General features: G+C 41.0%; 2 protein-coding genes and 1 long non-coding RNA gene across 5 annotated transcripts; 2 read left to right on the forward strand and 1 right to left on the reverse strand.

Moving 5' to 3' along the window:
• The first annotated feature begins 21,642 nt into the window (after positions 1 to 21,642).
• On the forward strand, positions 21,643 to 30,059 carry c7h20orf96 (chromosome 7 C20orf96 homolog). Of its 2 annotated transcripts, none has more exons than XM_021610205.2 (10): positions 21,643 to 22,602; positions 22,853 to 23,033; positions 23,208 to 23,344; positions 23,769 to 23,927; positions 26,199 to 26,298; positions 26,661 to 26,818; positions 26,912 to 27,013; positions 27,359 to 27,445; positions 27,653 to 27,781; positions 29,770 to 30,059. In XM_021610205.2, exons 1-10 carry the CDS (start codon positions 22,546 to 22,548, stop codon positions 29,809 to 29,811), a joined length of 1,152 nt encoding a protein of 383 aa, XP_021465880.1. In that variant the 5' UTR covers positions 21,643 to 22,545; the 3' UTR covers positions 29,812 to 30,059. The 2 variants fall into 2 exon arrangements, with proteins under 2 accessions (XP_021465880.1, XP_021465879.1); XM_021610204.2 differs by having other exon boundaries at positions 21,649 to 22,602; positions 27,653 to 27,771.
• LOC118965313 lies at positions 26,048 to 32,583 on the reverse strand. The gene is made up of 4 exons (XR_005052638.1): positions 32,447 to 32,583; positions 26,960 to 27,067; positions 26,653 to 26,733; positions 26,048 to 26,277 (listed from the first exon to the last, which is right to left on the reverse strand). It is a non-coding gene; the product is annotated as an uncharacterized LOC118965313 (long non-coding RNA).
• Positions 32,470 to 45,185, forward strand: LOC110528274 (GTP-binding protein REM 1). 2 transcript variants are annotated; one of them, XM_021610206.2, is made up of 5 exons: positions 32,470 to 32,645; positions 33,450 to 33,808; positions 41,425 to 41,507; positions 43,006 to 43,213; positions 43,954 to 45,185. In XM_021610206.2, exons 2-5 carry the CDS (start codon positions 33,475 to 33,477, stop codon positions 44,229 to 44,231), a joined length of 903 nt encoding a protein of 300 aa, XP_021465881.1. In that variant the 5' UTR covers positions 32,470 to 32,645; positions 33,450 to 33,474; the 3' UTR covers positions 44,232 to 45,185. The 2 variants fall into 2 exon arrangements, with proteins under 2 accessions (XP_021465881.1, XP_021465882.1); XM_021610207.2 differs by lacking the exon at positions 32,470 to 32,645 and adding an exon at positions 33,011 to 33,317 and having other exon boundaries at positions 43,954 to 45,180.
• Positions 45,186 to 64,415: the final 19,230 nt, after the last annotated feature.

Genomic DNA, 64,415 nt, shown 5'->3' on the forward strand with positions numbered 1-64,415 from the left:
GTCTATTTTTACAAGTGTTCTATTAAAATTCATTGTGGAGAGCTTATTTATATCTTTTGTGGTATGAATACCGAGTATGTCTACTTCACCATCAGCCCATTTTATACGTAAACTGCAGGGTAATGTAAAAGTAGTATTTTTTTAAGATCCAATACTTAATATTGTACACATCATAATTAGGTTTTAATTTGTTTACTGCATCCGTTTGCATTGACCCAGTAAACAGTAAATGTCTCCAGAGGCTACACGGTTTCTGGGGCCTCACTTTAATTTTAAAAGTTTTGAGCGTCATTTAAGCCCAGCAAACGTTCAACGTTGCGCAGACGTAGTTTTTTGGGATTGGTTGTAAGCTGTCTCAGCTTCAATTAGACTACTATTATAATTACTATTATTTTTGATTGTCTTACTACGATTTTCTTACTTCAAATTAGATTTTTGGCTGAGAGCCTTTATACATTTTATTTATTTTCTCTCAATGCCTGTTATAAGACGGGGAATACAATTATATACATCTACAAGTGGTGCTTTTGTCATTCCGTTTGCACAAGGGGATTCGCCTTTTTTTTATTTGAAAAAAATACATGCAAATCTTTCTTTTTGCTGCTTGATCCACTAACAAAACGCGACTTTAAAGAGCGGGACTGTGGGTTTAGGTTTAAGACCACACTCTCACAGACATACTGTGCGAAGAGAACATGTTCTATTTAGGCTTGTACCTCGTTTGGGGAGGTATTGTCTGGGATGGGGGGAGGGGGTGGGGGGGCAGGTTGAATTGTTCAGTTTTAATGTTGTCATTCTGTCTTTTTAGTTTTTTTTTCTGTTTTTTTTTCTGTACTTTTTCCAAACATTTACCACCGCACATTATTACTCTGAGACAAGTTATTCTGGGGGTTTTGGGCGCTCATTGCTTTTCCATTCTATGCTCTAATGACAGGGTTGAATAACGGGAATGCCCAGAGGGGCCGAAATAATACGATCAAGTACATTTCTTGGAATACCAAAGGGGTTAACAACCCGGTGAAGCGTAAGAGGGTGTTGACACACTTAAAGGGTTTGAATGCAAATATTGCATTTCTACAAGAGACTCACGTGAGGACTGGTGAGCATTTTAGGATGCGTAAGGACTGGGTTGGTCAAGTGTTCCACTCAAACTTTCATAGTAAATCAAGAGGTGCTGCTATTCTGGTTGATAAAGCTACTCCCTTTGTAGCTTCTGAGGTTATTGCTGATCCTAAGGGACGATACGTCATAGTAACCGGTGAACTGTTTTCTACCCCTCTTGTTTTGGCTAGTGTTTATGCTCCCAATTGGGATGACACAAGTTTAATTTCTTCCTTTCTGTCTGCTATTCCCAATTTAGATTCTCATTTGTTGATTTTAGGGGGGGATTTCAACTGTAAAATGTCCCCAGTTCTTGACAAGTCCTCACAAACAAATACAGGCCCATCTAAATGTGCCCTACTTATTCAATCCTTTCTTCAGAAATATGCTATGTTTGAGGCCTGGCGTTTCCTGCATCCTACAGATAGACAGTATTCCTTTTATTCTCATGTTCATCAAACATACTCCCGGATTGATTACTTATTTTTGGACAAAAAACTTCTGCCTAACCTTCGGCAGTGTACTTACGAGAGTATTGTTATCTCTGACCATTCACCATTAGTGCTTGAACTAGAGTTTCCCCAGCGACCTCCTAGGTGTTATCAATGGCGTCTCAACCCCATTTTACTCTCAGATAAGGAGTTTGTCAATTTCATTTCTTCTGAAATTACCTTATTCCTAGAAACTAACTCAACACCAGGTATGTCCTGCTCTACCATATGGGAGTCTCTCAAGCATACCTACGTGGCCAAATTATTTCTTATACAGCCAACCAAAACAGAGTTTGCTCCCAGCGACTTCGGGACCTGAGCGAGTCCATAGCCACATTGGATGAGAAGTATGCTACGGATCCTTCCTCTGATCTGCATAAAGAGCGCCAACTACTCCAATCTGAATTTGATGAGCTTTCTACCAGGCAAGCTGAACAGTTACTCTTGCGAGCTCGATACAAAGTCTATGAACAAGGCGACAAGGCCAGTAAACTCCTTGCACATCAGATCCGTAAATCTGAGGCCTCACGTTTAATCCCACAAATAAGGACCCCGTCTGATTCCACCACAGTTATACATAAAGAGATCAATGATTAATTTAAACAATTTTACTCTGCGCTATTCACCTCTGAATCCCCTCAAGACCCTTCGCTGATTGACTCCTTCTTTAATGGCTTGAATATGCCTTCAATTGATACAGACTCCCATGACTGTCTAGAAGAAGAATTTACGCTTGAGGAGATTGCAACAGCAGTGTCCGCAATGAAAAGTGGTAAATCACCGGGTCCGGACGGTTTTCCAACCAAATTTTACAGGACGTTTTCTGGTCTGCTTTGCCCATTCTTGTCCCGACTATTTGCAGAGTGCCTCAATACTTCAAAGCTGCCGCCTAGTCTTTATCAGGCTTCAATTTCATTACTACTAAAGAAAAACAAAGACCCCCTGGAATGTGGATCCTATCGCCCAATCTCGCTTTTAAACTGTGATTACAAAATCCTAGCTAAGCTTTTAGCCATCCGTATGGAAGGCTTGCTGCACCAAGTAATACACTCCGACCAGACTGGCTTTGTGAGAGATAGGCATTTATTTTTCAACATTAGGCGCCTTATGAATATACTGTACTCCCCAGCGTCGGGGGACCCGGAGGTGGTGGTCTCACTTGATGCCGAAAAAGCGTTTGACCGCGTTGAGTGGGATTACCTAACAGCTGCCCTTTATAGATTTGGCTTTGGCCCCAAATTCATTGCGTGGATAAAGATTCTTTATTTTTCCCCCATGGCTTCGGTACGGACCAATAACTTGTCCTCTGACTATTTTCCCTTGCACCGCGGATCCAGACAGGGTTGCCCACTCTCCCCCTTGTTGTTTGCTTTGGCAATCAAGCCTCTCGCCATTGCACTACGCTCTAATGATGCCATTCAAGGCATAATCAGGGCGGGCTTAGAGCAGAAAGTCTCGCTATATGCTGACGACCTCCTTTTGTTTATCTCCAACCCCGATACCTCATTGCCACGTGCCCTATCTGTTCTTAAAAAGTTTGGATCAATCTCAGGGTACAAGCTGAATCTAGGCAAGAGTGAGCTCTTTCCGGTAAACAAGGCTGCTTTAAAGTGCTCTTTCACAAGTTCTCAGTTTAGGATTGTCCGGGATCAATTCACTTACTTGGGAGTAAAAGTGACAAGGAAATATTCAAATTTGTTTCAGGAAAACTTTGTTGCTCTAGCAGACAGATTGAAACAATCTTTTACTTTTTGGAATTCGCTACCCCTTTCTCTTATCGGAAGGATTCATGTCATTAAAATGAATGTGTTGCCCAAATTTTTATATTTATTTCAATGTTTACCCATTTTTATTCCAAAATCTTTTTTTATTTCACTGGATCAAACATTCATGCATTTTATTTGGAATGGCAAGGTACCACGGATTGGTAGAAAACATTTACAGAAGCCTAGGTCATTGGGGGGTTTAGCTTTACCAAATTTTCAGACATACTACTGGGCTGCAAATTTCAGAGCCGTTCTGTACTGGCTGCAGACTGATCCTACTGGCCCTAGACCACTCTGGGCCCAGATGGAGTCTGAATCGTGTAAACCTGCAGCACTTTCCTCTGTGCTGTGCTCGTCTCTCCCAGTGTCCCTAGGCAAAAGGTGTGCCAACCCAATTGTAAAGCAGTCTCTTAAAATTTGGAATCAGTTCCGTTTAGCCTTTAGCCTCCGAGGCTTTTCTCTATCAGGCCCAATCAAAAATAACATTTTATTTCCTCCATCTTTGAATGATGGGGCTTTTGGCATTTGGCACTCACTAGGCCTTTCCTCGCTAGCCCAATTATTCTTTGATGATACATTTGCCTCTTTTTCTCAGCTGCAGGAAAAGTTCAATCTCCCCCAATCCCACTTTTTCCGCTATCTCCAGACTAGAAACTTTGTCAGGGCTAACACACCTGGATTTCCCAATAGGCCTGCGAATACTGCTATAGAGAGCATCTTGGAGCTGAACGAGCTTCCTAGAGGCGCAATTTCAGATGTATATGCAATCATTCATGACCTACAGAACCCTTCTCTGGTGCCTTTAAAGACTCAATGGGAAAAGGATTTGGGGGAGGAACTTGGGGAAGACGCCTGGGAATCTGTGCTGCGCAGGGTACACTCGTCCTCTTTTAGCACTAGACACAGCCTCATTCAATTCAAGGTGGTTCACCGTATCCACTGGTCAGGGGCCAAACTTGGAAGAATATTCTCTGATTTTGATCCTACCTGTGTCAGATGTAAGGTGGAACCAGCCACACTGTTGCATATGTTTTGGGGCTGTCATAAACTGTCAGGTTTCTGGGAATTAATATTTAAATGTTTCTCTGATATATATGACACTGTTATAGATCCGTCTCCCCTTACAGCCCTTTTTGGAGTACTGCCCATGGGTACCCCCCTATCAAGAATCCAGTCGGAAACTCTTTTAGCTAGACGGCTAATACTACAGAACTGGAAGATGGCAGCTCCCCCATCTTATAAATATTGGGTGAGGGATGTGTTGTGCTCTCTGAAACTAGAAAAAAATAAATTCAATTCACGTGGGAACCCCAAACTGTTTGATGAGGCTTGGGCTCCATTCCGGTCTTACTTTAAACAGTCCATCCTCTGATGGCATTCCAATTAATACTAAAATAAGTCTGTGACTTAAGGGTCGGAGGAGCTTCTCTCTGTGTTTTTGCTGGGGGGGCATTAAGGTCCATGTGCTTATTGATTGTGGTCCGCAGATGCCTTGTTCATCTTGCCCGGGCAGAGACTGAAGTGTGAGCTTGTTTTTCCCAGTTATTTTTACATTTTGTTCACGCCTACATGAATAATCATTTTATTTTTTTTATTTTAAAGCATTGTAAACTTTTTTTTTGTCCAGTGGATGGTTGGTCTGTGGCCATGACTCTCTGTGAGTGGTTGCATTTCTCCACCCTTATCCCTTGACTGTTTACAGGAACAATGGTGAGGTGTTTGCTCTGTCCCTGTACTATAGATTGCCCTTTAACCTCTGTAGCCTTCTGCCTGGTGTGTTTAACTTGTCTAAAGTATGGTATCTTTAAAGCTATTTTTTTTATTTTGTATTTTTATTTGTATTTTTTTTTTCTAGTGGAGTATATTATTTATATTGCTTTGTCTTGTCTGTGTATGTTCAAAACTTAATAAACAGAGTTTAAAAAAATAAATAATAATTAGGTTTTAGTCCAGAGAGTCCAGAAAAGTTATCTAGATCTTCAATAAGACATTGCAGGGATCTAGCTTGTGGACTTAACATAAAACCTGAGTCATCGGCATACATGGACAGCTTTGTTTTTAAGCCTTGGATTTCTAATCCTCTAATGTTATTGGATCTGATTTTAATAGCTAGCATTTCAATGGCCATAACGAATAGATATGGTGACAGCCGACACCCTGGTTTAACTCCTCTTGACAATTTAAAACTCTGAGAAGTAGCTGTTATTTACTATTTTACCGCTGAGGTTGCTATACATTACTTTTACCCATTTTAGAAGAGAATCACCGAAATTGAAAAAAATCCAGGCATTTAAAAATAAAATCCAGTCTTACTTTATCAAATGCCTTTTCAAAATCCACTATAAATACCAAGCCTGGCTTTTTAGATATTCCATGATGTTATATTATCTCTAGTAGTTGTCGTATATTATATCCAATGTAAAAAACCTGTCTGATCAGGATGAACAGTATCTGGTAAAACCCTTTTAATTCTGAGTGCTATGCATTTCGCATTTTTTGTGCTATTTGGAAAGAATTCCTTACCGTAATCTTCCTTCAGTGGGAGAGGATGAGGCAGAAAAGAGAGCATCTGCTTTTTTTAAATATTTGTTTTATTTCACCTTTATTTAACCAGGTAGGCCAGTTGAGAACAAGTTCTCATTTACAACTGTGACCTGGCAAAGATAAAACAAAGAAGTGCAACAAAAACAACAACACAGAGTTACACATGGGATAAACAAACATACAGTCAATAACACAATAGAAACATTGATATACAGTGTGTTCAAATGTAGTAAGATTAGGGGGGTAAAGGCAATAAATAGGCCATAGTGGCAAAATAATTACAATTTAGCATTAACACTGGAGTGATACATGTGCAAATTATGATGTGCAAGTAGAGATATAGGGGTACAAAAAACAATATGGGGATGAGGTAGGTGGGTGGGCTATTTACAGATGGGCTGTGTACAGGTGCAGTGATCGGTAAGCTGCTCTGACAGCTGATAATTAAAGTTTGTGAGGGAGATATAAGTATCCAACTAAAGTGATTTTTGCAATTCGAGAGAACTATAAGGAAAGGCGCCAAAGGAGGTGTTGGCTTTGGGGATGACCAGTGAAATACTGTATACCTACCGGAGAGCGTGCTACGGGTGGGTGTTGCTATGGTGACCAGTGAGCTGAGATAAGGCGGGGCTTTACCTAGGAAAGACTTATAGATGACCTGGAGCCAGTGGGTTTGGTGACGAATATGCTGAGAGGGCCAGCCAATGAGAGCATACAGGTCGCAGTGGTGGGTAGTATATGGGGCTTTGGTGACAAAACGGATGGCACTGTGATAGACTACATCCAATTTGCTGAGTAGAGTGTTGGAAGCTATTTTGTAAAAGACATCGCCGAAGTCAAGGATTGGTAGGATAGTCAGTTTTATGAGGGTATGCTCGGCAGCAGGCTTTGTTACGAAATAGGAAGCCGATTCTGGATTTAATTTTGGATTGGAGATGCTTAGTGTGAGTCTGGAAAGAGAGTTTATAGTCTAACCAGACACCTAGGTATTTGTAGTTGTCCACATATTCTAAGTCAGAACCGTCCAGAGTAGTGATGCTAGTCGGGCGGCGGGTGCAGGCAGTGATCAGTTGAAGAGCATGCATTTAGTTTTACTAGCATTTAAGAGCAGCTGGAAGCCACGGAAGGAGAGTTGTATGTCGTTGAAGCTCGTTCGGAGGTTTGTTTTACACAGTGTCCAAAGAAGGGCCAGATGTATACAGAATGGTGTCGTCTGTGTAGAGATGGATCAGAAAATCACCAGCAACAAGAGCGACATCATTGATATATACAGAAAAACGAGTCGGCCTGTGAATTGAACCCTATGGCACCCCCATAGAGACTGCCAGAGGTCCGGACAAAAGGCCCTCCGATTTGACACACCGAACTCTTGTTCAGGTCTAGTCCAAGTTGCTGTGGGGGGTGCAGAGCTCCTGGCCAGGATAGGGGTAGCCAGGTGTTAAGCATGGCCGGCAATAGAAAAATGCTTATTTAAATTCTCGATTATCGTAGATTTATCAGTGGTGACAGTGTTTCCTAGCCTCAGTGCAGCGGACAGCTATTCTCCATGGACTTTACAGTGTCCCAAAACTGTTTGGAATTAGTACTACAGGATGCAAATGTCTGTTTGAGAAAGCTAGCCTTTGCTTTCCTAACTGACTGTGTATATTGGTTCCTGACTTCCCTGAAAAGTTACATATCGATGCTATTCGATGCTAATGCAATACGCCACAGGATGTTTTTGTGCTGGTCAAGGGCAGTCAGGTCTGGAGTGAACCAAAGGCTATATCTGTTCTTAGTTCTACATTTTTTGAACGGTACATGCTTATTTAGGATGGTGAGGGAAACACTTTTAAAGAACAACCAGGCATCCTCTACTGACGGAATGAGGTCAATATCCTTCCAGGATACCGAGGCCAGGTCGATTAGAAAGGCCTGCTCGATTAAGTTTTTTTTCGGGAGCGTTTGACAGTGATGAGTGGTGGTCGTTTGACCGCGGACCCATTACGGACACAGGCAATGAGGCAGTGATCGCTGAGATCCTGGTTGAAGAAGGCAGAGGTGTATTTAGAGGGCAACGAATTTAGGGTTGTACCTGGTAGGTTTCTTGATAATTAGTGTGAGATTGAAGGCATCTATCTTAGATTGTAGGATGGCCGGGGTGTTAAGCATATCTCAGTTTAGGTCACCTAACAGCAAATGCTCTGAAGATAGATGGGGGGCAATCAATTCACATATGGTGTCCAGGACACCACTGGTGGCTGAGGGGGGTCTACAACAAGCGGCAACAGTGAGAGACTTATTTCTGTAAAGGTGGATTTTTAAAAGTAGAAGCTCGAACTGTTTGGGCACAGACCTGGATAGTATGACAGAACTCTGCAGGCTATCTCTGCAGTAGATTGTAACTCCGCCCCCTTTGGCAGTGCTATCTTGATGGAAAATGTTGTAGTTGGATAATTTTTGGTGGCCTTCCTAAGCCAGGATTCAGACATGGCTAAAACATCAGGGTTGGCAGAGTGTGCTAAAGCAGTGAATAAAACAAACTTAGGGAGGAGGCTTCTGATGTTAACCTCTTGAAACTCTGGGGGCAGTATTTCATTTTTGGATGAAAAATGTTTAAAACGGGATATTTTGTCACGACAAGATGCTCGACTATGCATTTAATTGACAGCTTTGGATAGAAAACACTCTGACGTTTCCAAAACTGAGCCCTAGGACCATGCCTCAGGACTACCTGACATGATGACTCCTTGCTGTCCCCAGTCCACCTGGCCGTGCTGCTGCTCCAGTTTCAACTGTTCTGCCTTATTATTATTAGACCATGCTGGTCATTTATGAACATTTGAACATCTTGGCCATGTTCTGTTATAATCTCCACCCGGCACAGCCAGAAGAGGACTGGCCACCCCACATAGCCTGGTTCCTCTCTAGGTTTCTTCCTAGGTTTTGGCCTTTCTAGGGAGTTTTTCCTAGCCACCGTGCTTCTACACCTGCATTGCTTGCTGTTTGGGGTTTTAGGCTGGGTTTCTGTACAGCACTTTGAGATATCAGCTGATGTACGAAGGGCTATATAAATACATTTGATTTGATCTAAAAGGGCAAAATGGTTGGTAATTTTATGGATCTTGTGAGGTACTCAAATTCAATTGTTGCAGTCCCGTGCTTTGGATTTAGGGAGCAGTCCAGCATGGAGAGGAGTAATGGGCTTCACATGCTGACCTGCCTGATCCTCCTCATTGTGTCTGTCAGAACTCATCTGGACGCTGCCGGCCTGCCTGGCCAACCAGGCGTCAGCGTCAATTGGAGACCTCATGGTGCACTAAAGTGGGTTCTCTGCTGATGGGCAAACGTCCGGCTCCAATATACACTGGGATCAAAAGTTTTTAATTTTCTCAAAGCTAGACTGTAGTGACCATTAAATGTGTGGTGGTGGAGTAGCTATTAATGGTTATGAAAATCTCTCAGTCGTAAGAACAATGATTTTAAGAAATCCAATCAGAATAATACCACCAAAATCAAGACCATTTTCAAGGAACCAAATGTCAAATATGGTGAAAATTGGCATAATGTCAATAATGTCAAGATTCATTCAGTCAATAAAAACTTGAGTGTATGTCAAACATAAACAATGACGACTAATGACCATAGACTATGGAATGACAATGCAATCATCTACGTACTGTATGTAGGTCATGTTTACATACAAACTCAGTTTTTGTCAAATTTCCAGATTCTCACAGGGTAGAGTGGTGCGCACAGAGACCCTATACAATTTAGATTTTTTCAAATGTAACCTTTATTTAAGTCAGTTAAGAACAAATTATTATTTACAATGACGGCCTACGAAAGGCATCTAGTGCAGCCCTCATCCTCCACATACTTGTTCTGCCAGTCATATTCGGTTAAAAGGTCTCCAAGCACTCTTTTCAGTTCGCTACAGCTAGCGACTGGAACAAGCTGCAACAAACACTCAAACTGGACAGTTTTATCTCAATCTCTTTATTCAGACTCAATCATGGACACTTTACTGACAGTTGTGGCTGCTTTGCGTGATGTATTGTTGTCTCTACCGTCTTTCCCTTTGTGCTATTGTCTCTGCCCAATAATGTTTGTAATGTTTGTACCCTGTTTTGTGCTGCAACCATGTTGTGCTGCTGCCATGTTGTTTTGCTACCATGCTATGAGTAAGTGAGTGAGACCTTTAAATAGGTCAACATTCACAAGGCCGCAGGGCCAGACGGATTACCAGGACGTGTACTCCGAGCATGCGCTGACCAACTGGCAAGTGTCTTCATTGACATTTTAAATTCTCATCGATGGGGCTGCAGTGGAACAGGCTGATATCTTCAAGTTCCTTGGTGTCCACATCAGTTGTGAAGAGGGCACAACAAAACCTATTCCCCCTCAGGAGACTGAAAGGATTTGGCATCAGCTGTCAGAGCAGCTTACCGATCACTGTACCTGTACACAGCCAATCTGTAAATAGTACACCTAACTACCTCATCCCCATATTGCTATTTATCCTCTTGCTCTTTTGCACCCCTGTATCTCTACTTGCACATCATCATCTGCACATCTTTCACTCCATTGTCAATGCTAAATTGTAATTATTTCACCTCTATGGCCTATTTATTGCCTTACCTCCCTACTCTTCTACATTTGCACACACTGTACATAGATTTTTCTATTGTGTTATTGACTGTACAGTTTGTTTATGTGTAACTCTGTGTTGTTGTTTTTGTTGCACTGCTTTGCTTTATCTTGGTCAGGTTACAGTTGTAAATGAGAACCTGTTCTCAACTGGCCTACCTGGTTAAATAAATGTGAAATAAAAAAATATATAATAATTTCAACAGAATGGGAGAAAATCCTAAAATCCAGATGTGCAAAGCTAATACAGACATACCCAAGATGACTCAAAGCCGCCAAATGTGCTTCTACCAATTATTGACTCATTGGTGTGAATACTTATGTAAATGAGATATTTCTGTATTTCATTTTGAATCCATTTGCAAAAATGTCCACAAAGAAGTTTTCACTTTATCATTTGGGGTATTGTGTGTAGATGGGTGAGAGAACAAAATCTGTTTAGTCAATTTTGAATTCAGAGTGTAACACAAAATATGTAATAAGTCAAGGGGTATAAACACTTTCTGAAGGCACTGTATCAAACAGTGAGCTATACAACAGCTTCTTAACGTGGGTCTTCTGTACGCAGTTTTATGATGGTGTCGTAACTAACCGTGTACTAGGCTAATTGCTACAGAGCCGGCTGGTAGACCTTCAAAAATAGAAAACCATCATTAACTCAGCATCACCATCATTAACTCAGCACCACCAATTTAACTCAGAATTACATTACATTGGGCTTGACCAAAAACTGAGCCAAAGGGATTATACAGGAGGCATAGCCAAACAAAGTAACTCAGTGTGGAGCGCCAATACAATTTGTCGCATGCACACAAACCCCTGACACAGCTCTCTACTAGAGTCTTATTTATTAATGCTATTGGACGTGGAAGTGTTGTAACCAATCAAGGACCATGTGACTACTCTGGAACCGGCACAGAGTCTATTTAACTGGAGCCAGAGATACTGTGACTTCATTCACACACCACTGTGTCCATAGGGTACTGTCTAGATCTACAGTACTACTACATCATAACAAATACAACCTCTGGCTTTATTTTTGCTATTTCAAGACCTACTGTATATCAACCACAACCTTCAAAATGCACAGAAAAGATCAGATCTGGTAAGTCATTGCATTTTCCTTTACTGGTTTTTGGGTGAGTTTTCCAGTGTGTATATTTTTTATAGGATTCAATCTGGACACCAGTGAAGTGCCAGCTGTTTTTGTGTGAAATCAAGTTGTCTTCATTACTTGAATGTTAGTAGAATATTATCTGTCTTTAATGGATTTGTTTTGTTAGTAATTTTCTTTACTTTTTTGTACAGAGTAATAATAGTCATGTTGTTTCACGCTGCCTTTATTCTTCTAGTTTTATGCATTCCGTGCTTTTGCCACATTTTATTGACAACTTTCACAGTTATAGACATACCGGTACTGAGGATGTAAAGAGAGACACAGTCTTTTGTATAGATTTTGTTTCTTGTTCTGCTTAGGTTAGACAGATGAATACCTTTTTATGGAAATAATAAGTAGGATTGCGTGATTCAAGATTCCTGTAAGGCAACCCTCATGGTCTGTCTGCCAGACCATGACAACAGGACATCTCACTTATACTGAAGGTGTATCTGAGTATATACTGTCACGGTTTTCTTGGTGAGAAGGAGAGTCGGACCAAAATGCGGCGTGGTAAGTGTCCATGGTAAATCTTTAATCAAGAAAGTACTGACACTGCATACAAAACAATAAACAAATGACGACCGTGAAGCTACAAAATAGACCTGAGCTGACTGACACAAGCAACTGACATAGACAATCACCCACAAACAAACAGTGCAACCCAGGCTACCTAAGTATGATTCTCAATCAGAGACAACTAATGACACCTGCCTCTGATTGAGAACCATACTAGGCCGAAACATAGAAATAGACAAACTAGACATGTAACATAGAATGCCCACCCAGCTCACACCCTGACCAACCAAAACATAGAAATATACAAAGTAAACTATGGTCAGGGTGTGACATATACTATACCATGGGTGGGTTCAATTTGAAATTAAGTCCGTAAATTCAGGAAGTACATTTAAATTCCAATTCAAAAACTGAAATTAAATTCTCAATAAATTTAAAAAGAGAAGCTATTTGTTTCAAAAGCTTTTCAATTTCAATTGACCCTAACCCTGTGCTATACACCCATAATGTATGTTAAGTAAAATCACATGTAGTCTAGGATGCAAACTATTCCAGTTCATGCACATTCACGATAGAAAATACAAGACCTGTCTTATAAAAATGTCAGATTCTGTGTGGGAACTAAATTGTCACTGAGGGGACCATGTTAATAATAATGATTATTATAATTTATGCCATTTAGCAGACCCTTTATCCAAGTATTGCCCATGACAGGATAGTTATTGTTCCCAGCTCCTGCTCTATACAGTCAGTGTTATCCTCTTCTTGTTCCTTTAGTCATGATGACTACCAGAAGACAGCCAGCTGGCTCCTGTCCCAGACGCAGCACAGGCCCAAAGTGGCCATCATCAGTGGCTCCTGTCCCAGACGCAGCACAGGCCCAAAGTGGCCATCATCAGTGGCTCCTGTCCCAGACGCAGCACAGGCCCAAAGTGACCATCATCAGTGGCTCCGGACTGGGCATGCTGGCTGATGCCCTTAAGTGCCGGGACTCCTGTCCTTACTCTGACATCCCTGGGTTCCCACAGAGCACAGGTGAGAGAAAAAAATGTAATATGAAAAAAGAAAGAAAGAAGGAAAGAGAGAGATATGGGAACTGGGAATGTTCACATGGACCAAGGGCAGAAGTTTGTGTAACATACACTGGTTGTTACAATAAGAAAGACAACAATGATCAACATAATATACCTAACACACCACAATGGCCATGATGACATTAACTTGGAATGTTTGTTATGAAAATAGAACAGTCAGCTTTTTGGGGAGCTAAAAGGAAAGACGTGTGTTTGCATGCAGGGCCGTTTCCACATGTATGAGGGACACTCACTCTGTAAGGTCAGTACCAGATCACAGCCATCAGTATCGAGAAACAATGAAAAAAGTGTTAACACACATCCCAATTGGCACAAATAGATGAAAAAGAACAGCTGTTACTGTCCACTTAGGGAGCAAATATTACTACCAAGACACACACCATATAAGGAACTTTCTCATTCCTGATCAACCCTCACCCTTCCCCTGGTCATTTCTCAATCATTCACTAATCAAGCGTCGCCCCTCCTCAGTGTGTGTATATATAGATAGGTGTGTCCAAGGGTCTGACTGGTGTGTGTGTGTATATATATATATATACACACACACATATATATACACATATATATATACACATATATATACACATATATATACATATATACATATACAGTGCCTTGCGAAAGTATTCGGCCCCCTTGAACTTTGCGACCTTTTGCCACATTTCAGGCTTTAAAGATATAAAACTGTATTTTTTTGTGAAGAATCAACAACAAGTGGGACACAATCATGAAGTGGAACGACATTTATTGGATATTTCAAACTTTTTTAACAAATCAAAAACTGAAAAATTGGGCGTGCAAAATTATTCAGCCCCCTTAAGTTAATACTTTGTAGCGCCACCTTTTGCTGCGATTACAGCTGTAAGTCGCTTGGGGTATGTCTCTATCAGTTTTGCACATCGAGAGACTGACATTTTTTCCCATTCCTTCTTGCAAAACAGCTCGAGCTCAGTGAGGTTGGATGGAGAGCATTTGTGAACCGCAGTTTTCAGTTCTTTCCACAGATTCTCGATTGGATTCAGGTCTGGACTTTGACTTGGCCATTCTAACACCTGGATATGTTTATTTTTGAACCATTCCATTGTAGATTTTGCTTTATGTTTTGGATCATTGTCTTGTTGGAAGACAAATCTCCGTCCCAGTCTCAGGTCTTTTGCAGACTCCATCAGGTTTTCTTCCAGAATGGTCCTGTATTTGGCTCCATCCATCTTCCCATCAATTTTAACCATCTTCCCTGTCCCTGCTGAAGAAAAGCAGGCCCAAACCATGATGCTGCCACCACCATGTTTGACAGTGGGGATGGTGTGTTCAGGCTGATGAGCTGTGTTGCTTTTACGCCAAACATAACGTTTTGCATTGTTGCCAAAAAGTTCAATTTTGGTTTCATCTGACCAGAGCACCTTCTTCCACATGTTTGGTGTGTCTCCCAGGTGGCTTGTGGCAAACTTTAAATGACACTTTTTATGGATATCTTTAAGAAATGGCTTTCTTCTTGCCACTCTTCCATAAAGGCCAGATTTGTGCAATATACGACTGATTGTTGTCCTATGGACAGAGTCTCCCACCTCAGCTGTAGATCTCTGCAGTTCATCCAGAGTGATCATGGGCCTCTTGGCTGCATCTCTGATCAGTCGACTCCTTGTATGAGCTGAAAGTTTAGAGGGACGGCCAGGTCTTGGTAGATTTGCAGTAGTCTGATACTCCTTCCATTTCAATATTATCGCTTGCACAGTGCTCCTTGGGATGTTTAAAGCTTGGGAAATCTTTTTGTATCCAAATCCGGCTTTAAACTTCTTCACAACAGTATCTCGGACCTGCCTGGTGTGTTCCTTGTTCTTCATGATGCTCTCTGCGCTTTTAACGGACCTCTGAGACTATCACAGTGCAGGTGCATTTATACGGAGACTTGATTACACACAGGTGGATTGTATTTATCATCATTAGTCATTTAGGTCAACATTGGATCATTCAGAGATCCTCACTGAACTTCTGGAGAGAGTTTGCTGCACTGAAAGTAAAGGGGCTGAATAATTTTGCACGCCCAATTTTTCAGTTTTTGATTTGTTAAAAAAGTTTGAAATATCCAATAAATGTCGTTCCACTTCATGATTGTGTCCCACTTGTTGTTGATTCTTCACAAAAAAATACAGTTTTATATATTTATGTTTGAAGCCTGAAATGTGGCAAAAGGTTGCAAAGTTCAAGGGGGCCGAATACTTTCGCAAGGCACTGTATATATACATATATATATACATATATATACATATACATATACATATATATACACATATATATACATATATACACATATATATACACATATATATACACATATATATATACACATATATATACACATATATATATACACATATATATATACATACACATATACATATATATACACATACATATATATACACATACATATACATATACACACCTACTCAGTCTTTATTTTTTTCTTTATTTTCTACATTGTAGAATAATAGTGAAGACTTCAAAACTTTGAAATAACAGAATCATGTAGTAACCAAAAAAGTGCTAAACAAATGAAAATGTATTTTATATTTGAGATTCTTCAAAGTAGCCATCCTTGCCTTGATGACAACTTTGCACACTCTTGGCATTCTCTCAACCAGCTTCATGACGTAAACACCTGCAATGCATTTCAATTAACAGGTGTGCCTTGTTAAAAGTAAACGTGCGTAATTTATTTTCTACTTAATGCATTTGAGCCAATCAGTTGTGTTGCGACAAGGTAGGGGTGGTATACAGAAGATAGCCCTATTTGGTAAAAGACCAAGTCCATATTGTGGCAAGAACAGCTCAAAAAAGCTAAGAGAAACCAGAGTCCATCATTACTTTAAGACATGAAGGTCAGACAATGAGGAACATTTCAAGATCTTTGAACGTATCTTCAAGTGCAGTTGCAAAAACCACCAAGTACTATGATGAAACTGGCTCTCATGAGGACCGCCACAGGAAAGGAAGACCCAGAGTTACCTCTGCTACAGAGGATAAGTACATTAGAGTAACCAGCCTCAGAAATTGCAGCCCAAATAAATGCTTCACAGAGTTCAAGTAACAGACACATCTCAACATCAGCTGTTCAGAGGAGACTGTGTGAATCAGGCCTTCGTGGTTGAATTACTGCAAAGAAACGACTACAAAAGGACACCAATAAGAAGATGAGACTTGCTTGGGCCAAGAAACACAAGCAATAGACATTAAACCGATGGAAATCTTTCCTTTAGTCTGATGAGTCCAAATGAGATGTTTGGTTCGAAGCGCCTTGTAAGATGCAGAGTAGGTGAACGGATGATCACCGCATGTGTGGTTCCCACCGTGAAGCATGGAGGAGGAGGTATGATGGTGTGGGGGTGCTTTGCTGGTGACACTGTCAGTGATTAATTTAGAATTCAAGGCACACTTAACCAGCATGGCTACCACAGTGATACTCTACCCCATTTGGTTTGCACTTAGTGGGACTATAATTTGTTTTTCAACAGGACAATGACCCAACTCACATACAGGCTGTGTAAGTGCTATTTGACTAAGAAGGAGAGTGATGGAGTGCTGCATCAGATGACCTGGCCTTCACAATCACCTGACCTCAACCAAATTGAGATGGTTTGGGCTGAGTCGGACCGCAGAGTGAATGAAAAGCAGCCAACAAGTGCTCAGCATATGTGGGAACTCTTTCAAGACTGTTGGAAAAGCATTCCAGGTGAAGCTAGTTGAGAGAATGCCAAGTGTGCAAATCTGTCATTAAGGCAAAGGGTGGCTACTTTGAAGAATCTCAAATATAAATGTAACGGGTGTCGTCGTCGGATGAGGAGGAATCGGACCAAAGCGCAGCGTAGTAAGTGTTCATGACTTTTATTTAACTGAACACTGAAACAAAAAGAACAAAGTGCAAACCGAAACAGTCCTGTCAGGTGCAGAAAACACTAAACAAAAAACAACTACCCACAAAACATAGGTGGGAAAAAGCTACCTAAGTGTGGTTCCCAATCAGAGACAACGATAGTCAGCTGTCCCTGATTGAGAACCATACCCGGCCAAAACAAAGAAATACAAAACATAGGAAAAGGAACATAGAATGCCCACCCAAATCACACCCTGACCAAACCAAAATAGAGACAGAAAAAGCTCTCTAAGGTCAGGGCGTGACAATAAAATATGTTAGAATTAGTTTAACACTTTTTTGGTTTCTACAGGATTCCAAATGTGTTATTTAATAGTGTTGATGTGTTCACTATTATTATACAATGTAGAAAATAGTAAAAATAAAGAAACTCTTGAATGAATAGGTGTGTTCAAACTTTTGACTGGTACTGAACAAAAATATAAATGCAACATACAACAATTTCAAAGACTTGACTGAGTTACAGTTCATATAAGGAAATCAGTCAATTGAAATAAATTCATTAGGCCCTAATCTATGGATTTCACATGACTGGGAATACAATTCTGCATCTGTTGGTCACAAAAAAGTAGGGGCGTGGATCAGAAAACCAGTCAGTATCTGATGTGACCACCATTTGCCTGATGCAGCGTGACAAATCTCCTTCACATAGAGTTGATCAGGCTATTGATTGTGGCCCGTGGAATGTTGTCCCACTCCGCTTCAATGGGTGTGCGCAGTTGCTGGAAATTGTTGGGAACTGGAACGCGCTGTCGTACACATCCATCCAGAACATCCCAAACATGCTCAATGGGTGACATGTCTGGTGAGGATGCAGGCCATGGAAGAACTGGGACATTTTCATCTTCCAATAATTGTGTACAGATCCTAGCGACATGGGGCTGTGCATTATCATGCTGAAACATTGTGATGGCGGTGGATGAATGGCACGACAATGGGCCTCAGGTTCTCGTTACGGCATCTCTGTGCATTCAAATTGCCATCGATAAAATGCAATTGTGTTCGTTGTCCGTAGCTCATGCCTGCCCATACCATAACCCTACCACCACCATGGGGCACTCTGTTCACAATGGTAACATCAGTAAACTGCTCACCAACACGACGCCATTGCAACCTGGATTCATCCATAAAGAGCACACTTCAGCCATCGAAGGTGAGCATTTGCCGACAGACGTCGGCAAATGCGTTCTAGATGGTAGCAGGCCGAACAGGCCGTGGCTCAGGTCCTTGATGATCTTCTTGGCCTTCCTGTGACACTGGGTACTGTAGATGTCCTGGAGGGCAGGCACTGTGCCCCCAGTGATGCGTTGGGCTGACCTCACCACCCTCTGGAGAGCCCTGCGGTTGCGGGCGGTGCAATTGCCGTCCTAGGCGGTGATACAACCCAACAGAATGCTGTCGATGGTGCATGAGGGTCTTAGGTGCCAAGCTAAATTTCTTCAGCCTCCTGAGGTTAAAGAGGCGCTGTTGCGCCCTCTTCACCATGCTGTCTATGTGGAAGGACCATTTCAGGTCCTCAGTGATGTGCACATCCACCGATGTGGATGAGGGTATGCTCTCTCTGCTGTCTCCTGTAGTCCACAATCACCTCCTCATTCACAATCAAGAGATAGGTTATTTTACTTGCACCATTCTGCCAGGGCTCTCACCTCAGCCCTGTAGGCTGTCTCGTCGTTGTTGGTAATTAGGCCTACCATTGGTTGTGTCGTCAGCAAACTTAATGATGGAGTTGGAGACGTGCGTGGCTATGCAGTCATGGATGAACAGAGAGTACAAGAGGGAGCTGAGCATGCACCCTGTGGGTCCACCATGTTGAGGATCAGCGTGGTAGAGCAGTGGTTGTTGCCTACCTTCATCAACTTGGGGTTGGCCTGTCAGGAAGTCTAGGATCCAGTTGCACAGGGCGTGGATCAGATCTAGGGCCCTGAAGCTTGGAGGGAACTATGTGCGTTTGAGCCACATAGTTTTTGACTGGACTTTACATGCTTTTTCGATGCTAGCTACATGCTTTGTTATTGTAGACATCATGCATTTAGCTAGCTTGCTAATGTCGAGTAATAGTCGATCCGATGCCCCTGCCAATGTGAAAAATCATTGTAATGTAGCCTACAGCTGAATGAGCCAAAAACTTATGCAAGTGCAGTTTTGACCATACTCTACAGGCTTGTTAACATGCCTGTTAGTATTTTATGGGTTTTCCATCTCAAATTGGTAGTTTTAGTATATTCACTTCTTGATCAGAGTCTTGATCGAAAAGCCATGAGCAAAGTAGTCTCACGGAAGCTCTACCATTCCCGTAACGTTGTTTCAATATGGCTGTGACCACATCTCTCTCAACTTGTGTGAGGCGCTCGAAAAACGTATAATATTATGTTCTAAAGCATTTTCATAACATCACGTTCAACAAGGTAACCTAACAATGACATGTAAAACAATGTTGATTTGAGTGTTTTAGTTCCACTTAATATTGCACCACTTTTCTTTTCTTGAGGAGGAATGTTAGTGGAGGCTTGACATAGTTCCTGATATGTATAGCTGGCCTTTAAATGGTATGATTCTAGAGCATTATTAGAGAAAAAACGAATACAGGGGGAAACACTCTCACTCACAATTTAGTATTATAATTTTAAGATTATAAGCATGACGTTTCATCCCACCAGGCCTTTATCAAGACCTTGAAAGGCTATGAGAAACAGTAGAACTTCACACTTTTCCACAACCACAGCTCTGCATTTGTTCATTAGATGAACAAACCTGCATGATGTTGACATGCTCTGCTACAAAGTGTTGACAAGCTCTGCTCTCATGCATGTCAACATAATGTATGACTACTGTAGAGCATTGCTAGGCTATTCCTGTCTCTGTTCAGAGTGATGAGATTGTAGATAAGCGATTCCTCCTTTAGGATAGCTAACTGAGTCCATGGTTACGTCCCAAATTGCATCCTATTCCCTACATAGTGTACTACTTCTGACCAATGCCCATAGATTGGTGCACTATAACTAGTGCACAATTTGGGAATAGGGTACCATTTCCATTTGAGACGCACATGTGGTGGCAGAATTTGCGATGAGCTGTTGTAACATCTCAAGGGATATGTTCTGTGTTGTGTTGCAACTTGTTTTGGGTTACCCCTATAATTTTCTCTCTCTCCTTGTCTCTCTCTCTCCTTATCTCTCTCTCTCTCTCTCTCTGTCTCTCTTTCTCTCTCTTTCTCTCTCTCAGACTACCTTTCCTGTGCGGGTATTTAAGCTCTTGGGGGTGGAGACCATGATTGTGACCGATGCAGCAGGCTCACTGGCAGACAGCTACCAGGTTGGGGACATCATGATCATCAAAGATCACATCAACTTCCCTGGCCTGGCTGGGCTCAATCCCCTCAATGGACCCAATGATGACAAGTGAGTGAGATCTTCTAGTCTAGGTCAGTGGTTCCCACTTTATAATGGGTCCTACTAACTAATTACCACAAACAACCTTAAACCTTGTTAACTTCCTGATAGATTATAGGTTCTAGCATGTTCCCAGATCTGTTTTTGTTCTCTTGCTAACAGTGCTAGATAGATTTGTCTATTTAAGTGGTTGGTGATTGTTGCCATGATAAGATATAATTTCAATTTCAAGATTTCATTTTTGTGCATTAGACTTTTATTACTTCATAAACATGAAGGTCCCCACTTTAATACATTCTAGTATGTAGTAGTAGGTGTTTTTTTATCTTCTCTCCTCTCCTCTTCTCCTCATAGGAATGAGCACAGCACCAGAGGTGGTGGTAGCCACACAATGTGGCATGAGGGTGTTTGACGACACTGAGTCAGTCAACCACGAAGCTGTTCTGGAGGTCAGCAAACTGCGCTCGCAAATGCTGCAGACGCTGGTCACCGAGCTGGTCAGCCGGATGGACATCAACAACAACGCGGTCTGAACTGAAGAGAGCAAGACGAGATGAGACACTGAAACCTGTCGACATTTTCAAGATGAAAACATTCAATATTCCACAGACCAATGTTACGTCTGAAATGGCACAGTATTCCCAATTCAGTGCACTACTTTTGACCAGAGCCCATGGCACCCAATTTCCTATAAGTAGTACACTATAGGGTGACATTTCAGATGCACAACAAGAATCTCAAGAGGATTTGTCAAAATCTTGCAGCTACTGGACTATTATGCAAACATGGTGCCTAGGTCATTGTCTTGAATATTGTTTGGGTTAAATCAACAATAATCTCATCTGTTCAGTCTGTGAATATTGTACAAAATTGTGTAACTTTATACTGTCACTTGTATTTTGTGATATCAAAACTGATGTTTATCTGTTGTATATTTTTTATTTGTTCTGTAAACAGGTTCTACAACTTTTACAACCTGTTATTTTTCAGCTGTATTATCTCATCTTTCTATCCACAATTGTGTGCTAATACTTGTTCACAGATAATAAGATAAAACATATAAAAGTGGAAGATTATAATGCAGCTCTATGTATGAGGAAATGAGAACGTGTTCTCAGTCAATTTACCTGGTAAAATAAAGGATAAATAAAATATTCAGATAATTTTATAGATTAATATAATTGTGCACATTTATATTTAAGATATTGCTTAGTGGTGCTTTTAATTCATGTAAAATACAATCTGTATTTTAATTGTATTGTTACTCAACTTTTTTCGGATATTGAGTACGGATTGCACCGACATTCTGCGATGCTTTATCACATTAAAAAAACTATTATGGAAGAATTGTGTTATCTCATTCCAGAGAAGTGCAAATCGCTGTCACACCAACTTGCTAAATTTGTATTTACTATTTTTGTTTCAAAATAAATGGTTGAACTAGAATGTAGACTAAATGCAAGCTACAAAGGAATACAGGCAAAATATTGCCTGCTACGTATTGTAACGACCCTGGGTTTATAAACCCGGAAATCGAGCATGCTTTTGCAGCACAGTCGATAGCGCGCCGGACCTCCGGCTCGAAGGTCGAGGGTTCGAGACCTGCTCCCTGCTGTTTCATTACAGTCTGTTTATCTCTCGGATCCGCGCTCAGTGTAGCCTTTTTGGTTACCCAAATTCGAATCCAGAATGCTTCGTCCATGTTCCAGTAGGTGGCGGTCTTTTTCGTCGTCGATGTGGTTGCTATGACGAAGAGAAGCGTTACAGAACATTCCGGAGTAACTTTTATGTTATGCAGCTAGACTACAGATATATTTGCAAGGTTGCAAGTCGTATTTATATTTCAAAAGTTAGAATGACTTATTATGCTCCAAGTTCAGCTTTGGAATAAATGTATTACGACGTATTGATGTAAAAACATAATGAATGTACTGCCAAACCATCTTGTCAAGTCACTGAAGGAAGATTTCAAGAAATTGGTAAGTTCATTGTCATGATGATGAGCACACACACACACATATATATATATATATATATATATATATATATATATACACACACACATACATACATACATACATACATACATACATACATACATACATAGAAGATAGAGACAGAACCATATATAGACAGACAGAGAGGCAGACAGACAGACATAAGTCACACATACACACACACACACACACACACACACACACACAATACAAAGTAGTAATATCTGTTTAGGATTACAGCAAGTGGGAGAGATGCAACAGGAGCAAGACAGAGCCCCCTCCCTGGGTGATTCTGCCCCCACTGCACAACAAGACTACTGGCTCACCAAGCGAGCGTTCTCCAGCGACAGGGAGAGAGGAGAGTGGGACCTCCTCTGCCACCCATAACTTTTTTCCAACAACCGACAAGCCAGGTAAACTATGAACTCATCTTTGAATGTAAAATATGTTAAATTGAGGAGATTAGGTTGACATGCTGGAATGAAAAGATTCACTGAATGAAAATCCAGCTTCATATGATGCAGAAGGCATAAATTGTCAATGGGAAATTAACTAAAATGGTTGACTTCATGTTTTGCCTTTGACAGGGAAGTCTCACCCCAACACTGGCCATGAAGAGTCCACTGCGTCATCTATGGGACGACTCTCTCGACGGAGGAGGAACGAAAGAGTGAAGCTGGACCCCATCACTTTGAAGAAACAAGAAAATATCAAAACACTGAACGTATTTATAAGACATTAATTAAGTGATCAGTAAAATCCTCAGCTATTGAATAGTAGACGTTCCTGTCATCATGTTGAGTCGATAGCCACAGTCAACCACTAGAGGGAGTAATACGCCATAAGAAATAATCCATGGCAGTAATAGATTTAGACCAGCTGTATCAAAATTATTACATGGACGGCATAGTTTCTGCTAGTTTTTATTATTTCCTTTTAATTTGTGTCCAATTAAGACAACCAGGTGAGGGGAGTTCCTAACTAATTAGTGACCTTAATTGATCAATCAAGTACAAGGGAGGTGTGATTTAGAGACACGTTATAAAGTGTGCACCAGACCACAAGATCTACACTTAAAACACAATACTGCATAAATAGGAAAGGTATTTAATTTGACATGTAAATAAACAAATAACAACCACTTTCAGTTGCTGATTATGTCGAGGAAGAAGGCCCTAGTGGAGCTGGAGAAGCACTGTGCATTGCTGCAGGAGAGCAACGTCCGTATGGCCGGGGAGATAGACAGCACAGACAGACAGTCAGTGTCCAGTGCCAGGGAATTCCTCATCCGGCATGACAAATTAGGGGTGAGTACATAGAATCTATGTCATTCTATTCCTCTATATCTGCTCTATTGACGACAGGACACACTTGTGTCCTAGTACTCACGCAAATAGATTGGGCAAGCATCTCACTGTCTATTCTACTGCACTCGTATGTAACTGTATTCTCTAGATATGATAGAACTACAGAAGTACCAAGTATACTGTAGATATGATAGAAGAACAGTTTTCGTCCTAGCACCACACAGCTGATTCAAATAACTAACTCATCATCAAGCTTTGATTATTTGAAACAGCTGTGTAGTACTAGGGCAAAAAACTAAATGTGCACACTTTGGGGGTTAGGTTAGTTAGGCTATAGATCACCATCAGCTGTAACAGTCAGTTAGACTATAGATCACCATCAGCTGTAACAGTCAGTTAGACTATAGATCACCATCAGCTGTAACAGTCAGTTAGACTATAGATCACCATCAGCTGTAACAGTCAGTTAGACTATAGATCACCATCAGCTGTAACAGTCAGTTAGACTATAGATCACCATCAGCTGTAACAGTCAGTTAGACTATAGATCACCATCAGCTGTAACAGTCAGTTAGACTATAGATCACCATCAGCTGTAACAGTCAGTTAGACTATAGATCACCATCAGCTGTAACAGTCAGTTAGACTATAGATCACCATCAGCTGTAACGGTTAGTTAGGCTATAGATCACCATCAGCTGTAACGGTTAGTTAGGCTATAGATCACCATCAGCTGTAACAGTCAGTTAGACTATAGATCACCATCAGCTGTAACAGTCAGTTAGACTATAGATCACCATCAGCTGTAACAGTCAGTTAGACTATAGATCACCATCAGCTGTAACAGTCAGTTAGACTATAGATCACCATCAGCTGTAACAGTCAGTTAGACTATGGATCACCATCAGCTGTAACGGTCAGTTAGGCTATAGATCACCATCAGCTGTAACAGTCAGTTAGACTATAGATCACCATCAGCTGTAACAGTCAGTTAGACTATAAATCACCATCAGCTGTAACAGTCAGTTAGACTATAAATCACCATCAGCTGTAACGGTCCGTTAGACTATAGATCACCATCAGCTGTAACGGTCAGTTAGACTATAGGTCACCATCAGCTGTAACAGTCAGTTAGACTATAGATCACCATCAGCTGTAATGGTCAGTTAGACTATAGATCACCATCAGCTGTAACAGTCAGTTAGACTATAGATCACCATCAGCTGTAACGGTCCGTTAGACTATAGATCACCATCAGCTGTAACGGTCAGTTAGACTATAGATCACCATCAGCTGTAATGGTCAGTTAGACTAAAGGTCACCATCAGCTGTAACAGTCAGTTAGACTAAAGATCACCATCAGCTGTAACGGTCCGTTAGACTATAGATCACCATCAGCTGTAACAGTCAGTTAGACTAAAGATCACCATCAGCTGTAACAGTCAGTTAGACTATAGATCACCATCAGCTGTAACGGTCCGTTAGACTATAGATCACCATCAGCTGTAACGGTCCGTTAGGCTATAGATCACCATCAGCTGTAACGGTCAGTTAGACTATAGATCACCATCAGCTGTAACGGTCGGGTAGGCGATAACAGTGTAACAGTGTGAGCACCTTTCTTTATGTTATCTCAGAACCTGATATTCTCCTTGAGAAGTTAAGATGTACTAAGACTCTTGTAATGTAGTAAACCAATACCACCATTTGTACCATTACATACCATTATATACAGTGGGGAGAACAAGTATTTGATACACTGCCGATTTTACAACGCATGTAGAGGTCTGTAATTTTTATCATAGGTACACTTCAACTGTGAGAGACGGAATCTAAAACAAAAATCCAGAAAATCACATTGTATGATTTTTAAGTAATTAATTTGCATTTTATTGCATGACATAAGTATTTGATATATCAGAAAAGCAGAACTTAATATTTGGTACAGAAACCTTTGTTTGCAATTACAGATATCATCCGTTTCCTGTAGTTCTTGACCAGGTTTGCACACACTGCAGCAGGGATTTTGGCCCACTCCTCCATACATACCTTCTCCAGATCCTTCAGGTTTCGGGGCTGTCGCTGGGCAATACGGACTTTCAGCTCCCTCCAAAGATGGTCTTTTGGGTTCAGGTCTGGAGACTGGCTAGGCCACTCCAGGACGTAGGAAAACCTGCAAAATCGGCAGTGTATCAAATACTTGTTCTCCCCACTGTAGAAGCATATTATTGGTACCCTGAATAAATAAAGTCTACCCTGTTTCTCTGTAAGAGTTCTATAGCTGCATTCAACAGCTGGAGCCACAGTCAGATGGAGCAGGCCAAGACAGAGGTCCAGGAGGCTGAGACTGCTGCAAAGAACAAACTTTCGGGTAAGTGGTGATATTATAAATAATGTAAAATGCAGAGGCAACAAAGTTCAGTTTTTATTAATTGAGATGCCTTTGGCAGAGTGAGAATTATAAATCATAAGCAAATATAGTAGTACAGTAAGTCAAGTGTGCTTGTAAATTATGAATACTCTTTTGTTTTACAGTAAATGTGCCTGTGAATGTCGATATTAAATATTATTGTTGTGTGTGTGTGTGTGTGTGTGCATGTGTGACAGTGCAAGGAAAATCTGGTCGATTGGTGTTTGGGAACACAAAAGGGAAGACGTGTTTGCATGCAGGGCCGTTCCCTCATTTATGATTGAAGTGTCTGTGGGTAAGCCCTTGGTGTGTTACCTTGCCAGGTCTCCATGAGCAGCTGAGGGGGGTGAAGGCAGAGCTGGTGAACGCCCAGGCGGAGCTCCACACCCTGAAGACCTACAAGGATAAAGAGTACCCCGTCAAGGCCCTGCGCATTGCAGAGATAAAGAGAGAGATTGAGAAACTCAAAGAGACACAGCAGGTCAACAGGTCTCTCTCAATGGCAACTTCCTCCAATAGAACGCAATAGGCTGTAGTCTCATATGTTGTGTGCTGTTCATTCCTGTGGTTCCAGGATGAGAATGAGGACGTGAACTTGCTGTGCCAGACAGAGATAGTGTACCTGGAGAGACGATCCCAACACGAAGAGCAGGAAGTCCTCTCTGTCATAGCTAAGGTAGGATAGGATTTACTTCATTGTTCCTCAGGGAAAATTGGACACACAGCACTGCTGTATACAAAAATAAAAATAAACATCTATTATCACACACTCGACACAAACATAATACATAGGATACAAAGGTCTATAGTTCTTTGTGGATGAATGATTCTCACTTGCCGCTAAAATGTTTTATACAAACATTCAGTAAGTATCAGCACAGGTCTATTTCTGAAGCATATCTGGATTATAGGTGAAAATAACAGTGGAGGTTTTTTGTAATGAGCTAAAGTCAAACTTTATTGGAAGGGGTAGATGTTGACACCATTTCTCATGGCTTTACTCCTTTCTCTCTGTTTTCAGCAAAATGTTTCATATATTCCCTGTGTCGTCAAACTGATGGCCGCACATAATCAGACGATAAAAAAAGAAATTGGAATCCACAAAAAGGTTTGGTTAATAATTACGAAAAGTTCTACCAATTTGATACTTCAACTAGTCATAATGGACTCAGACTCACTCTAACTCCATACAGGTCATCATGTGAAAATAACCCAATTTTTATTTTTACCATGGCATTATCGGAAAATGACTGTAATTGAAAAGGTATTTTCTTCCTCCTTTCTGTGTCACTCACTCATGCTTTCAACATTTCAGGAAATTGCGGAGCTGGAAGATAAGAACAGAGAGCTGATCAAGAGTGTCCAGGAACTGCAAATATCACGGACCAACATCAGGAAAGACATCTTTCAAGACGTTTTCCCCAAATCAGATAAGTATGTCAAGGTGATGGAAGGCACTTTACTGTACACTGCTGCTCTTAACAGGTTGTGTGATATCACCAATCCATGTCATGAGGGTGGGCACTTTAGACAATCTGGCTTTGGAAAAGGTTCTTGAGGGGGACTTTAAAACACCCATTAACCTTTCCTGAAGACACATTGTCTAAAGTGCATCTCTAAAACTAAAACAATTACTAATGATAACTTACTTGCCTTCTTTTCTTTAAGAAACTATTACCAAAGAGTAGTACATTGAGAACTCTAGGTAAAGAGTAGTACATTGACAACTCTAGGCAAAGAGTAGTACATTGAGAACTCTAGGTAAAGAGTAGTACATTGACAACTCTAGGCAAAGAGTAGTACATTGACAACTCTAGGCAAAGAGTAGTACATTGAGAACTCTAGGTAAAGAGTAGTACATTGACAACTCTAGGCAAAGAGTAGTACATTGAGAACTCTAGGTAAAGAGTAGTACATTGACAACTCTAGGCAAAGAGTAGTACATTGAGAACTCTAGGTAAAGAGTAGTACATTGAGAACTCTAGGTAAAGAGTAGTACATTGACAACTCTAGGCAAAGAGTAGTACATTGAGAACTCTAGGTAAAGAGTAGTACATTGACAACTCTAGGCAAAGAGTAGTACATTGACAACTCTAGGCAAAGAGTAGTACATTGACAACTCTAGGCAAAGAGTAGTACATTGAGAACTCTAGGCAAAGAGTAGTACATTGAGAACTCTAGGCAAAGAGTTTGACAATGTCATAATACCAACCATATACTGTCGATACCCACTGAACTGTTGGCTTGTTTATCTAGCTGACATCTTATCAGTGTCACAAAACCATCTAGACAGAACTAATAGACATGTGACAGGAATTTAACCTCTTCCTTGTTCCATCAAAATCGATGTCTCGGAAAGAGTAATGGGGTATCACCATCTAATATTACCCAGGGTTGAAAACAGACTTGTAGCGCCATCTTAAATTTAAATGAAGAAGCACAGCAGAGCGGAGTGAATCCCAGTCTGACATTAAAGGTTAATAAGGTGCTCAAATTTCCCCCCAGCCTGTTCCAAAGCAAGATGACACTCCACGCTGTAGACCATGAAAATCCCTCATACCTACAACTCATCAAATATTCAACCATAAAATGTTCCCCTCTGGGGAATACGTTAATTTCACGTGACATTTTATATAAGGGAGATTTAATGTTGAATTAGGGTATTGCCGAAATTACAATGTTTTTGGAAAACCTCCTGAATCTCACTTAGCAATGACAACTTTTTAGCACTGGCGTGTTTTAAGCCTAAGATAGGTTTACTATAAATATGACATTGAACTGTAAATGCAGATGTTCTAATTGGAAGTAGCTTTATTGCCTCCGTCTGATTTAAACTCATAATTTTCCAGGCTGGTAAATAGTGAGTCCACACAGATACAACTGATTTCTCTCACTCTAGTCACTTTAGAGGAGAAAGTACGTTTATTTAAACGTACCTGTTTTTTTCCCTTCTTCTGTGATATGATACAGTCTTCCAAAGGAGAAACGGCTGCCAGCTTGTTTATTCTGTATTTCAGAATTACATTTGGCAATGGGAGATGTTACTTTCCAATCATTTGTTCTCATTCAGATACGTCATTTTTAGGATGGAAAATGTAGGTCTTAAACATCAGAATTAAAGTGGCCTACAGTACATCTGTCATAGGATGTCAATTGGGGAACACACTTGATGTGCATGTACTGTATAATTTTGTGTGTAATGTATATTGTTTATTTGTTCATTAGGATTGTAGGTATCCATCAAGAATAGCGCATACTTAATCATCACTTCATTTCTGAAGGGTACTTTGTAATGGCACCAAAATACTTTCATCCTTATGGCATTAAGCCTTCACAAGCAATTAACATTTCCAAATGTATACTAAGTATGTACATAAGGAAAAGGTGTTCAGTGTGCATTAAGGTTCTAAATGTGTGTCGTGTTCATTCCAGATGCACCCCGGATATGGAGGTGACCTTAAACATCCCTCGTGAGGAGTGGCTCCCCATTTAGATGTGTGACAGACTAGGAGAGGCACGACTTGTGTGTCGCTCGGCTGCATTTAAACCTGCTGGGCTCTTCTTGGCACAACCCCATAATTTCTGTTATACTGAGTGCCCATCTTCTCCTACTACAGTGCCCAATCTTCTTAAACCAAGTTCTGCATTGTAATACCAGTCAACTGGGGCCAATAAACATTTGTGAACATTTCTAATAAATACCTCCATGGTTCAATTTCAAATCCTTTGCATATTCTTTCTTCTCTTTTTTTGTGCAGTGGAATCATATGCAATTGTATCAAAACCTCTCCAATGAGCATATAATATGTTTATTGGTGTGATTTCATTCAGCTATAATTGCCAGTTGAATGTAATTTACTGCCCATTATCACATTCTTCAATGTGCCGGTCCACAGAAAATCCTGTTTAATATTTAGAATATGTTCTGTTGTTTGCTTTTTTTTCTCCACAGTAAGTGCCCCAGTGAGAGTAACCACTTCAAACCCTCCCCTTCTTTACAAATCTCCTCAGACCCTGTAACTGTAGTTTTGGGAAGTCTCTGACTGTAATTTACTTAAGTGTGGGAAAGAAGCTGGCTTTCGGTGCAAGGCCTTCATCTGGCCATCTTACGGCCGACTGGTTTGATTACTTATTTTTTTCAGTTGGAAAACATTCAGCCAAGCCTCAGAAAATACAACTTCCTGGGAACGTTCTCTGGTCTGTGGCTAGGGGTGTGAACTCTGCCCACACAGTGTTAGGACAAAACTGATTTACAGATGTGTGTGTGTGTGTGTACTGCTTTACTCAAACAAACTATGCAGCATACAGCATACAGGTGCTTTTAGTGGAGACTGGGCTCACTTTGAAGATATTTCTGTACTTTATAAAGAGTTCAACACTGGGGCTTGATTTGACAATTCTAAACAGAATACTGTACTAATAGACATGGAAGTAAGGATAAAACACATCCTGTCCCCATATTTCGGTATTTAGGTGGGGACTCTAGATTTCTTTCACACTCATGTTATTTGATGTCTTTAGCCCGCTCTAGAGCTTAAAGTAGTTAAGCTATTAACACGAAACCAACTTCCAAATGTCCATTCTGCCCAAACTCAGATTGCTTGAGAAAATATTATTGATAATATTTCTACTTTTTGAACTGTAACAATATTAAATGAGCTCCCAATGCATTTCAATGGCAAAAAAAAGGCCCATAGACTTGAATGGTAAACCTCCCCAAAATTCTAGACCTATATCCTCCTACACCGTTTAAGTTATCAACACCAAACCAAAGTTGATATGTTCAGACTGCCCCAACTTAGATTGTTTGTCAAAGGATATTTGATACTATGTATACTTTTGGAACTATAACCATTTTTTGTAATGGGCATAAATGAACATGGGTTTGAATGAGAACCATAGGAATACAGTGGTTGCTATCAAAATGGTCCTGCTCCTTGGTCAATTAAACTAGAATACCAACTATAAAACATTCAGGCAATCCAAACTTCAATTACTCTAAAACCTTTATGAACTATGTAAAAAAAAATGCATAACATTTTATGAAATAACTCACCAACAGTAATTCTTGGACCGTTCAAGCTAGAGACACCAAAACAACTTCTGGCTATCCTATCCTATCGATCGATTCTTCACAAGCTAGCAAGCCCACCACATTTTCTTCAGGAAATTTACTTTTATAGTATTATTTGATTTCCTTAACCCACTCTAGCACTTAAAACGATTTAAGTTATTAACATGAAACCAACTACCAAATGTCCAGACTGCCCCAATTCGGTTTGCTTGATAAAATATTTTTGACAGCATTTATACTTTTGGAACTATATCAATATTTAAATGAGCTCCCAATACATTTCAATGGCAAAAAAAAACCCATAGACTTCAATGGTAAAAAAAATAATAAAAAAATATTCAGGCTATCCTAACTTGATTGTTTGGTTTACTTTTATCAATTATAACTTTATACATTTGCATTAAATAACTCACCACCAGTAACGCTTGTACCGTTCAACCTAGAGACACCAAACCAACACTCACATATTCAGGCTATCCCAACTTCAAATTATTTAAAACATTTATCAACTATAACTATATTACTGTAGATTTGCATAAAATAACTCACCAATAGTAACTCTTGAACCATAGAGATCCCAAACCAACATTCTCATATTCAGGCTATCCTAACTTCAAAACTATAACTTCATACATATACATATATTATCATAATTTAACCTACCAACAGTAACTTTTGAATTGTATAAGCTAGAGACACTAAACCATATTTTACATGTTCAGGCTATCCTGTCCAATAAATCAATGCATTTTTACATCTACCTACTTTTCAACTATAACCAGTCACTACCATTACTACTGTAGTCACTACCACTATTATAACTTATTTCACAACAATAAATACTTTCAAACAAGCTAGCAAGCACACCATATTTTCTTCAGGAAATGTAATTTTCTAGATTTGTAAATAAAGCAGTGGTTGCCCTGTGTGGGCAATGTGCAAACATTAAAGGAACCTTTTAAGTATGTCTGCACTGTGGAGGTCAACATTGTGGTAAGAGAGAACACTAACAGTTTAGAACAGGAAGTGACTTACTTCACGTCATGTAGTCGGGGTGTGTTCTTCAATGAGATTAAAGTGAACTCGCACACGGGAAAAGTTGCAGCAGCAATGAGGAAATTAAATGAGGGTTGATTCGAAGCACGCGCATCATCAAAGGACCTGCTCCGCTGAAGAAACGCAGCGTGTTCAAGCGCGCATTGCCTACATGCGTTTAGCGGGATTTACTGCACGGGTGAGTATCTATCCATTGGTGGAAAAATAAATTAGCCTAATTAACATACGCCATATCCATGTAGCCAACAACTTGTTGGACAGGAAGTGCAATAGCTTTTCACGAAAACTTTGGTTCATGACAGCAAAAATATTATATTGAAATTATTAAACCGCCGGCCGTCCCTATTACATTATTTAGTTGTTGACTGACAAAGTTAGTGGTGCTTCGAGTTTTCCAAATATTTGAAGTAGGCTACGCTATGGCTACGTCTTAGTGTTATCACTGGAGGTGATCTGAAACATTGGCTCTGAATGCCTTTGAACGTGTGTGTGTGTGTGTTCGTGTGTGAGACGGAGAGGGAGACAGAGAGGAAAGAGAGACAGAAAGATGTGAGTAGAAGAACAGAGAGAGCGACCCCTGATTCCACTCTTAAATTTTTAACAGGGTTGTGGAACTTTGCAGGCTGTTGCCATGACTCCAGTGTATACTGTTACAATGTCCCATCAGCTATTCTATACAAGTGTAACAAAACTGATTGAAACATTGGAAGCTTGTCTTGTTACAAGAACAGAATGACAGCTCGCACACGGCTCTCCGACGCGCGAAAACTTTACTAGGCTATGGTGTAGTCTGTGCTTTGCTCTGAAATGGAGAATACTGGACACAATTAGAAGATTCATGGCTACAGTTGTGAGTAAATGAAAGACAATGTTATGTTTCAGTGCTATTTTCACTCCAGTAGGCTATGTGCTATTTTTTGTTCTATAGTACATTATGACTTTATCACCTGATTATGCTGCATACTCTATTCTTCTTTTTAAGGAATGTTCTTTGCCTTCTCGCCAAGATGACACATACCCAGAGAGAGGGCAAAGAGACTTTGCGGAGAAGGGCAAGTACTCCTATCCCTGCCTCTCATCAGCCGGGGCCGAGAGACAGAGACCCGCCAGCCGACCTCCATCACCCTCCGCTCTGCCAGTCTGCCTCATACCATCCCGGAGACAAGTCTCTCCACTGCCGCGCCAATTGGTCTTCTGATGACTCAGACAATGACTCGGATGGCTCGGGAGCAGAATGTTTATACCGCGTTGTTTTGCTAGGAGACCACGGTGTTGGAAAGTCGAGTCTTGCCAATATCTTTGCTGGCATACAGGAGAAGGATGCTCACGACCATACAGGAGGTGGGTTTTTTTACTAAGCACAATTCCAATGATTATTACAAGGCTATTTATGGTGTGTATAGCCTACTATCACAACTATTGGATCGTTTTTTGTCAATCTCTTATCAGTAACCTAAAATAAATTCCTTTTCTCCTAATTAAAATCCACTAATGACTAATTGGTTATTAAATTAGTTAATTCATGAATGTATCTCTTTAACAATGACTTTCAGTAATTGTCTCTGACATTGCCTTATCCCTGATAACCTTGGCTAACCGGTCACAGCTACATTTATGGAACTCCTATAACTGGCACATGTAGAAGTGAGTGACCTCAAAGCGTTGATTGGCAGCTTGTATTGACCCATGCATTTGGGCATCCAGCTGTGATGTGGTTTGTGGAGGTTGTCCTTTTAAAATACCAATTTCTCTATAGTTCTCAATTTCATAACAAATGAATAATGAAACTTTTTGGTCATGCATGATAGGGTAGCCTAGACAGTGGCTTCATTCATTTGTGAGAGGTTCATGTTGTTGTGACCTGTGTGTGTCGAGTCATTGCTGATGGCCGTGGATGGGAGTGACTGGCTGAAGATGCATCCCAAATGGCATCCTATTTTCCTTTAATAGTGCACTACTTTTTTTTAACGTAGGGCTATGGTCAAAAGTAGTACACTATAAAGGGAATAGGGTTCCATTTGGGATGCAGCCTAGCTGAATGTTATGAGTGGCCCTGTTGTTGTGGAGAGACCCATCAGCTGTCAGAAGGGCTGTGTGTCAGGGAGACCCGCTGGGACAGGACATCGCCACCCAGGAAGGACCCTGTTCTATTTAGTCATTTCTCAAACGATGTATCCCAAATTGCATCTTATTCCCTACATAGTGCATAGTGTCCTACTTTTGACCAGATCCCTGGGCCCTGTTCAAAAGTAGTGAACTAAATAGGACAGGGTTCCCCAACTGCTAGCCCGTGGGTGATTTTATTTGCCCCCCCCCTGCAAGTTGTTCAACATAAAAGACTGTAAAAACACCTGCACATCAGCACCAAGTGATTTTCATTTTGGAAATCTGTTCCAAGTATTCCCACACATAGTAGAGAGATATGTGATCGTATACAAATGTAAGCAAGGCTTGAAATTATTATGTTTTGTTCAAATGTTATATCTGTTTGGGCTTCTTGAGGTCGATTTGCAGTTTACAAATTATTTGTAATTATGTTCCGGCCCCCTGACCATCCGCTCAATAAAAAAATCTACCTGTGGCTGAATCTAGTTGATGATCCCTGAAATAGGGAATAGCCTCAGTGGTTGTTTTCAATGAGCTACATTTTGAGGCTCTGATAAACTGGGAATGGAGTTCCCCCATCAAATGTGATATTACATGATTATTATAATGTGTGCAATTGGAATATGCACTGACTAGGCCCAGTGCATCTCTGTGGTTACTGATATGGTCACATTGTCTGCATTTACACAGGCAGCCAAATTAAAATATTTTTTCCCCTAATTGGTCTTTTGACCAATCACCTCAGATCTTTTCACATCAGATATTTTCAGAGTTGATCTGATTGGTCAAAAGACCAATTAGTGAAAAAAATATTTGAATTGGGCTGCCTGTGTAAACGCAGCCTAAGATATTGTGATGTAAAGTTTATTTTACTGGAAATAATTCCTGAGGTGATGTGAGGACATGTATTTCCATAACCTCATAATTTAGATAGATATAGCCTGTGTTTTTCCAAAAGATTAGAGGAAAACTTTTTCAAAATCTTTGTACTGTACATGTATTTTGCCAAATGCCAAAGCATGTGCAGACACAGCCAGACAGAAGATGGGAACTCCTACTGGAGAGAGGTATTGTAAGGAGATGGAATTCCTAAAGAGGCTATCCCAAACAGGACAGAGATGAATGATAAGACGCAGAGAGGGGTTGCCCCTGTATGTTCTAGTGAGCGAGAGAGGGGGTGGATGTGTGGGCTCAGCTCTCTTGTTTATCTTTGCTGGATGGTGAGGTTAGGTTCAGGTTCTGCTGACATGGCAGTTGTGTGTGTGTGTCCCAGCTCTTCAGAAAGATAAGGGCTCCCCTATGACACCTCCCCACCCCCACCCGCTCTGACATCTGTTTTCAGCCTGTCACTGACTGGTGGTGTTATTGTTATTTTTAGTGTCTTGTCACTTAGCTTGTCACACTGGCAGCAACTGAGCTGTTCTTCAAGTGGACTCCTTGGTTAGTTTAGAGCTGGTGTGATGAATGGCAAGTGTTTTATGAGGACAGAACAGGATTACGAGGAGATTACAACTCATGCCAATGTAGGCATATTACTAGACATATTACTTGATTGCTTGTTTACAGGTTTTGACCTATATTGTAACTTCAACTCAACGACCTCAACTTCTAAAAGGTTTGCCGGACCATTTGTCATTGTCTTGTGGCTTTTACAATAAGGTTAGAGCTGAACGTGGAAAATGTAACAAGCTCTTTCACTCTTGGCCAAAGTGTGTTTTAGTCTCCCTGTCATGACGGCAAGGAGGATCTCATCAGACTAAACAAGACATGGCTCAATGATTTTTTCCACATCGAAAATTCCATGTCATGACATGGTAGTGAAAGTGTAATAACTCCATGGTCATGAGATGGTAGTGGAAGTGTAATAACTCCATGTTCATAGTGGAAGTGTAATAACTCCATGGTCATGAGATGGTAGTGGAAGTGTAATAACTCCATGGTCATAGTGGAAGTGTAATAACTCCATGGTCATAGTGGAAGTGTAATAACTCCATGGTCATGAGATGGTAGTGGAAGTGTAATAACACCATGGTCATGAGATGGTAGTGGAAGTGTAATAACTCCATGGTCATGAGATGGTAGTGGAAGTGTGATAACTCCATGGTCATAGTGGAAGTGTAATAACTCCATGGTCATGAGATGGTAGTGGAAGTGTAATAACACCATGGTCATGAGATGGTAGTGGAAGTGTAATAACTCCATGTTCATAGTGGAAGTGTAATAACTCCATGGTCATGAGATGGTAGTGGAAGTGTAATAACTCCATGGTCATAGTGGAAGTGTAATAACTCCATGGTCATGAGATGGTAGTGGAAGTGTAATAACTCCATGGTCATGAGATGGTAGTGGAAGTGTAATAACTCCATGGTCATGAGATGGTAGTGAAAGTGTAATAACTCCATGGTCATGAGATGGTAGTGGAAGTGTAATAACTCCATGGTCATAGTGGAAGTGTAATAACTCCATGGTCATAGTGGAAGTGTAATAACTCCATGGTCATGAGATGGTAGTGGAAGTGTAATAAATCCATGTTCATAGTAGAAGTGTAATCACTCCATGGTCATGAGATGGTAGTGGAAGTGTAATAAATCCATGTTCATAGTAGAAGTGTAATCACTCCATGGTCATGAGATGGTAGTGGAATGTGTAATAACTCCATTGTCTTGAGATGGTAGTGGAAGTGTAATAACTCCATGGTCATAGTGGAAGTGTAATAACTCCATGATCATGAGATGGTAGTGAAAGTGTAATAACTCCATGATCATGAGATGGTAGTGAAAGTGTAATAACTCCATGGTCATAGTGGAAGTGTAATAGCTCCATGATCATGAGATGGTAGTGAAAGTGTAATAACTCCATAGCACCTTTTATAGGTAGTAGGGATAAACACATCAGTAGAGTTCTTGGATGTCAAATATATTTGACAAACTTTGCAAAACACCTTCATATTTTAGTTACTAAAGACAGATAAGCTTAAAATGGCCTAAATTATTCATCATAAGAAAAAATCTGATTCAGCTCACTGATATATGTGTATGCTCCCATGTGGTTTATTGACAGCAGGTTTCAAGCCTTAGGTCTCCATCAGGTTTCCATTCATAAAGAACAAGCCCAGATTATTTATATATACAGTGCCTTGCGAAAGTATTCTGCCCCCTTGAACTTTGCGACCTTTTGCCACATTTCAGGCTTCAAACATAAAGATATAAAACTGTATTTTTTTGTGAAGAATCAACAACAAGTGGGACACAATCATGAAGTGGAACGACATTTATTGGATATTTCAAACTTTTTTAACAAATCCAAAACTGAAAATTGGGCGTGCAAAATTATTCAGCCCCCTTAAGTTAATACTTTGTAGCGCCACCTCTTACAGCTGGAAGTCGCTTGGGGTATGTCTCTATCAGTTTTGCACATCGAGAGACTGAAATTTTTTCCCATTCCTCCTTGCAAAACAGCTCGAGCTCAGTGAGGTTGGATGGAGAGCATTTGTGAACAGCAGTTTTCAGTTCTTTCCACAGATTCTCGATTGGATTCAGGTCTGGACTTTGACTTGGCCATTCTAACACCTGGATATGTTTATTTTTGAACCATTCCATTGTAGATTTTGCTTTATGTTTTGGATCATTGTCTTGTTGGAAGACAGATCTCCGTCCCAGTCTCAGGTCTTTTGCAGACTCCATCAGGTTTTCTTCCAGAATGGTCCTGTATTTGGCTCCATCCATCTTCCCATCAATTTTAACCATCTTCCCTGTCCCTGCTGAAGAAAAGCAGGCCCAAACCATGATGCTGCCACCACCATGTTTGACAGTGGGGATGGTGTGTTCCGCTGTGTTGCTTTTACGCCAAACATAACACTTTGCATTGTTGCCAAAAAGTTCAATTTTGGTTTCATCTGACCAGAGCACCTTCTTCCACATGTTTGGTGTGTCTCCCAGGTGGCTTGTGGCAAACTTTAAACAACACTTTTTATGGATATCTTTAAGAAATGGCTTTCTTCTTGCCACTCTTCCATAAAGGCCAGATTTGTGCAATATACGACTGATTGTTGTCCTATGGACAGAGTCTCCCACCTCAGCTGTAGATCTCTGCAGTTCATCCAGAGTGATCATGGGCCTCTTGGCTGCATCTCTGATCAGTCTTCTCCTTGTATGAGCTGAAAGTTTAGAGGGACGGCCAGGTCTTGGTAGATTTGCAGTGGTCTGATACTCCTTCCATTTCAATATTATCGCTTGCACAGTGCTCCTTGGGATGTTTAAAGCTTGGGAAATCTTTTTGTATCCAAATCCGGCTTTAAACTTCTTCACAACAGTATCTCGGACCTGCCTGGTGTGTTCCTTGTTCTTCATGATGCTCTCTGCGCTTTTAACGGACCTCTGAGACTATCACAGTGCAGGTGCATTTATACGGAGACTTGATTACACACAGATGGATTGTATTTATCATCATTAGTCATTTAGGTCAACATTGGATCATTCAGAGATCCTCACTGAACTTCTGGAGAGAGTTTGCTGCACTGAAAGTAAAGGGGCTGAATAATTTTGCACGCCCAATTTTCAGTTTTTGATTTGTTAAAAAGTTTGAAATATCCAATAAATGTCGTTCCACTTCATGATTGTGTCCCACTTGTTGTTGATTCTTCACAAAAAAATACAGTTTTATATCTTTATGTTTGAAGCCTGAAATGTGGCAAAAGGTTGCAAAGTTCAAGGGGGCCGAATACTTTCGCAAGGCACTGTATATATATAATCTGGGCTTGTTCTTTATGTGTGTGTGTGTGTGTGTGTCTCATATATAGAGAGATATTTCCAAATGACTGCAACCAATTGTAGACATATAGTAGTAGGAGGTGACATGTAAAGATCCGTTCTGTATTTACAACAAGATGTAGGGGTGGTTTCCCGGACACAGACTAAGCCTAGCCCTGGACTAAAAAGCATGTTCAACTGAGAATTTCCATTGAAAGTGATGTTTAGTCTAGTTAGTTTAGTTAGTTTTAGGCTTAATCGATGTCTGGGTAACCGTCCCTAAGAGTTGTATTTGAATGTTTAGCAAAAGTAGCAGGCCAACTAGGTTATTTGTACACTACAGTGGCAAGAAAAAGTATGTGAACCCTTTGGAATGATCTGGATTTCTGCATAAATTGGTTCTAAAATGAGATCTGATCTTCATGTACGTCACAACGACAGACAAACACAGTCTGCTTAAAATAATATCACACAAATTATTGTATTTTTCTCATCTATATTGAATACATTATTGGAACATTCACAGTGTAAGTTGGGGGAAGTATGTGAACCCGTAGGCTAATGACTTCTCCAAAAGCTAATTGGAGTCAGGAGTCAGCTAACCGGGAGTACAATCATTGAGACGAGATTGGAGATGTTGGTTAGAGCTGTCCTGCCCTATAAAAAACACTCACAAAATGTTTGTTTGCTATTCAAAAGAGGCATTGCCTGATGTGAACCATGCCTCGAACAAAAGAGATCTCAGAAGACCCAAGATTAAGAGTTGTTGACTTGCAAAAAGCTGGAAAGGGTTACAAAAGTATGTCTAAAAGCCTTGATGTTCATCAGTCCACGGTAACACAAATTGTCTATAAATGGAGAAAGTTCACCACTGTTGCTACTCTGCCTAGGAGTGGCCGTCCTGCAAAGATGACTGCAAGATCATGGTGCAGAATGCTTAATAAGGTTAAGAAGAATCTTAGAGTGTCAGCTTAAGACTTAATTAAATCTCTGGAACATGCTAACATCTCTGTTTACGAGTCTACGATACGTAAAACACTAAACAAGAATGGTGTTCATGGGAGGACACCACGGAAGAAGCCATTGCTGTCCAAAAAAACATTGATGCACGTCTGAAGTTCGCAAAAGAGCATCTGGATGTTCCACAGAGTTACTGGCAAAATATTCTGTGGACAGATTAAAGTAAAGTTGAGTTTTTGGGAAGGAACACACAACACTGTGTGGAGAAAAAAAGGCCCAGCACACCAACATCAAAACCTCATCCCAACTGTAACCTATAATGGAGGGAGCATGATGGTTTGGAGCTGCTTTGCTACCTCAGGGCCTGGACAGCTTGCTATCATCGAAGGAAAAATGAATTCCCAAGTTTATCAAGACATTTTGCAGGAGAATGTAAGGCTATATGTCCGCCAGTTGAAGCTCAACAGAAGCTGGGTGATGCAACAGGACAACGACCCAAAACACAGAAGTAAATCAACAACAGAATGGTTTCAACAGAAGAAAATACGCCTTCTGGAATGGCCCAGTCAGTGTCCTGAACTCAACCCGATTTGAGATGCTGTGGCATGACCTCAAGAGAGCGGTTCACACCAGATATCCCAAGAATATTGGGATATCTGTGAACTGAAACACTTTTGTAAAGAGGAATGATCCAAAATTCCTCCTGGCCATTGTGCAGGTCTGGTCTGCAACTACAGAAAACGTTTGGTTGAGGTTATGGCTGCCAAAGTAGGGTCGACCAGTTATTAAAATCAAGGGTTCACATACTTTTCCCACCTTACACTGTGAATGTTTACACGGTGTGTTCAATAAAGACGTAAAAACATATAATTGTTTGTGTGTTATTAGTTTAAGCAGACTGTGTTTGTCTATTGTTGTGACTTAGATGAAGATCAGATAAAATGTTATGACCAATTGATGCAAGTCTAGGTTCTTCCAAAGGGTTCACATACTTTTTCTTGCCTATCCACCATCTGATGTAACTATTTCAACTCCTTTTTCTGTCTTCCTTTTAGAATGTTTTCCAACATTATTGAGGAACGTACAGTATGAAATAATAACATATTTTCTAATCTCTTTCCTGGCTATTGTTTGTTGGTTTAGAGGACACCTATGAGAAAACCATGACTGTGGATGGGGAAGAGACCATCCTCATCGTCATGGACACCTGGGAGAACGAGAAACAGGTACGACAATAACCATGAACCTGGTTTTGTCAATAAAAAATGGATTGCACAGTAGTGGCTAATATGATGTCTTCTTGCAACAAGACTCTTTTCAAAGTAAAAAAGGTAGAAAAAATACACATTTTAACAAGAAAAACAGGAAAAACCAAGTTCTATAACTTCATCTATTTAGTTTGTTTACCTTCAAGATATATGGTGTATGGGGCCTCCCGAGTGGCCCATGGTCGAAGGCACTCCATCGCAGTGCTAGAGGCGTCACTACAGACCCAGGTTCGTTCCTTGGCTGTGTCATAACCGCCTGTGATCGGGAGTCCCATAGGGCAGCGCAAAATTGGCCCGGGCTAGGGGAGGGTTTGGCCCAGCGTCATCCGGGCTAGGGGAGGGTTTGGCCCAGCGTCGTCCGGGCTAGGGGAGGGTTTGGCCGAGGGGGCTTTACTCGGCTCATCACGCTCTAGCGACTCCTTGTGGCGGGCCGGGCGCCTGCAGGTTGACCTCGGTCGTCAGTTGAACAGTGTTTCCTCCGACACATTGGTGCAGTTGGCTTCTGGGTTAAGGGGGTGCGTGTTAAGAAGTGCGGTTTGGTGGGTTTCGGAGGACGCATGACTCGACCTTCGCCTCCCAAGCCCATTGGGCAGTTGCAACGATAAGACCAGATCGAAATTGGAGAGAAAACGGGGGTAAAATTTCCCAAAAAGTAAAAAGATACATGGTGTACTTGATGGCACTCGAGAGAACACAAACACTGACGTAGAGAAACTTAAAAAATCCTCTTGTGCTTGAAACAACCCACTGAACCATAAGCCTCCATTCTATTCTCTTCAAAACAACTATGATACCTAAAGGGCAACCTGTCATTGTGGAAAAATATATGTGTGCCTGTAGCAATACCCCATTGACTCACCCCCCAAAGTGGGGTGAATCCTGGTTGTGCTGGAGTCAGTGAGTAGTGCATGGCTCCAGTGGTATGGGGCAAGCGTCTGTATGGGACACTGATGGCTGTGGGGCCTAATTACTCCAGTATTGATTACAGCTGGGGAGTGAAGCATGCAGGCCAGGCTGCGTGTTGACTTGTCTGTACCTGGTAAGAGGAGATATAAGGACATAATGATGTCTATAAGGACAGTGGTTTGACTGTGTTTAAGGGCACCAAGTGTTTTTTAGAGGCAGAAAGTCAGATAAATGTACTGTATGTTTGACCAATGCCATCCCTGGAAACCAGAGTTTTGTATTCACAAATACATAGAAATCCGCTTGGGTCCATCTGTCACAATTTGCATTTACCCTTTTTCGAATAAGGAAGTTAAAACTTCATGTTGACCATCACTAATCTTTTAAATGGACAAGGTTATATTTGACATCAAGGTTGGCTTCAATGATAACATCAAAGAACACATGCTATATCAAAGTCCAGATCCTGGCGAGCCCCCAAATATGTCTATTGTTGGTGAATGTTGAACTTTATTTCTGTTGGATAACAGTTTTCATTTGTTTCTCTCAGGAGGAAGATCAGAAGTGGGTCCAGGACTACTGTATGCAGGTGGGCAACGCCTACGTCATAGTTTACTCCATCACGGATCGCACCAGCTTCGAGAGTGCCTCCGAGTTACGCATCCAGCTGCGGCGCATACGGCAGGCCGAGAACATTCCCATCATCCTCGTGGGCAACAAAAGTGACCTGGTCCGCTCCAGAGAAGTGGCTGTAGAAGGTAACGTTGATTCCAATGATAATGATGTTATCATTAAAGCATCTCTCCACATCTTCTTCTGAACAGTGATTTGATGACAGCCATTTAAGCAATATGAGCAGCGCTCTGCTTATAATAGAGAGTAAAATAGTTTGGCTTTACAACAGTTCGTGTTGCATTTTCTGTGGACTTCATAGTCAAAACTACAGAACATTGAAATCACATATCAAATGTTGCAGTCCACACGACAGACTGTGGACTGTTCATTTAACATTTCAAGAGTTGGATTTACAGCACACATCTCATATACTAACACTGTATTTAACAATGTCACTATAATTCTTGATGATTTGGTCAATGTTTTGCAGGTGAGAATAAGCTTGTTCTAATTCTGGAACAATGGATCAAATGGATTTATGTTAGAAGTTTCACCTGATCCAGGGATTTTTTTGTATATTTCTAAATATGTGGACATTGTGTATGATTGAATGTATGGCACAGAGTGCCCATGTCACTTGTTTTTCCCTCCAGCCACTTGCCTACCAATAGAGGACCAATGGAATGGAAACGAGTCCATTTTGTGTATATAATCCTCTGCAAAAAAAACGTGGTACATGTATTGGTTGCCTTGTGTGGCTTCTTTATTTATTTTAAATTGTCAGACCAAGTTGTCAGACCCAGACATTAATCTAATGTCGACCTCTCACACTTAAACACCTCTCGTTTGACCCTTTCTTCCTCTGTGCTCTGCTCTCTCCTAGAGGGTCGTGCGTGTGCTGTGGTGTTCGACTGCAAATTCATAGAGACATCTGCTTCGCTCCACCACAACGTTCACGAGCTCTTCGAGGGCATCGTCCGGCAGATTCGCCTGCGGCGAGACAGCAAGGAGACCAACGAGCGCCGGCGCTCCGTCTACAAGCGTAAGGAGAGCCTCACCAAGAAGGCCCGCCGCTTTCTAGACCGCCTGGTGGCCAAGAACAACAAGAAGATGGCGCTGAAGGTTCGCGCCAAGTCTTGCCACGACCTGGCCGTGCTGTAATGGCTGCTGTGTGGCATGCAACAAGTGGTTCACGCCGTCAGTGGTTGCAGACTCCAACGCTCCTCTTTGCCCTAACAATCCCCTTGTGGTAAAGGGGAAGAACATTGTTTGTTATTTTCTATTTATTTCACCCATTAGAAGCAATTGGGTTGCGGAAATGTGAGGCAATTGAGACTTTTTGTTGCTATATCCCAGATTTTCTGAGAATGAGTTTGCTAAACATACACCTTATCAACTGTTTGCCTTACATCTAATTAAATAGATTCCTAGACCAGTGTATCCAGACACAGATCTGACATTTAAACTCCTTTTTCTGTCTCTTTTTGAGAAGGTTTTCTAAGATTATTGAGGTATGAAATAATTATTTGAATGCACTGTATGATGTATTTTTGCCATGAGGAAAGCAATGTCCACAGAGGTACTTTACACAGATTTCACTGACTACTTGATTTCAAGGTTTTGCACTATGGGAGACAGTGATGTATTAGGAGGAATCAGTGGAGCTTCTTCTACAGCAATGATGTTTCTCTCTACCAAGAGAGCTCAAGTCTAGTTTGAGACTGTTCTGTCTGTGAGCCCATCAGTTCACAGCTAAATTACATGTGAATGGCGATGTTGTTTGGAAATCGACACCATCGTAAACTTTCCAAAGGTTTATCCCATCCTCATCTTCCTTTACAAGCACCTCCTACACTGGAAGGACCAGTAGGGTGTTACAGTGAAACTGTCATGGACGCTTTCTTGACCACTGTCAAGAAACACCTTTGTATGATGACATGGTCCTGAAGAGACCAAAGAAGTGTTGAGTTCTTCAATGTCATTGTTTGTGTCCACGTTGGGCGGAGAGAGGTATAATAATCACTTTTGTACAAAATTATGTTTTGAGTTTGTAAATACAGTATGTCAAGGATTTTTATGCGGAAATAAAGCAGTAGGAAATGTATTACCACTTTACCATTGTCTGCACTGGAACTTAAGATATGTTACATTTCTGTAAGCAACGCCTTCACAGTATTATTAAAGGATCAAAATGAGCTATTTTTAAAAGCTTTTATAAAATATTTGAAAGAAATGAAAGAGATCGTTGCTAACCTGTGTGCCTCGTTTCTGCTTTCTCCTCATATTAGCTGAAGCAAAACCAGACTGAGCGATGTGAGCATAGACTCTTCAAAGGCTTTAAAGTACATGAGTGATTCTGGTGTAGCTTTCCATAAACCTGCTAAAGGAAAGGGGCGACTAGAGAACATATTGTTACAATGGCTTCTTCCCAAATGGCACCCTATTCCCTATGAAGAGCACTACTTTTGTTGCTGTGTGTGTTCCATATAGAGTTGTATGTCTGCCTCGTAACGTTGACAAAGTACAGATAATAAGGAGCAGCATTTATTTATGACGATGCCCATGTCGTGGTTTAAACTCCTGGATGGGTAGAAACTCCTGTTAGCATCAAATTCATGTCCAGACACAGACATATTTGGAAAAATAAAGTTACAGAGGGTCAAAGATCATACCCCCAAGACATGCTAAACCTCTCACCATTACCAATAACACGGGAGGTTAGCATGTCTTGGGGGTATGATCTTTGACCCTCTGTAACTTTCTTGCTTCATTCACGATTCATTCAGGATTATCCGTCATCATGGTATCATCCACATGAAGGTAGAAGTGTTTAGAAACATATTCTATTATTATTTACAATTAAAGTGACTCCAAAATGACACAATACATAATTTACCTTTACTTTCTATTGGGAACAAAATAATCTGAAACACAACCAAAACTAAAAGTAAATGCATCCAACAAGTTTGTAGAGACACACGCTTGATGTAGTCATTGCATGCTAGGAATATGTGACCAAACACTAAACATTTTGACTACTTTATTTATAAGAATCTTTAGGGCTGTTCATAAGTTTGACCTCTACTTTTATGAAACAAAAATAAATACTTGTTAGTATAAAATAATATAATTTCACACTTTTTTGGAGCATACAATATAGCTCAGTATTTGAATTATTTATTTTATATAATTATTGCTTGTCTTTATGAAGGGTGTCAGTACTTTTGTGTCCCACTGTATACACTACATTACCAAAAGTATGTGGACACCTGCTCGTTAAACATCTGAATCCAAAATCGTGGGCATTAATATCAATGGCGGTTTTAGCATGTAAATCTTGGTGGGGCAAAAAAAATTAAAAATGTTTTGAAGCATGCCAGCAAAGCCACTACACAACACTAAACAATACATTAATTGCGCTATAGTGGTGGCAAACGGTGCCCACAAACTGTTAGGGCATACATAAACCTGTCCCAACAGCAGAGCTTTCTTTTCAGCACCATGGAGTGAATCCTTACCACCGCTACACCTGGCTGTCAGCGGAACCTTGTCTCGCTTGTCTCCTTGTTGTTCAGCACTTTTGAAGTGTACAGCGACAGAATTCAGAACATGTGCCATTCTTACAGTATTCTCCCTGTACACCAAGTCAGAACCGTAGGTTAAATGAAGGGGGCATATAAGCAGACAATGAAAGCTCTTCCAATATTTGATGATGACATTTCTGTAAAACAGGCTATAGGCTACATGTACACCACCAAGTCAGAACAGTAGACTAAGTTATGAGGGGGAAAGGGACGAAATTGTTAGGGTGAGGCACATGGGCTACTAACAGCTTACTACACAACATAAACTTAGTATTACTTTCTTAGCTACAGTATACATATCTCCCTGGCATAATTTATGCAGCAGCTTACAAGATATTTTTGGACTCATCTTGTTGTGCTGTGCTCACTTGAACAGGAAGGTGGCACGGCGGTCCTTCTTGTGGCAAAATGTTGTCATCAAATTGTGTCATTAACGTCTGGCATTCTCTGTATTTATGGTGCTTTCACGACAACTGGGAACTCAGAAAAAAAACAATGTTGAATCATGACGTCAGTAATTTCTGCCAGTAGATTGTCATCATGATTAATGTTGATGACTGCTTGTCTAGATTGCTAGTATGATGCTGACATGATCAGTCCAATCAAAGCTACGGTAGCTATAACGTGATTTGATGTTATTTTATCTGTGGCCAATGACCTTGAGCCTTCTTGGATGGGCACTTCTAATGTAAATCTATGGCAGCACCCAAGGGGCTTGAATGTTCTATCTCTCCCTGTAGATTTTGCTGTGATGTAGAGTCCCCATAAGTGACAGAACACTGAGACAATCACGGCGCAACTAAAGAATACCAACCCCTATGACCCTATGTTTTTCGACTGGCTGCCCCACCACTACAGAAAGCACTGAGCTAGGCTGAAACACCTGCATTTTGGAGTTGCCTTACTCAATTAAGCAAAAAAGAGTTCGTATACGGCTTTATTTACGCAATTAATATATATTTTTTTACATTGTTTGCAAACTGATATGTGGCACTTATTAATGCCAAAATAGCATGCAAAACAGGTATTTAATATATATATTTTTATATATACAGTTCCAGTCAAAGGTTTGGACAGAGATATAAGTCTCTTCATTCAAGGGTTTTTCTTTATTTTTACTATTTTTCTACATTGTAGAATAGTAGTGAAGACATAACAACTATGAAATAACACATATGGAATCATGTAGTAACCAAAAAACTGTTAAACAAATCAAAATATACTTTAGATTCTTCAAAGTAGCCACCTTTTGCCTTGATGACAGCTTTGCACACTCTTGGCATTCTCTCAGCCAGCTTCATGAGGATTGCTTTTCCAACAGTCTTGAAGGAGTTCCCACATATGCTGAGACACTTGTTGGCTGCTTTTCCTTCACTCTGCGTTCCTACTCATCCTAAACCATCTCAATTGATTGTGGAGGCCAGGTCATCTGATGCAGCACTCCATCACTCTACTTCTTGGTCAAATAGCCCTTACACATGTAACAGTATAGTTTCCGTCCCTCTCCTCGCCTCTACCTGGGCTCGAAACAGGGACCCTCTGCACACATAGACAACTGATACCCACGAAGCATCGTTACCCATCGCGCCACGGCCCTTGCAGGGCAAGGGGAACAACTACTTCAAGGTCTCAGAGCGAGTGATGTCAACGATTTAAATGCTATTAGCGCGCACCACCGCTAACTAGCCAGCCATTTCACATCAGTTACACACAGCCTGGAGGTGTGTTGGGCCATTGTCCTGTTAAAAAAACAAAAGATAGTCCCACCAAGCGCAAACCAGATGGGATGGCGTATCGCTGCAGAACCAAAAATCTCAAATTTGGACTCAACAGACCAAAGGAAAGATTTCCACCAGTCTAATGTCCATTGCTTGTGTTTCTTGACCCAATCAAGTCTCTTCTTCTTATTTGTGTCCTTTACTAGTGGTTTCTTGCAGCAATTTGACCATGAAGGCCTGATTCACACAGTCTCCTCTGAACAGCTGATGTTGAGATGTGTCTGTTATTTGAACTCTGTGAAGCATTTATTTGGGCTGCAATCTGATTTGGGCTGCAATCTGATTTGGGCTGCAATCTAATGAACTTATCTTCTGCAGCAGAGGTAACTCTTGGTCTTCCTTTCCTGTGGCAGTCCTCAAGAAAGCCAGTTTCATGATAATGCTTGATGGTTTTTGCGTCTGTACTGGAAGAAACTTTAAAAGTTCTTGAAATGTTCTGAATTGACTGACCTTCATGTCTTAAAGTAATGATGGACTGTCATTTCTCTTTGCTTATTTGAGCTGTTCTTGCCACAATATGGACTTGGTATTTTACCAAATAGGACTATCTTCTGTACACCACCCCTACCTCGTCTCAACACAACTGATTGGCTCAAACGCATTAAGAAGAAAATAAATTCCACAAATTAACTTCTTTACCTTTATTATTTAACTAGGCAAGTCAGTTAAGAACAAATTCTTATTTTCAATGACGGCCTAGGAACAGTGGGTTAACTGCCTGTGCAGGGGCAGAACGACAGATTTGTACCTTGTCAGCTCGGGGATATGAACTAAACACTAGGCTACCCTGCTGCCCCTGTTAATTGTTGTTCCACCTCCTACATATGCGATGACATCACCTGGTTTAAACATCTCTAGAGACTATATCTCTCTCTTCATTACTCAATGCCTAGGATTACCTCCAATGTACTCACATCCTACCTTGCCTTTGTCTGTACACTATGCCTTGAATCTATGCTATCATGCCCAGAAACCTGCTCCTTTTACTTTCTGTTCTGAACGTGCTAGACGGCCAGTTCGTATAGTCTTTAGCCGTACCCTTATCCTACTTCTCCTCTGTTCCTCTGGTGATGTGTAGGTTAATCCAGGTCCTGCAGTGCCTAGCTCCACTCCCACCCCACAGGTGCTCTCATTTGTTGACTTCTGTAAACGTAAAAGCCTTGGTTTCAGGCATGTTAACATTAGAAGCCTACTCGCTAAGTTTGTTTTACTCACTACTTTAGCACACTCTGCCAACCCAGATGTCTTAGCCGTGTCTGAATCCTGGCTTAGGAAAACCACCAAAAACCTTGAAATTTCCATTCCTAACTATAACGTTTTCCGCCAAGATAGAACTGCCAAAGGGGGCGGTGTTGCAATCTACTGCAGAGATAGCCTGCAGAGTTCTGTATTACTATCTAAGTCTGTATCCAAACAATTTGAGCTTCTACTTCTAAAAATTAACCTTTCCAGAAACAAGTCTCTCACTGTTGCCACTTGCTATAGACCACCCTCTGCCCCCAGCTGTGCCCTCAACACCATATGTGATTTGATTGCCCCCCATCTATCTTCTGAGCTCGTGCTACTAGGTGACCTAAACTGGGACATGCTTAACACCCTGGCCATCCTACAAACTAAGCTTGATGCCCTCAATCTCACACAAATTATCAATGACCAGGTTCAACCCCAAATCCGTAAACACGGGCACCCTCATAGATGTCATCGTAACTAACTTTTCAATCAAGATCTCAGCGATCACTGCCTCATTGCCTGCATCGGTAATGGGTCTGCAACCAAACGACCACCCCTCATCACTGTCAAACGCTCCCTAAAACATTTCTGTGAGCAGGCCTTTCTAATCGACCTGGCCGGGGTATCCTGGAAAGACATTGACCTCATCACGTCAGTAGATTATGTCTGGCTATTCTTTAAAAGTGCCTTCCTCACCATCTTAAATAAGCATGCCCCTCTCCAAAAATGTAGAACTAGGAATAGATATAGTCCTTGGTTCACTCCAGACCTGTCTGCCCTTGACCAGCACAAAAACATCCTGTGGCATTCTGCATTAGCATCGAATAGCCCCTGTGATATGCAACTCTTCAGGGAAGTTAGGAACAAATATACACAGGCAGTTAGAAAAGCTAAGGCAAGCTTTTTCAAACAGAAATTTGAATCCTGTAGTACTAACTCAAAAAAGTTCTGGAACACTGTAAAGTCCATGGAGAATAAGAGCACCTCATCCCAGCTGCCCACTGCTGGAAACACTGTCACCACCGATAAATCCACTATAATTGAGAATTTCAATAAGCATTTTTCTACGGCTGGCCATGCTTTCCACTTGGCTACCCCTACCCCGGTCAACTGCCCGGCACCCTCCACAGCAACCCGCCAAAGCCCCCACCATTTCTCCTTTACCCAAATCCAGATAGCTGATGTTCTGAAAGAGCTGCAAAATCTGGACCCCTACAAATCAGCCGGGCTAGAAAATCTGGACCCTCTCTTTCTAAACATATCTGCCGAAATTGTTGCAACCCCTATTACTAGCCTGTTCAACCTCTTTCGTATAGTCTGAGATTCCAAAAGATTGGAAAGCTGCCGCGGTCATCCCCCTCTTCAAAGGGGGTGACACTCTAGACCCAAACTGCTACAGACCTATATCTATCCTACCCTGTCTTTCTAAGGTCTTCGAAAGCCAAGTTAACAAACAGATTACTGACCATTTCGAATGCCACCATACCTTCTCCGCTATGCAATCTGGTTTCAGAGCTGGTCATGGGTGCACCTCAGCCACACTCAAGGTTCTAAACGACATCATAACCGCCACCGATAAGAGACATTACTGTGCAGCTGTATTCATCGACCTGGCCAAGGCTTTCGACTGTGTCAATCACAACATTCTTATTGGCAGACTCGACAGCCTTGGTTCCTCAAATGATTGCCTCGCCTGGTTTACCAACTACTTCTCTGATAGAGTTCATTGTGTCAAATCGGAGGGACTGTTGTCCGCTCCTCTGACAGTCTCTATGGGTGTGCCACAGGGTTCAATTCTCGGGCCGACTCTCTTTTCTGTATACATCAATGATGTTGCTCTTGCTGCTGGTGATTCTCTGATCCACCTCTACGCAGACGACACCATTCTGTATTCTTCTGGCCCCTCCTTGGATACTGTGTTAACTATCCTCCAGATGAGCTTCAATGCCATACAACTCTCCTTCCGTGGCCTCCAACTGCTCTTAAACGCAAATAAAACAAAATGCATGCTATTCAATCGATCACTGCCCGCACCTGCCCGCCCGTCCAGCATCACTACTCTGGACTGCTCTGACTTAGAATACGTGGACAACTACAAATACCTAGGTGTCTGGTTAGACTGTAAACTCTCCTTACAGACTCACATTAAGCATCTCCAATTCAAAATTAAATCTAGAATCAGCTTCCTATATCGCAACAAAGCATCCTTTACTCATGCTGCCAAACATACCCTCGTAAAACTGACCATCCTACCGATCCTCGACTTCGGTGATGTCATCTATAAAATAGCCTCCAACACTCTACTCAACAAACTGGATGCAGTCTATCACAGTGCCATCCGTTTTGTCACCAAAGCCCCATACACTACCCACCATTGCGACCTGTACGCTCTCGTTTGTTGGCCCTCGCTTCATACTCGTCGCCAAATCCACTGGCTACAGGTTATCTACAAGTCTCTGCTAGGTAAAGCCCCGCCTTATCTCAGCTCACTGGTCACCATAGCAGCACCCACTCGTAGCACGTGCTCCAGCAGATATATCTCACTTGTCACCCCCAAAGCCAATTCCTCCTTTGGTCGTCTTTCCTTACAGTTCTCTGCTGCCCATGACTGGAACGAATTGCAAAAATCTCTGAAGCTGGAGACTCACATCTCCCTCACTAGCTTTAAGCACCAGCTGTCAGAGCAGCTTACAGATCACTGCACCTGTACATAGCCCATCTGTAAACAGCCCATCTACCTACCTCATCCCCATACTGGTATTTATTTATTTTGCTCCTTTGCACCCCAGTATCTCTACCTGCACATTCATCTTCTGCCCATCTACCATTCCAGTGTTTAATTGCTATATTGTAATTACTTCGCCACCATGGCCTATTTATTTCCTTAACTTACCTCATTTGCACTCACTGTATATAGACTTTTTGTTTTCTTTTGTTCTACTGTATTACTGACTGTATGTTTTGTTAATTCCATGTGTAACTCTGTGTTGTTGTATGTGTCGAATTGCTACGCTTTATCTTGGCCAAGTCGCAGTTACAAATGAGAACTTGTTCTCAACTAGCCTACCTGGTTAAATAAAGGTGAAATAACTAAATAAATACAAATGGAAGTGCATTCCAGCTGACTACCTCATGAAGCTGGTTGAGATAATGCCAAGAGTGTGCAACACTATCATCAAAGCAAAGGATGGTCATTTTGAAGAATCTCAAATATAAAATATATTGATTTGTTTAACACTATTTTGGTTACTATATGATTCCATATGTGTTATTTCATAGTTTTGATGTCTTCACTATTATTCTACAATGTAGAAAATTGTTTTTTTTTTAATCTGAAAAACCCTTGAATGAGTAAGTATGTCCAAACATTTGACTGGTACTGTACAGAATTGTTCTACCCCACCTGCCCTGAACGAAGGGTTGCCACTGATTAATGGTCCCCTCTTTGCTCCTATAACAGCCTCCACTCTTCTGGGAAGGCTTTCCACTAGCTGTTGGAACTGTGTTGTGGCGACTTGCTTCCATTCCGCCACAAGACCATTAGTGAGGTCGGGCACTGATGTTAGGATTGTAGGCCTGGCTCGCAGTCGGCGTTACAATTCATCCCAAAAGTGTTCGATGGGGTTGAGGTCAGGGCTCTGTGCAGGGCATTGTCATAATGAAACAGAAAAGGGCCTTCCCCAAATTGTTGCCACAAAGTTGCAAGCACAGAATCGTCTATAATGCCATTGTATGCTGTAGCGTTAAGATTTTCCCCTTAGTTCCTCACTGGAACTAAGGGGCCTAACCCGAACAAATAAAAACAGCTCCAGACAATTATTCCCCCTCCACCAAACTTTACAGTTGGCATTATGCATTTTGGCAGGTAGCGTTCTCATGGCATCTGCTAAACCCAGATTCGTCCATCGGATTGCCAGATGGTGAAGCGTGACTCATCACTCCAGAGAACGTGTTCTCCACTGCTCCAGAGTCTAATGGCAGCGAGCTTTACACCACTCCAGGAACAACATGCTAAAAGAGGGTTCTGATTCTAGTTATAGCAATGGCCTCATGTTATGGCAGCATTGATTGATTGGATCAACATATAAACTGATTTCTAGAAGGTTTGTTGAGATTAATTGCCATCTATATTGGGTGGCTCACAATACCTATAGATGTAAAGTAAAATCAGCATTACTGTATAGTTAAAAATGAAGCGATATGGTGACCACCCACTTTAGCAGCACTGAAAGAAACATTTTGAAAGTGCAAATTGTAGATGTCAAATCCCCCAAAAGCATTGCTACATGTTATTTCATCACTCAAATGCAAATGGTTATAGGCCTACATGTCTTTAAATAGTCTGTGTGTGCATGCATGTCTGTGTGAGTGTGCCCACGTTATTGGAGACTGGGTCGCATGTGTTGAAACACACAGTGTGTGTGGCGCTCCATGAGCAGCAGGCCAGGCAGGGGGTCAGGGCTGCATCAGGGACTGCCCTGACAGGGTTGGGTCAGCTCTTTCCACTCTCCCCTCCTGTCACAGAACAGCACAGCCAGAGAGGGAGAAGGAGGAGGGGATGATGCAATGTGCTTATTGGCTTTGAGCTCAGTGCATTGATTTGGCCTGGGTAATGGAAGGAATGCATTGCTCTACTGTGCACAACCCCTGAGGAACACACACACATGCACAAGCATACACACACAGAATCATGTAATTTCATTCATTTAGGTGGAGTTATTAAGCCAAGATGCTTAAATTGAATGAAACATTGGTGTCATTACACATTACTCATCATCTATGACTGATGTAATGGTTGTGGACAACTCACACTGTAATTAACAAAACAATGACATGTTTTTACTGTACTGTCTGTACTGTACTGTTCTGCAATCATCATGTAGAGTTTATTAGATCCAACCTCTTAATATAATTTTTAATGGATGAGTGACAGTGAGAAAGGTCAGTCATCTAATAATCAACAATAATCAGAGTTTGGGCGGCTCAGTCAGAGTCAGTCGACTAACATGCTGCATGAGGAGCACAGACAACAAAACAACAGAAAGCAGAGGGCAGAATGGAAAAAGTGAACAAGAGGGAGAGGAGAGGGGAGGTCCCGGGGGATACAGGAAGATGAACACTCTTGCGCCAGTCGCGAGGCTGCTTCATGTAACGTGTCAAGAATCTGCCGTCCTCCAGATGTGTCATATGTATACTGTCCAAATCCCCCAGAGAGATTTACATTTGCCCGGCCCTGCTTTCTGTTGAACAGCTAGCAGAGAGGAAGAGTGGGAATGGTAGAGGGAAGAGGGAGTGTGGGAGAAAGAGAGAGCAAGAGGGAGAAAGAGACAGGGGAGAGAGAAGAGAAGGGAGCAAGAAAGACAGCAAGAGTGTGAGAGAGCAGGACAGAGAGGAGAAGGAGGGAGTTAATTACGGAAAGTTGGCAGCCAGCAGAGGAGTGAGCAACCAGCTGTGGCAGGATACAACGGAAAGAATGAGATTAAACCCAGAAAAATGCAGGGTAATAACAGTTTTTTTTTTTCAAGACAAAAAATATGAGTAATGATCATGCTCCTCATTCTCTGAAAATGTAACTTCCTCCCCTATCATTTTGGCAAGATTGTCCAGAAGAGCAGACTGGTTGTAACATGGATAAGGAGCAGACTGGTTGTAACATGGATAAAGAGCAGACTGGTTGTAACATGGATACGTCTTATCCGGTGTCCTGTGTGAATAAGTATGCTCTCTCTACCCTGCTGGTCATCTATGAACATTTAAACATCTTGGCCATTTTCTGTTATAATCTCCACCCGGCACAGCCAGAAGAGGACTCATAGCCTGGCCACCCCTCATAGCCTGGTTCCTCTCTAGGTTTCTTCCTAGGGTTCCGGCTTTTCTAGGGAGTTTTTCCTAGCCACCATGCTTCTACACTTGCATTGCTTGCTGTTTGGAGTTTTAGGCTGGGTTTCTGTACAGCACTTTGTGACATCTGCTGATGTGAGAAGGGCTTTATAATTACATTTGATTGATACAGAGGAGACTGTTGTAACATGGATAAAGAGCATACTGGTTGTAACATGGATAAAGAGCATACTGGTTGTAACATGGATACAGAGTATACTAGTTGTAACATGGATAAAGAGCATACTGGTTGTAACATGGATAAAGAGCATACTGGTTGTAACATGGATACAGAGTATACTAGTTGTAACATGGATACAGAGTATACTAGTTGTAACATGGATACAGAGTATACTAGTTGTAACATGGATACAGAGTATACTAGTTGTAACATGGATACAGAGTATACTAGTTGTAACATGGATACAGAGTATACTAGTTGTAACATGGATACAGAGTATACTAGTTGTAACATGGATACAGAGTATACTAGTTGTAACATGGATACAGAGTATACTAGTTGTAACATGGATACAGAGTATACTAGTTGTAACATGGATAAAGAGCATACTGGTTGTAACATGGATACAGAGTATACTAGTTGTAACATGGATACAGAGTATACTAGTTGTAACATGGATACAGAGTATACTAGTTGTAACATGGATACAGAGTATACTAGTTGTAACATGGATACAGAATATACTAGTTGTAACATGGATACAGAGTATACTAGTTGTAACATGGATACAGAGTATACTAGTTGTAACATGGATACAGAATATACTAGTTGTAACATGGATAAAGAGCATACTGGTTGTAACATGGATACAGAGTATACTAGTTGTAACATGGATACAGAGTATACTAGTTGTAACATGGATACAGAGTATACTAGTTGTAACATGGATACAGAGTATACTAGTTGTAACATGGATACAGAATATACTAGTTGTAACATGGATACAGAGCAGACTGGTTGTAGCATGGATACAGAGTATACTAGTTGTAACATGGATACAGAGTATACTAGTTGTAACATGGATACACCGCAGACTGGTTGTAACATGGATACAGAGAAGGCTGGTTGTAACAGGGATACAGAGCAGACTGGTTGTAACATGGATACAGAGCATACTGGTTGTAACATGGATACAGAGAAGACTGGTTGTAGCAGGGATACAGAGAATACTAAATCCACATATTTAGTCATTTATCAGTGACATTGATAATCTATGGAAGGAGTTTTACAGCCAAATATTTGTTATATTTCCTCTCTCTCTGTCTCTCTCCCACACTTCCTGTGTGGACTGGCACCATGGATATCACGATAATTCACAATCATTGAACCACAAATCCCCAAAACATGGATATCTTGCCAACATAAAGCCATATAAAACATTTCTTGTCACTTAAAGAAAGCTAAGAACGTCAACCTCTTGTTGTTCCCTGTCTGAAACTCAAATAATGTATTTTGTGGAATATTACTCTGAAACTACACTGTGTGATAGCAATATTGCCTGCCCTTGACATAACCTCAATGGAATTAAATAAGGAATATGTGCAGTTTCAATAGTGAAAAAATATAACTATGTTAGAAGAGAGAACATGCACCTCGGTTTGAATGGTCTTCTACGTGTCAATCAATACAAATTCCATGACTTCTCATATTGTACTCCAAAACTTGTTTCCCCCTAGATGACTAGTGCTCATTTCTTGGTCTCGTGCACAAGCCATTGTCATGTGAGGTTCAGACTTAACCAATGCAAAATACAGCCTTTTCCACTTATCATCCCAAACATCACTTACATTTTTTTTTAATGAAAATCATGTACTGGTATTTGGAAACTGTCTGCTAGTTTATTTACTTAACATTAGGTTGGTAACTGATCTGAGCTTAAGAAACCAGGTATATAAATATATATTGCTGACTTCAGATATGCACCGCTACATGGATTTTCCAAGAGAAGGCCTAGGTTGAAAGGGTAAGGGGACAAGGTAGTGTAAAAATAACTGATTTATATTTAGTCTTTGGATCCCTCTGGTGGATGTACTAAATACCAGCATACAGTCTACTACTGTTCTTACAAGTCAGTGGTTCGTTTGTATACTGTTTACAGCATCACCTGATGCCGACTTCGGTTGCACGTCATAGCAGTGATTTATGAAGTTTCTTCTCCTACTACTTCAGTTTTCCAGTCTCATCCACTAGATGTTTTTGTTGTAGAGCCTCAAACGCCGACATGCAAAATCTCTTCGTGTGAAAGGTTGAAAAATAAAGTAGATGTAATTGCTAATTAAATAAGAGGGTTGTTTATTGGAAACGATTTTATCTCGTCATAAACACAACTTCCATGAGTCCTTAAATGATAGAACAAATAGGTTACTGAAGCCAAAGACAATTAAAAAATATGTATATATATATATGTAAAATAATAATTGACAAAAATGAATTGCCCAAAATCCTCAGCGTGATTAAAATGTACTGATTTGTCAGAATTCTTAAAACCTCAGGTTGCCAAACTAAAATCTGATTTTGGTGCAGAATGTCCAGAACTGCACAGAACAAAACTATAAATGCAACATGCAACAATTTCAAAGATTTTACTGAGCTACAGTTCATATTAGGAAATCAGTACTGGTACTGGACCTGTATGTTGACATTTAACAGCTCCCACTGTCTAGACTAGTCTGCACATGAAGACTAGTGGGTTCCAGACACTTAAACACATTATGCCCATTTTATAAATCCTACAGAATCCGTCCAACCCCCGTTAATTCCCAGCAAATAGCCTAATTAATGTTAGCTAATCAACATGGATATACAGTACATTCGGAAAGTATTCAGACCCCTTAACTTTAAGTTGCGTTACAACCTTTTACGCTACAAATATTTCCCCCCCTCATCTACACACAATACAAATCAAATTGTATTGGTCACAAACACATGGTTAGCAGATGTTATTGCGAGTGTAGCAGCAAAATACTAGTGCTTCTAGTTCTGACAGTGCAGTGATATCTAACGAGTAATCTAACAATTCCACAACAACTACCTAATACACACACATCTAAGGGATGGAATAAAGAATATATACATATAAATATATGGATGAACGATGACCGAGCGGCATAGGCAAGATGCAATAGATGGTATAAAATGCAGTAAATACACATATGAGAACAGTAATGCAAGATATGTAAACATTATTCAAGTGTTATTATTAAAGTGACTAGTGAGCCATTTATTAAGGTGGCCAATGATTTCAAGTCTGTATGTAGTCAGCAGCCTCTCTCTGTTAGTGATGGCTGTTGGCCTTGAGAAAGAAACTGTTTTTCAGTCTCTCGGTCCCAGCTTTGATGCACCTGTACTGACCTCACCTTCTGGATGGTAGCGGGGTGAACAAGCAGTGGCTCGGGTGGTTGTTGTCCTAGATGATCTTTTTGGCCTTCCTGTGACATCGGGTGCTGTTGATGGAATATGTAATAGGGGGAGGGTTATTACTCCACCCAAAAATACAGCATGTCATGAAAAAGCCCCAAAAAACAGGTATATAAAATATACAGGGATGTAACCCAAACAACAGAGCGAGGTTTTAACCTCTAATAATTATGCGGGACGAAACCTGTAATAACACTACACGGGAAGAGACCCGAAACAAGAAGTGCACAATACACATAGCACGAAAGCCGAAAACAACAAAGCACAGGACTCGATAGTCTAGGTCTCGATAGTTCTGGTCTTGACACCGTATCTGAAAGACGATCAGGTGAACCAGCAACTCATTGTTATGGTCCATATTATCCTCTTGGTACACAGGAAGTTATACTTCCCACTGCCAGTCATGGAGAAAAGAAGATGGTATCTAGAACTAAAAGAAAACAAGTGTCACTTCATATACCCAAACAAAACCTGACTAGCGTTTTTGATTATATAAGGTTCTAAGGCCTATTTCTCAAATGTGATGATTTGAAACGTAATACAAATGTAATATATGATATGTGATTAACACTTTTCGTATGATCTATAAATAGTGATAATATATAATAGAAATAATAATAATATATGCCATTTAGCAGATACTTTTGTCCAAATCAACTTAAAGTTATGCGTGCATGCATTTTACATATGTGTGGTCCGGTGAATTGAACCCACTATCCTGGCATTGCAAGCATCATGTTCTACAAACTGAGCTACAATTACTCATTAATGATCTGTAAAAAAGACACTGTGTGTGTGTGTGTGTAACTCAGGGAGGCTGGCTGTGGGGGTTGTTGTAAAGTTTCTGGAAGAGACCGATCAGCTCAAGCAGGATGGTCACTCCACTACCGTTGGAGTCTGCTCCATGACAGCCACTGTTTCACACACACGCGCACACACACACACACACACACAATGTGAATAAATGTCTATTTCACTAGTGCATACACAGTGTGATGTTGACTTACTGGAGTAAGGCCGTATGAGTCATAGTGGGACGAGATTACTATGGTGGGCACATCCTCTCCAGCACCAGGAAGTACACCCTGAAGGCACAGTGACCAATCACAATCTGTACACAAGTCTGACATGGCTATGTTGGGACTAGTAGGCCTAATACAGTATTTCACATTCAATTATCCTTTTGAAACCAAATTGCATGATTCATGCATGCATAATATGCCATAACAATTAGCTGATGTCCTTGGTCATAGACAGGGTTGGAGAGACATACTCACCTCCAGAGTGATGATTGTGTTGTCAGTGATCAGCTTGATGGGCTTGGTGTTGCTCACTAGAATCTGAAATAGGGTGCCTGTGACCATACATCATACACTGTCGAGACAGAATGAGAAATTCAATAAAAGAGAGAGGGAGAGAGAAAAATCCAAGCTGTGATGTATGAAAGATGCTGAACCAATTAAATGTATGACTATTCAAATCTTATTTTACATTGCGCTATATGCACTCCTCCTCCTCCTCCCTCTTCTCTCCTTCCTCACAGTTTCTACCCCTTTCTTTCCTCGCCCCCCTCTCCAAACCTACTCTCCAGACCCTCCTCCTTTCACCTCGGACCAGTATTGAGGAGGTGAGGGTAGCTACGGCGTGCTTGACCTCTTCGGACATATAGAGGAGCTCTGTATAGAAGTAAAGGGTTAACGTTATATTGGCGTAATGTGCCACACATCCAGAACATGTCAGGTGCCGGGTAGAGAAACAGACAATGGCATAAACCCGCAGATTGTCGTATACTCCCAAGTGATGGATATTAAAACAGAACGGACCCCAAACCCTGAAATAAAGTCTAACCTACCTGTATGATATCCTGGGGGATGGAGGACATGTTTTTTGGGGAGCAGGAGGAGTACAGCGGCAGCACTCTGCCTCAGCACCCCCAGCTTTTGCGTCATGGTGAAGTCCGGCAGCTTCATGACGACACAGCGTCCTGCTAACACCGGTTCGTCTGCTGAGCGGGCACCGCTACTGTGGCACCGCAACAACCTCCACAGCCCAACACGGAGGTCACAGGTCAAAACACAGGCCTAAACTTAACTGCGGACCTGCACTAGAATTGTTTGAAATAGTAAAATAACGGGTGTAAACTTTATACTGGTGCAGATACTAAATAACTCTGGCCATGTGACCCTACCATGTGTTTCCTGCTGTACATTGTACTGCTGCATCCTATAGGTGGTGAACTCATAGGATACAGCAGGCAACGTGTAGGCATGCAGTAACTGAACACAGCAGGAGTAGTGCAGCCGCTCAGGACAACATTCTCATTAAAATGGCTCCACGCCCTGATGATATCCAAGTACTGTCCTGTCACAGGAGCCGCTGTCCATCATCTGTCTCTGGGGATAAAGTCAGGCTAATCACCCCCTCTTCCCTCCCCACACCCTTCTGACCTGGCTCATAGTCACTGTCACACCTCCTTTCGCTGGTGAATGTAATTACTGTACACGCCCTTGGTCATTGCTTACAATTTGCTCTCAACATTTTTTTTTTTTTTTCAGAAACTCTCACCATCTGAAACTTTACATCTGTTTTTTCAAAGATGGAATTATTTTTGGACAGAGCAAAAGAAAACATGCATTACAGAGTTGCTGACATTGTTCTTATTTTATTTAGTTTAGTTTTTTTCCAGCCAGCACCTGACCATTGGATGTGCATATTTTTCCTGGAACTTGCATCACATCTTTTAATTCAGACCTCTGATATTTATTAGTAGACATGATACACTACACAGAACGATAACATTGTTACATACTGAAATTGTTTGCATCTTCTTTACAATCATAATAAGCGTCTGAATAAAAATAGACTATGGACAACCTTTTACATCCATAAAACGGCACTAAGCTCAAAATATTGTGAATACTGTAATATCCCGGTGCAGTTTCACAGATGTAAAAGTGTTGCCCTCTGTGTCCATGTTAAAATGCATATCCATTTTTTCAAATAAATTAAAACATAACACTGGCAATAAATATCTTCCACTAAAATGCATTACTTAAGGCATACTCTACTTTAGTTAACTCAGGGGTGAGATGAAGTATGAACCCAGTTCAATGACAGGGGAAACTAACGCTTAGGTCTCAGCCAAAGCAGGTATACATTCCTATTGCATTTGCCATCGGGATGATGTAGACTAAGCGTTTTTCCATTTCGTGCCTACTGAACACAGTGTTCCCTGTTTTGTACCATCACAAACAGCAGGTATTTTCATTGTTTTGGATTGACCTGTTTGCACTTGAATTGTCCATCATTTGAGTGGATTCACACTGGAGTCAACCCTTCCTCATATCATTCATCGCACTACAGTGGAATGCATTGGATAACCAAGCGCCCAAAGCAGTATAATAAAGAACATCCTTACATTTCCCATCCCTTTCTTTACATACAGTATGCTATACACAGTCTTGCATTGTTAGACATTCCCTTTCAACAAGTTGCAATTCTTAATGTGAAACATTTTACAGTGCACGCTGTGTTTGTGTACCGTGTGTACAGTGCATGTGTGGTTGCACAGACTCCTATGAATGGCTCGTGACTGTGTCGGTGGCAGTGAGAGAAGCACAAGGTGGCACTACAGCCTACTTCTGGAAGCACTATAGCCTAGAGAACATGGGCTGCTGTGGGTAAAGGTGGACATGTTGCCAAACCACTATCATTAGTACATGTTTGCTGGTATCATCCCTGCTCCAGAAGTCCGAAGGCAGTACACATTCTCCATTTCAACTGGTATATTGATATAATAATTTATTACCATCTCTTGTTAACTTTCATGGGCATAATGGCCATAATGGATGGCTTCATTAAGAATGATTTATTTTACACCATCATACCAGGAAAGGAATGTGCCTTTGGCACAGTTAAACTACAGTACCCACACCCACTGGGTGTCAGGACTAGTAAATGGTATTACAGTATGACAGGTACAGTACTCGTTAGCACATGATTGTGTTAGCACATTAATCCTATTAAGCACATTGGAAAATGAGCTTTTCTTACCTATGTGTAATAATAATAATCAATTGTCATTCAACTGTTCAAAGCAATTTACACATATAAAAAAAGGAAAATATCCCAAGATCATAAGTACAATAGTAGACAAGTGAAGACAGCATAAACTGAAATTAACAATGAGTACAAGTATAAGCAGGAAGACCTAATACACAATGATTTTTGAGGGGTAACTGAAACCTTTTAAGATTTAACGAAATATCCACTATATAAGATACAATCACTTTCATGTGGACATTAGTAGAATGACACTAAATACACACTGGCTTCACTAGCGTGGTCCCAGATAAGTTTGTGCCGTCTTGCCAACTCCTACGGTCATTGTCATGCCAAACAATGTGCAAGACAGCACAAACAAACAAAGCTGTTTTCGAGTCATATACCAAAGTCGTAGATAAGAATAGTTATTCTGATGTCTCTGTATGTGACACACCTCACCTTCATGTAAAACAGAGATTTTGATGGGGATTTTTTTATTATGTTAATTATATTTCCGCAGGGGTGCGGACATCAACTCTAGGGGATTAAACACGTATCACAACAACAGGGAAAGAATGAAAGAGGATAGAAGTAAGACGACTGCAAATCCCCTCAAATCAAAACTCGCTTTGCATTTCAACTAATGAGGTCCTTAGAATTGGAAACCTAAAATATATACATGGTCAAAAGTATATAGACACCCACTCGAACATCTCATCCCAAAATAATGGCCATTAATATGGAGTTGGTCCCCCCTTTGCTGCTATAACAGCCTCCACTCTCCTGGGAAGGCTTTCCACTAGATGTTGGAACATTGCTGCAGGGACTTGCTTCCATTCAGCCACAAGAGCATTAGTGAGGTCGGGCACTGATGTAGGGCGATTAGGCCTGGCTTGCAGTCGGAGTTCCAATTCCTCCCAAAGGTGTTCGATGGGGTTGAGGTCAGGGCTCTGTGCAGGCAAGTCAATTTCTTCCACACCAATCTCGATAAACCATTTCTGTAAGGACCTTGCTTTGTGCACTGAGCCCTGGAAAGGGCCTTCCCCAAACTGTTACCACAAAGTTGGAAGCACAGAATCGTCTAGAATGTCATTGTATGTTGTAGTGTTAAGATTTTCCTTCACTGGAACTAAGGGGCCTAGCACAAACCATGGAAAAACAGCCACAGACCATTATTCCTCTCCCAACAAACTTTACAGTTGGCACTATGCATTCGGGCAGGTAGCTTTCTCCTGGCATCCGCCACACCTAGATTTGTCCGTCGGACTGCCAGATGGTAAAGCGTGATTCATCGCTCCAGAGAACGCATTTCCACTGCTCCAGAGTCCAATGGCGGCGAGCTTAACACCACTCCAGCCGACACTTGGCATTGCGCATGGTGATTTTAGGC

The sequence above is a fragment of the Oncorhynchus mykiss genome, chromosome 7 (genome assembly GCF_013265735.2).
Source record: "Oncorhynchus mykiss isolate Arlee chromosome 7, USDA_OmykA_1.1, whole genome shotgun sequence".
Taxonomy (NCBI): domain Eukaryota; kingdom Metazoa; phylum Chordata; class Actinopteri; order Salmoniformes; family Salmonidae; genus Oncorhynchus; species Oncorhynchus mykiss.

Coding starts and splice junctions, on each gene's coding strand:
- c7h20orf96 (XM_021610204.2), top strand. CDS start 22,546: ATGAATGTACTGCCAAACCATCTTGTCAAGTCACTGAAGGAAGATTTC. Junction 23,345..23,768: donor AAAATATCAAAACACTGAAC/GTATTTATAAGA, acceptor AACCACTTTCAG/TTGCTGATTATGTCGAGGAA. Junction 26,819..26,911: donor AACTCAAAGAGACACAGCAG/GTCAACAGGTCT, acceptor CTGTGGTTCCAG/GATGAGAATGAGGACGTGAA.
- LOC110528274 (XM_021610206.2), top strand. CDS start 33,475: ATGACACATACCCAGAGAGAGGGCAAAGAGACTTTGCGGAGAAGGGCA. Junction 33,809..41,424: donor TGCTCACGACCATACAGGAG/GTGGGTTTTTTT, acceptor TTGTTGGTTTAG/AGGACACCTATGAGAAAACC. Junction 43,214..43,953: donor CAGAGAAGTGGCTGTAGAAG/GTAACGTTGATT, acceptor GCTCTCTCCTAG/AGGGTCGTGCGTGTGCTGTG.